The sequence below is a fragment of the Vombatus ursinus genome, unplaced genomic scaffold (genome assembly GCF_900497805.2).
Source record: "Vombatus ursinus unplaced genomic scaffold, bare-nosed wombat genome assembly UNPS02014798.1, whole genome shotgun sequence".
Lineage (NCBI taxonomy): Eukaryota > Metazoa > Chordata > Mammalia > Diprotodontia > Vombatidae > Vombatus > Vombatus ursinus.
Window position 1 is genome coordinate 24,762,195 of NW_020954576.1, and position 72,089 is coordinate 24,834,283.

General features: G+C 41.3%; 1 protein-coding gene across 1 annotated transcript; it reads left to right on the top strand.

Moving 5' to 3' along the window:
- Positions 1–10,145: 10,145 nt before the first annotated feature.
- LOC114049733 (poly [ADP-ribose] polymerase 1-like) lies at positions 10,146–57,547 on the top strand. Its single transcript, XM_027871120.1, has 23 exons — positions 10,146–10,363; positions 19,798–19,966; positions 22,206–22,324; positions 24,836–25,050; positions 27,450–27,546; positions 29,469–29,585; positions 31,189–31,368; positions 35,344–35,488; positions 36,906–37,046; positions 37,529–37,762; positions 39,154–39,222; positions 39,586–39,718; positions 42,186–42,381; positions 43,339–43,467; positions 45,301–45,384; positions 47,884–48,006; positions 49,369–49,497; positions 50,922–51,020; positions 51,618–51,770; positions 53,099–53,226; positions 53,897–53,958; positions 55,102–55,216; positions 57,025–57,547. Exons 1-23 carry the CDS (start codon positions 10,244–10,246, stop codon positions 57,104–57,106), a joined length of 3,039 nt encoding a protein of 1,012 aa, XP_027726921.1. The 5' UTR covers positions 10,146–10,243; the 3' UTR covers positions 57,107–57,547.
- The last annotated feature ends 14,542 nt before the right edge of the window (positions 57,548–72,089 follow it).

Here is a 72,089-nt window from a genome sequence, read left to right on the forward strand (position 1 = left end):
AAGTATAAATTAAAGCAACACCAATTTTACCTCATACCCAGAAACCTGGCTAAGACCATAGCTAGAAATAGTCAGTGTTGGGAGGGCTGTGGAAAGAAAGACATGTTAATGCACTGCTGATGGGTTGTGAATTGGTACAACCATTTTTGAAAAATTAGTTTAAATTGTGGGAGGAAAGTCACTAAACTGCTCATATCCTTTGACCTAGAGATCTAACTACTGGGTACATACTCCAAGTTGGTCAAAGATAGAATAAAAGGCTCTATATATACCAAAAATACTCATAGCAATACTTTTTGCAGCAGCAAAAAACTGGAAATAAAGTGGGTGTCTATCATTTGGGGAATGGCTGAACAAATTGTGATACATATAATGGATGAATAATATATATATAGGATAATATACATAATACATAATATAATGGATGAATTATACATATTATTATATTATTCTACATTATATTACATTATATCATATCATATTGTATATCAAATATGAGGAATTTGGAAAAACATTAGAAGATGCATGAACTGAGGCAGAGTAAAGGAGAATCAGGGGAACAATAAAGGATTATAACATCATATATTTAGAGTTAGAAGGAACCTTAGAAGAATCTTCTACTTCAGTAATGCTTTCAGTAATGTAAACAATTACATTAAATCCCATCTCTCTGACATAAAGCTGAATGTTGAGTAATTATAATAAAGAATGTTGAACCTGGAGAAGAGATGAGGAAAGATACCCTCCTTTTGTTGGAGACATTGGGGTGAGAGGGACTATGGGTGTAGAATGTATATATGCATAGCTGTCCAACTAGACACAATATTAAGTGGTATAACCTACCCGTTTTTCTTTGCTCCATGGAAGTCTCATTGGGCAGGGAGGGAGATGACTCTCTAGAAAGACATACGTAAAAACAAAAGCCATCAATAAAACATAAAAAAAATTGATACACAAGCTATCTATATCTTACTCCAAATCATTGATAAAAATCTTGAGCACAAGGCTTTGACTTCAGGGCCAGGTCTCTTTCCACTGTATTATTCTGCCTTCCAAAATGTTTTGTCTTCTTTTCTAGTTTGTTGGATTTGAGGTGAAAATTGAGAGTCCTTTCAATGGATATTTCTCTTGTCAATATTTGAAGTAATCTTTCATATGATTGTTAATAGTTTTAAATTATTCTTTGGATAACTGTTCATATTTTTAGCCATTTATAAATTGGGGAATGGCTCTTTATCTTATATATTTGTATGATGCAACTTATCAGAACAGCAGTTGAATATGGGGTGTACAGGTGTGCAGGGAAGACTAGTACCTCTGGTGTGAGGCTGTGGACCCCTTTTCAGGGCTGCTTTCCATTTTTGAATCCACCTGCCATCCAACTCTCACCTGTGGGTCCAAGAAGCAATAGCATGGACAGCAGCCACATCCTGGTAAACCATTTCAGCAGATGGGATAAACCAGGTTGAAGGTAACTGAGGGGCCTCAAACCCATCAGTGAGTTGGGGGGGTGTCTACCCCCAGCATGTAAAGACTTGCCCTGAAGGAATGGGCAAATGAGGACAATTTGTTCCAATGGCTATGAAGGCAGCTGAAGCATGCATTGTAGAGGGCTTAGAGCTTGGTCAGACATCAAAGACGAAGGTCATCCACTGCATCCTGGGCTATCACCAATTGTCTTGACTTTTGTCTAGCCACTGGACTCTGATGACTCTGGAAGAGAGAGTGAAGCCAATGACTTTGTGCAGCTCTGTCCTACTTAAATCCAATTTATGCAAGAATCAAGATACCACCCTTACCATTTTACCATTTTAGAAATGTGAGATGTGCAAATTTAGAGACATCTCCACTCCAAATGTCCATATGGACTATTTGTGCCTGACTCGTGATACAGCCTTCCCAGCTCATATGGCTCTGATCAACCACAGCCAGATACACTGTACCCTGACCCCAACATTTTGGTCCTCTTCGACAATGAAGGACAACAACCAATTAGAATATATTAGCAGCTCTGTTTTACTAAACGGAGCCCAGGTATGGGTTGGACTAGATGACCTTTGAGGTCCCTTCTGATTCTGTGTTGCTACATTTGTATGGGCAACTAGGTGGCACAGTGAATAGAATCCCCAGCCTAAAGTCAAGAAGACAGCTTCCTGAGTTCAGATCTAGCCTCAGACATGTACTAGCAGTGTGACCCTGAACATGTCACTTAACCCTGATTGCCTCAGTTTCCTCATCTGTAAAATGAGCTAGAGAAGGAAATGGCAAACCACTCCAGTATCTTTGCCAAGAAAACCCCAAATGGGCTCACAAAAAGTCAGACATGACTGAAACCACTGAAAAAACTACATTATTTGCATATTGACTTTAAAAGCCATGAGTTTTTGCTGATTTCTTTCTTGAGTTCCTTTCTGTTTAATATGTTTCCTCCCTTCCATTCCTTTTTCCATTTAAAGCCCTTTACATAATGTTGATATTGAGAGAATTAAGGGGATTGGAGCAGCAAGTGGTGATAGCAATTAAGTGAACCACACTGACTCCACCTAGTGACTCAGTTCAGAAGCTAGCTCAGTTCCCCTTCCATTCAATTATGGGTCTAATCCAGGAGTGGGGAATCCCCCTTAATGAAAGGATTTGTTTTGTGAAGTTTGGATTCAGTCAAAGGGCCACACTTGAGGACCTTAAGGGCCCCACGTGGCCTCGAGGCCGCAGGTTCCCCACCCCTGGTCTAGTCCAATTTCTGCCTTGTGAGAAATTTTTATTCAATTGTGGGAATTGTAGGAAAACTTTATTGCATTGTTTGAATCTAGCCTTGTCTGGCTGGGAAGTTGGATCACCTCTACCTGCTGCTTAGAGACCCTTAACTAAGGACCTAGGTTATGCTGACCAGAAGCTCAGTCAGATCTAAAGATTAATGCAAGGAATTTTCTCACAATTATATATCTCAAGTAACCCATGTGTCTTATCTGAAAACTGGCCCTGGATCGATTAATCAGCTATTGTTTCCATGTTCTTTTGATGGAATGAAGGCACTTGGGGCGAGCTGGATACCTCTTCTTCTGATTCAGGGAATTATGCCTGTTCTCTCTTTCCCTCCCAACTTGGAAAGTCCCTAATCTTTCCTCCAATTAGAAATCAGATTAATTAATGTATCATGGTTAATTGTTTCCTTTTAATTAATTGGTCTTATTTGATTGTTTTTAATGTATAAAAATCTGTTTCCCCTTGTATTCAGGGTCCAGTCCTGAGCTGAGGAAGGGCCCTGGTGTTGATTTGTTAGGCAATTGGCAACTGCTTAATAAATCAATATGCTCGGAAGCTCAAACCTTTATTTCCTCAGCTATTTCATCTTTTACCTATCACATCATTAAGATGTCACATATGGCTAACTGTATATAGCATATCTTCACCTGGAAATATCATAAACTGAGCATGTTTGAGACTGAATCCATCAACTTTCTCCCCTCAGATACAATCACCAAGGCTAATAACATGTCATTTTTGGCTCACCGCCCCTTTATCCTTCACATTTAGTTAGTTTTACTTGTTGACCTGGGCAAGCCCCCAGTTTCCTCATCTATAAAACCGCCTCAGGACCACTTAGTTCAATTCCCCCATTTTACAGATGAGGAAACAGCATCCAAAAAAGTCAAAACACTTGCCTAAGGACACACACAGGTAATAAGCATCAGAGGTGGGAGGTGAACCCCTGTGCTCTGACTCAATCAGGGCTCTTTCCCCCTGTGCCAAGCTATTGATTCACAATGCACCTGGAAGCCATCCCTCTCCTTTCCACTGCTATCCTAACTTTCCTCGGTTAGGTCCTTACCACCCCTTACTAGGATAACTTCCTGCTTAACTCCTTTCTAATCCATCCTTTAAATGATTGCAAATGAAATCTTATGCTCTAATGATCAGGGCAAAAACCTTCAGTGGCTCCCCATTGCCTTCGAAATAAAGTCAAAATGTTTTAGCTTGTTAAGGCTCCCTTACACTGCAGCTGTAACCTATATTAGGAAGATTATCTCACTCTATCTCTTTGCATATTCTGCAGTCTATACCAGGGGTAGGGAACCTGCTGCCTTGGGACAATGTATGACCTCTAGGTATTTACTGTTCACTAATCCTCAATAAAAGGATTTGTTCTGTGAAGTTTGGATTCAGTCAAAGGACTGCTTGCACTTGAGGACCTAGAGGGCCACAGGTTCCCCATTCGTGGTCTAACCATATGGTACTATTCACTATGTCCTGTCCTCTTGCATCTCTGTACATTTGTTCATGCTGCCAAGAATAGACACCTCCCCCATCCCTACTTTCTTTTTTTTTTTTTTGGAGGCAATCAGGGTTAAGTGACTTGCCCAGGGTCACACAGCTAGTAAGTGTCTGAGGCCGGATTTGAACTCAGGTCCTCCTGACTCCAGGGCTGGTGCCCACTCCCATTCTCATCTCACTTGAGGGAATCCTTCTCTTCCTTCAAGGCTCATCTCAGGTGCCACCTCTTCCATGAAGCTTTCCTGATTCTTCCCAGCTGGACAGGACCTCTCTTGCTTCAAATTTCTCAAAGCAGTTTGGATCTTTCATTTGCACTTTTCACATTCTCCCTTGCAGTATACTTATGAAAGTCCTACCTTCCCAGATAGATTGTAAATTCTTAATAGGAAGATGTTGCCACTTCATCTTTGATCTCAGAGACAAAGAGCTATCAAAATAAACTTTAAATGTGTAGAATTTTTCTATTTTTTCTGCATTCAATATTCTTGTATCCTACACAAAAGGAGTGTAGAAAAGCTAACAAGGGAATAATTCATTCTTATTCTAGGAAAATCAATCAAGGTTTTAACAGCCTAGTGTAGTGAATCAAATAATAAATTTGGAATCAATAAAACCTGTATTCAAATCTCACCTCTGACATGAGATATGCAATTGTGGGTGGGCAAGTCACAACTTCTTCAGATAATCTCAGTATTTATTAGTCAACAAGCATTTTTTAAAATTTTATTTTTAATTCATGAAATGAAACAAGCATTTCTATAATACAGTAGAATAGAAAAAAGATAATTGCACATGAAACTGCAAGTCTATTACGTACAACTTCCTATTCCTTTTAAATATATAATATAAAGTTAATTTTTTTCCCTCCCCCCCCCATGGCTAAATACCTACTGTGTGCCAGGCACGGTGCTCACCTCTGGGCATACAAAACAAAGGCAAAAAACAATCCCTACGCTCAAGGAGTTCACTATCTAATAGTGGAGACAATATACAAGGTACATACAAACAAGATATAAACAGGATAAATTGAAGATAATCAACAGAGAGACACTAGCAATAAAGGAAATCCGGAAGGGCTTCTTACAGAGAGCAGGTTGCTATGAAGCTCAAATGATGTGTCTATGTAATAAGGTCTTATCTAAACTTTGTATCTCCTCCTCACCCTCCTCTCTCCTCTCCCATGCAGAAAAGGGCCAGACTGGGGATTTCATTCCCATAAGTTAAATCCAGGGTAAGGAAATCACCTCTATCAATTTCAGTTGTTATTATTCCCCTGATTGGTTAGAATTGCATCCTGATTAAGAATTCTGAATCTGATTTTGAAATTAAGAAAACTATTGAACTAATAAATAAAACTAAGAGCTAGTTTGATGAAAAAACTAATAAAATAGATAAACCTTTAGTTAATTTAATTTAAAAAAAGAAAGAAGAAAACCAAATTACCAGTATCAAAAATGAAAAGGGTGAATCTACCACTGAGGAAGAGGAAATTAAAACAATAATTAGGAACTATTTTGCCCAACTGTAAGCCAATACATTTGACGATCTTAGTGAAATGGATGAATATTTACAAAAATATAAATTGCCCAGATTAACAGAAGAAAAAGCAAAATACTTAAAAAACCCTATCTCAGAAAAAAGAAATTGAACAAGCCATTGATGAACTCCATAGGAAAAAATCTCCAGGGCCAGATGGATTTACAAGAGAATTCTATCAAACATTTAAAGAACAATTAATTCCAATACTATATAGCCTATTTGGGAAAATATGTGAAGAAAGAGTCTTACCAAATTCTTTTTATGATACAAATATGGTGCTGATACCTAAACCGGGAAAAGTCAAAACACAGAAAGAACATTATAGACCAATTTCCCTAATGAATACAGAGGCAAAAATTTTAAATAAAATATTAGCAAATAGATTACAGCAACTTATCACAAGAATAATAATACACTATGACCAGGTAGGATTTATACCAGGAATGCAGGGCTGGTTCAATATTAGGAAAATTATTAGCATAATTGATCATATCAACAACAAAACTAACAGAAACCACATGATCATCTCAATAGATGCAGAAAAAGCTTTTGACAAAATACAACACCCATTCCTATTAAAAAATACTAGAGAGCATAGAAATAGATTCTTCCTTAAAATAATAAGTAGCATCTACCTAAAACCTTCAGCAAGCATCACATGTAATGGGGACAAGCTAGAAGCATTTCCAATAAGATTGGGGGTGAAACAAGGATGTCCATTATCACTACTGTTGTTCAATATGGTACTGGAAACATTAGCTTTAGCAATAAGAGAAGAAAAAGAAATTGAAGGTATTAGAGTAGGCAAAGGAGAAACAAAGCTATCACTCTTTGCAGATGATATGATGATATACTGATCCTAGAGCATCAAGTAAAAAACTACTCAAAATAATAAACAACTTTAGCAAAGTTTCAGGCTATAAAATAAACCCACATAAATCATCGGCATTTCTATATATTACCAACAAAGCCCAACAGCAAGAGATAGAAAGAGAAATTCCACTTAAAGTTACTGTAGACATTATAAAATATTTAGGAGTCTACCTACCAAAACAAACCCAGGAACTATATGAACACAATTACAAAACACTTTTCACACAAATAAAGTCAGATCTAAATAATTGGAAAAACATCAGTTGCTCATGGGTAGGCCAACCTAATACAATAAAAATGACAATTCTACGTAAGCTAATTTACTTATTCAACTCCATACCAATCAAACTACCAAATAATTATTTTATAGGGCTAGAAAAAATAATAACAAGATTCATTTGGAATAACGAAAGGTCCAGAATATCAAGGGAACTAATGAAAAGAAATTCAGGGAAGGTGGCCTAGCCATTCCAGATCTTAAATTGTATTCTAAAGCAGCAATCATCAAAACTACTTGATACTAGCTAAGAAATAGAGTGGTGGATCAGTGGAATAGGTTAGGTATGCAAGACACAGTAGTCAATGACTATAGTAATCTACTGTTTGATAAACCCAAAGACTCCAGCTTCTGGGATAAGAACTCACTCTTTCACAAAAACAGCTGGGAAAACTGGAAAAGAGTATGGCAGAAACTAGGAATAGACCGAAATCTCACACCATATACCAAAATAAAGTCAAAATGGGTTCATGATTTAGATATAAAGGCTGATACTATAAGCAAACTGGGAGAACAAGGAATACCTTACCTATCAGATTTATGGAGAACAGTAGAATTTATGACCAAACAGGAGAGGGAGAACAATATGAAATGCAAAATGGAAAATTTTGATTACATTAAATTGAAAAGTTTTTATACAAACAAAGCCAATGCAACCAAGATTAGAAGGAAAGTAGAAAATTGGGAAATAATTTTTACAATCAATGTCTCTGATAAGGGCCTCATTTCTAAAATATATAGAGAATTAAGTCAAACTTATAAGAATACAAGTCATTCTCCAATTGATAAATGGTCAAAGGATACGAACAATTCTCAGATGAAGAAATTGAAGCCATCTATAGTCATATGAAAAAATGCTCTAAATCACTATTGATTAGAGAAATGCAAATCAAAACAGCTCTGAGGTACCACATCACACCTATCAGATTAGCCAACATGACAAAACAGGAAAATGATAAATGTTGGAAAAGATGTGTGAAAATTGAAACACTAATGCATTGTTGGTGGAATTGTGAAATGATCCAACCATTTTGGAGAACAATTTAGAACTATGACCAAAGGGCTATAAGAATGTGTGTATAGCCTTTGACCCAGCAATATAGGGCTATATCTCAAAGAGATCATACAAATGGGAAAAGGACCTACATGTACAAAAATATTTATAGCAGCTCTCTCTGTAGTGGCAAAGAACTGGAAACTAAGAGGATGTCCATCAACTGGGGAATGGCTGAACAAGTTGTGGTATATGAATGTAACGGAATACTATTGTGCTATAAGAAATGATGAACAGGCAGACTTCAGAACAACCTGGAAAGACTTGCATGGACTGATGCTGAGTGAAGTGAGCAGAACGAGGAGAATGTTGTACACAGTAACAGCCACATTGTGCAATGACTAAAGTTGATAGATTTAACCTTTCTCAGCAATGCAAGGATCTAAGACATCTCCAATGGTTTCATGATGGAAAATGCTATCCACATCCAAAGAAAGAACTATGGAGTTTAAATGCAGATTGAAGCATACTATTTGCTCTTTTTTTTTCTTCTGTTTTGTTTTGTTTTCTCTTTCTTGTGGTTCCTCCTATTGGTTCTAATTCTTCCTTACAACATGACTAATGTGAAAGAAAATATGTTTAATAGGAATGTATATGTATAGCCTATATAAGATTGGGTGCTGTCTTGGGAAGGGTGGGGGGGGGATTTGAAACTCAGAAACTTATGGAAGTGATCGATAAAAATAAATTAATTTTTTAAAATCCCTCAAAAAAAAAAAAAAAGAATTGCATTCTCCCAGAGAGCCCTGTTTCTACACTCATTACTTTCTTTATAAAGGTGCTGGGAGGATTGTTTCAATGTAGGAGATGTAGGAATATGAGGAGACAGAAAGGAAAGTGTTTCCCATTTTTATCTTTTATCCTCTCTCTCTCTCACACACACACACACACACACACACACAGAGTGGGGGCGGCTGGAGCAGTGGAGATTGCAGGAAGGGCAACAAGCTGTTTTCCTAAGTATTCTTAGGGACAATTGCTGGGCTTCCAGGACTCTAGAAGAGGGAGGCTGATGGATTTAAGTGCCTCACTTAAATCCAATTCACGGTAGGGGCAAGACACCATCCTGTGAAGTCACTGGTCCTTTTCAGAAAAAGGACCCACAACAAACATTCAATTATTCAGCTCAATCCGCAAGCAGACCATCTTTTGTAGTTATCTGTGGAGGTCTTATCCTTTCTGGACTTAAAGTTTCAAGAGGCAAAGTCCAAGTATTTATGTAAACTTTGTCCTTCCCCTCCCTGGCCCAGGGAACTGGTCTGAACTTGTAGTAACATTTATTAATGAACATTAATGAATGTAGCCTACTACATTCAGGGACAGCTAAGTGGCTTAATGAATAGAGCTCCTTGTCCTCCTCCCCATGACTCCCTGGCTGCCTTCAAGTCCCAGCTAAAGCTTCACTTTCTACAAGATGCCTTCCTCCATCACCCTTTATTGATTTTCCCCTTTATTGATTATTTCCAATTTATCCTGCGTCTCTTTTGTCTGTACAAAGTTGTTTGCTTGTCGTCTCCCCAGTTAAACTGGAAATTCCTGCAGAGCCACATCTGTTCTTCGTTTTTCTTTTTATCTCTAGCGCTTAGCACACAGCAGGCACTTAATAAATGCTCCTGGACTCAACTCATTGATACAAGTCCTAGACCAGGGATGTTCCCCTTCTGATGGAGGTCGGCATCTCCTCTGCAGCTTGCAGCGCAGTTCCCTAGAGCTCTGAAAATGCAAGTGGCTCGCCCACGGTCACTCAGCTAGGTTTTTGCTTTTTGTTTTGTTTTTTTTTTTTCAGGCCAGCTCTCTCTGCAAAACCAGCTTTAGTCTGTGCTTAACAAAGGTCAATTGAGCAGAATCGCCCGGCCGCGTGGCGATGCTGAGTCTCCCCGCCAGGGGGCGCCTTACCATCTCCCGCCAGCTCCCGCCACACCCACACGAAGGGCACCTACCTCAAGGGAGGGGTTCCCCCCCCGCCCCGCGCCTCCACCTCCAAGCGCAGACATTAGCAATCTATCTCGAGAGAGCGGCACGGCGAGCGCGGGGCTCTCGGCGCTCGCTCCGGAGCGCACTCCCTGGGCCGCCTGCGGTGAGCGGGAGAAAAAGCAAGGCGCGCGAGAGCCGGAGGCGAGGCGGCACGCGGCGTGGGTGGGGACAAGGGGCTCCCCCTCCCGACACGCTCTTCCTGGCCACTGTTGCACGCGTCCCGAGAACAGAAAGAAGGAGAAGGAGGTGGGAGGATGGCGGAGCCGGCGGACAAGCCCTACCGGGCCGAGTACGCAAAGAGCGGGCGCGCCTCCTGCAAGAAATGCGGCGAGAGCATCGCCAAGGACTCGCTCCGCTTGGCCATCATGGTGCAGGTAGGAGGACGGGCCCGGGAAGCCGCTTGGATGGCGTCTCTGGCGGGGCCTGGGGGAAGCGAGCCGGAGTTCTGCGGGACCTCCCCTCCCCCCTCCTCCTTTCCCAGGAGGCTTCGAACCTGCGGCCCGGGGTGGGGGAGGGCGCCCTCGGCCTCGCACTCGACCCCCCCGCCGGGTTTTCGCGCCTCCCCCCCATTCCGCGCGGCCCGGCGGGTGGGCGGCGGTGGGCCGGGTTTGTATGCACTTGCCTGGCTCGGGATTGGGGCTGCTTTTCCCCAACCTATGGGAGGCTCCTAAACTTTTTCTCTGACCATTTCACAAACAACAACAACGATGATCTCAGGGTGCATCGGGCCAGTGCCAGGCCTAAGCCAGGAGCCCCCGGGAATGGGATAGACACCGGTGCCTCCCCGTGCCTGCAGAGGACGTGCCTTTTGCAGGGTTTTGCGGACCCTGCAAGCAAAGGTCGGGGTCCGTTAGGCGCCCTTGCGTGCTCGGCGCGCCGGGTGCTCCCGTTTCTGCTCCAGGGGGTTGGGTGCGGAGGCTGGCATGCCTCTGCCTGCTCCTGCGGGAGCCGCGGGGGGGCTTTTCCTCTGCCCCGGGCTCCCCGCACACCTCCCCCGCCCTCCCACCTCCTCGCCGTGGAGGAGCGGGTCCAGCTTTGAGCACCGTCCGTGGGATTCTGAAAGCCTCAGATAGGGAGGAGGGGGTAAAGGAAAAGAAAAAAAAAAAAGCTGAGTGGCCTAATTCTTTGTCCTTTAAAATTGTTCTCTGGAGAGCTCTGATTTTCCCACTGCCATATTCCTTGGGTTTGGGCTAGGGTTAGGCAAAGAGATGAGCAGCTATCTGCAAGGGGTGTTTTTTAAAATAATTCGTTTAATAAGTGTGCATAGTTTAATGCCGGGAAATTGCATTCTGCCTTGGCGTTTCGTGATGAATGACATAGCCCTGGACTTCAGAAATGCACAATGGGGATAGAATTTTTAAACCTTTACTATGACACACAGAGATGATGCCTTGGCCCCAGCTCTGCTCTGGAAATCAGTTGTAGAGGGGTAAGATTCCCATCAGAGAGCCCTGTTGGGCCATCGTTGTTATGTAGGGATCAATTCCAAAACAGGAAGACTTCTGGGATTGCACGGTATTGATATTTGATACTGGAAACATGACTTGCACAAGTTTTTCTAATAGAAAATAGAAGGGAGGGGATTGAATGGGTACCAGAAGGCCTTGAGTGCACACCCAGCTATCTCAGACTCATCTGGGAGGGTGAAGGAAACTCATTAAGTTTCACTTGTAAGTTATTGTTTCTTCAGTCTATTCCTGAGGCTGCCCCCAGCATTGAAAGTCAGTTAAGTGCCTCTGTTTCTCCCATCTCCTAATCCCTCTTTAGAGTTTGGATTGGGACCCTTGAACAGTTACTTATGAACAAAGAGCCCACCATCTTTCTCTAACTTTGGGTGATTTCAAAGTGCTGGGCTAGGTGTTGAAGTGGAGAGTGCCAGGCCTAGAGTCAGGAAGACTTAACCTTCCTGAGTTCAGATTTGGCTTCAAGACACTTACAACTGTGTCACCCTGGGCCCTGTTTGCCTTGCTTTCCTCATCTGTAAAATGAGCTAGAGAAGGAAATGGCTTCTTTGCCAAGAATACCCCAAAATGGGGTCATGAAAAGGAGGACACACTGAAAAATGAACAACAAAAGTGTTCTAAGAGGGAGAGGCTGGGATGCTAATTAAACAAACATCTCATAGAATTACTGGGACCTCCTAACCCTAGCCCTCAACTCTTCCCCTATCTATCTAAATCTTTACTACCCATCTGCTTCCTTGGAGCCATCCTCTATCACCAACCCTCATTCATTTATTTACCCTAGAAATGGTGCATCATCACCTATGACCTAAAATATACAACCCTGTATGCTCATTGGTTCATAGGTTTTAGCTTTATCTCTTAATTAGGCTGTTAAGATTTGTGGAATCTTATAGTGGTTACTGTAGGAAAAGTTCTGATGGCAGAGTCAGAAGACGGGGGTTCAAACCCGCCTCTGTTTGTGTGGCCTAAGGCAAGCCACTTAAAGCTGTAAAAAAGAAAGGATTGGACTGCTTGACCTCTGAGGTCCCCTCATCTTCTACTTCTAGAATCCTTAAAATCATTGATAAAACCTGGAAGGGACCTCAGAGGAAATATTAATGCTAGAGCACTGAGATTGGAGTAAAAAGATCCCAGGTCCGTACTGTTCTACGGCCTTTGTAGCCTTAGTCAATTTTAGATCTCAGCCTCAGTTTTGTTTTATGGAAAGGCATTACACTTAATAGATGATTTCTGGGGGCCTTTCTGGAGCTAAGGTTCCCTGATTCTAAGTAATCTGAACACTACCAATCTTAGAAAGGAAATATGTTCAAATGGAAAATCTTTCTGAAGAGTATTGGACAAAAAATATCTACAGATTATTAGGAAACTCGGGCAGAAAATTAATTCCCTGTTCATTAATGGGATAGTTTTAAAGGTATGGATAGGAAAATCATAGGATCATAAATTTAGAACTGATAGAGGATGTAGAATTCAACACTTTGATTTTACAAATGACAAAAGTGAGATCCACAGAAGTTGTGACTTGCCCAGGGTCACACAGTTGGTAGATTTCTGAGTCAGAATTTGAACCTAGGCTCCCAGCTCTCCAGTCTTGTGCCCCAGCCACTACAGTATGTGTAAATGCTCATGCAGTTACAGGTTCCATCTGATGCATAATAGAACCACCTTAGAGGTCATCTCATTTAACTCTCATTTTACAGTTGAGGAAATTGAAATAAAACTTTAAAACTCTCCCAAGATCACATAGGCAATAAGTAGGCAGAGAAAGCAGGCATTCTTCTGACACTAGATTTGGTGGTCCTTGCCTGCTTCTCAGGGAAATGAGCCTAGGTGCCAGGATTTATTTTTTATCTGTCCTTGGGATACAGCCTGACACTTTATCTAATGTTTTTTTCCTTTTTACTATAGACTTAACAAATATTGACATTTTCGTATGCAAAGAACAGAAAAAGAGGATTATGCAGGGCGACTCCATCTTTAGTTCAGTTTTAACTTTAAGCTCATGAACTAAATAAAAACCTAAAACTCATATGAAATCATGGGTCTGTCTTATATACAGCTTTAAATGTATCTCAGTTTAAGGAGGTAATATCAACATTGTCCTGCTTGGCCTTCTGAACTTCCTTCTTTTCTCTTATGTATTATTTATGTATATGTATTTGTGTGTTTCCTTGAAGCTCTTGGGTTTTGTTTTGTTTTTTTCCTCCTGTATCACTAGCTTCACTTAAATATAGTTGAGTAAAACAGATTGATACATTGGTTGAGTCTGAAACTGTCCCCCATTCTTCAGCTCTAGTCCATCACCCCTGTACCAAGAGGTGGAAAGCACAATTCATTTTCAGTCTTCTGGAGTTAGGATCAGTCGTTGAATTGATCAGTGTTCTTGTGTCTTTCAAAGTTGTTTTTCTTTTAGATTGTTGTATTCATTTGTATAAGTTCTGCCCCGTTCATGAAAATCTTTCTAGAATTCTTTGAATCCATTCCCTTTACAATGCAAAATATCTCTTAACATTCATATACCTAATTGTCCCAGTTGATGCAGCCACTTTTATTTCCAGTTCTTTGCTAGGCCGAGAAATGCTGCAATAAGCATTTATGTGTATATGGGTCCTTTCTCTTCCATTTTGACCTCTTTGAGCCTAGTAGTGGTACTCCTGGGTCAAAGGTTATTTAGAGTTTCATGACTTCTAGTGTAGTTACAAATTTGCTTTTCAGATGTTTGGACCAATTAGCCATTGGTGTACGTATCCTCCCACAGCCCCACCAACAATTGCTATTTTCTGTTTTTTGAGGTCTTTGCCAATCTGAAGGATGTGAGGTGGAACCTTGCTGTTTTTTAATTGTTTTTGTTGATGTCTTCTGATTCTTACATTATCATAGATATCCTTGGTATCCCCTCCCCCTCCCAGAGAGCCAGCCGATATAATAAATAGTATTTTAAAGGGGGTGGGGGGATCAACACAACTAAATTGGAAAAGTCTGAAAACTTGCACAACGTGTAACACCTGTAAACCTCCCACCTCTATGAAGGAATGGGTTGGGGTGTATCCTCTCATACCTCTTCAATTCGTGCTTTTAATCTTTGTAATTGTTATTTTCACATTTGATTTTTTTAATGTAGTTATTAATATTTATGTTATTGTAGTTATTGTATATATTTTCTTTGCTCTGCTTACTTCACTCTACATATGTTCACATAGATCTTTCTGTACTTCTCTGTTAATATCACTTCTTACCGCATAGTGATATTTCATTACATTCATGTATCACAGTTTATCCATTCTCCCAGTTGATGGGTATTCACTTCGTCTCCAATTCTTTGCTATCACAAAAAGTACTGCTATAAATATTTTGGTGTATATGGAGACTTTTTTTTTCTTATTGATGGCTTCCTTGAGGTATATAACCAGTAATGGAGTCTGTGTTTTAAAGAGTATGTACATTTTACTCACTTGCATGATTCCAAATTAAATGGCTATACTATTTCACTGCTCCACCAACAATACGTTAGTGTGCCTATCTATCCACAACTCCTCCAGCATTGACTATTGCCATTTTGGGGGTCATCTTTTCAGACTTTCAAGTTGTGAGGTTGTGAAGTCTAGAACTACACTAAAATTTGGAATGCACTATACTGAGAGCGTTGCATTTTTTTTTAATGATTTAGAGCATTCTTGCTTGTGGTTGTGAATATTTTGCAATTCTTCTTTTGAGAACTGTTTGTTCATAGCCTTTGACCACTTCATTTATCTATTGGGGAATGGTATTAGTTTTAAATATATTTATTAATAGCTCATATATCTTGGATACCAAACTCAAATCAGAGAAATTTGATACAAGGATTTCTTCCCGTGCTACCACTTCCCTTCTTATCCTTGATGCGTTAATGTTGGCTGTGCAGAACCTTTTCAGTTTCAAGTAATCAAAGTTATTTTATCTTTTGTAAAGAACCTTATGTTTATTAAATACCTGCTATATGTTAGGCACTGTAATAAACTTTACGTGCAGGTGTCCCACCTTAAGATTTAGAATTGCCTATAATAAATTGTTTTTGTGGCCCCATTTGGGGTCTTCTTGGCAAGGATACTGAAATGGTTTACCATTTCCTTCTCCAGCTTATTTTACAGATGTGGAAACTGAGGAAAACAGGGTTAAGTGACTTGCCCAGGATCTGAGTGTCTAAGGGTAGGTTTGAACTTGAGAAGATGAGTCTTCCTGACTTCAGGCCCAGCACTCTATCCATTGTGACACCAAGTTGTCACCTTCCCCCCTCCCCCAATATGGATTGGCCTTCCTAAATTTTCAGTGTGTAAATTTTAGAATATTATGGATGCCTAAAAAATACTGGCAAAAGAAATCATTCTTAATTTTTGCTCTAAGATGGAAGGATACCTTCCTGGGAGGAATACTTTATTTAGTGCCTTTCTGGAGACTTAGATTAAATGTATTGGGTGTGTGCCTTTGGGTCTTTCTGTTAGTTTACTGAGGTCTAAAGAAAAGGGCATTCATATTCAGCTCTTGGCCTCAGATGGCTTGTTTTACGTATGTGTAGAGCATTGTTCAGAAATTGTCCACCTGCTACCTGATACTGGAGGTACAATCTTTACCTGGAGGATGTAGGGAAGGGATGGCCCTTCTGAGGTCTCTTTTAGCCTATCTGGAGTGGGAAAGGATAAAATGGATCTGTTTATCACCTTTGGATTTCATTCATTCATTCCTTCATGTTTCCCCATGAACTCTACCCCACAGTCTGACTTTACCAGTTACATCCTTGCTTTAAGGGCAGTTTTCATGAGGAAGTTGCTACTACTGGTTGTACTCCATTTAGAAAACAAAAGCTAAGTGGTTCTGCCTTCCCAGATGGCTGCCTTCTATTGAATCTTCCTGTGTTTGTGACAAGGCAGGCTTTCCACTAAGTGAGTTGTTCCACTTAGCCAGTCAATAAATATTTAGTGAGCATCTGCTCTGGGACCAGCATTATGTTCTACCCTTGTGCATGAGATAACTGAGGCACCAGATGATGCCCCAAGACCAAAATAAGCACTCAACCATCCCCAAGTTTCTATTTGGTTGCTTTGCCACTGAGCCGATACATTCTACTTTGCATGAGATTAGTGTTCAGAGTGGTGTTTGGGTTTCAAGCAAGGTTCTCATGCTAGAAACTCCTGGTGTGAGCTTTCTTAAGTCCTTTCTTTTGAAAGAAGCAGGGTTATATGTTTGCAATAAAGCAGAAAAATAAGCTTATGTTTGAGTTGATATACTCAGAGATTTATAAAGACGCAGGGGAGGTGGGGGTGTTGCTGTCTTTTCTCATAAAATCAGGTGGCAAATTTGAATGTAAACGCACGGATCCATTTTTAGAAATGTCACAGGGTCGCTCTCTTCACATAAAATCAGGTGGTAGATTTGAATGGAAAATCGTGATTCCATTTTTAGAAATGTCACCTTGTCTGGGGGTATGTGTGTGTGTACACATACATGTGTGCATAAGGTGTCCCAAAGGCCTAGCTTAGAATTACACTATACTGAGAGCAGTGTATTCCTTTTTTCCTTCTCTCACCTATTCCCATGTAAATATCTCAACTTGAAATATCTGTTGAAGTTGAAATGAAAGTCTAACCCCTGTTTTTAAACTTCATTGTCCTATAAATCTAGGTCACTTAGAATTCATTGCTTTGATGCCTTTTTCTTCAAGGTCCTTTTTTCTCCTTTAAATTTCTGACAGTAAATGCATCAAGATAGAAGGCCACTCATAAAGCACTTGTCTCACCAAAAGAATGCCTCCTAAAGTAGTTCTTTTTTTCATTAAAGAGAATTAAAAATAAATTTTGTTTGAAAATTTTTGCTTGAGAAAACTAGACATTGAGTCTTGAAAATCACAAGATTTACTAGCCCTGCCACTGTGACTTTAGGCAAATCACTTATCTTCAGAGACCACAGGTTTCTTATCTCAGATGCCACTTTTTCTTCTAGCCCCACATGATGTCTCTTCCTGCTTTAAATATATCATTCAAATCTGTCTTCCCATTTTAGTGATGAAGAAACTTAAGTTTGGAAGATATGAATGGATTTGCTCTCCCTTACACATCTATTTAGTAGCAGAATTAAGTCCAGATCCTACATTTCATGGTATGGCCTTGCATCAGACTGACTTTCAGGGGTGGAGACCCTGCGGCCTAAGGCCACACGTGACCTTCTAGGTCCTCGGTTGCAGCCTTTTGATTGAGTCCAAGTTTTACAGAACAAATCCTTTTATTAAGAGGATTTGTTCTGTGAAGTTTGGACTCAGTTGTTCAGTCAAAGGGCCGCACTTGAAGACCTGGAGGGTCCTTAGGACTATTTTATGTATTTTCAAATATCATCCAAATTCTCCTGCTCAGTCTGGTTACTTCTCCAAATACAAATACTAATGCTGTTTATACTCAGCATTAGCATTTTTTTAGTGTTATATAAACCCATGCTTGGGAGCACATAATCTGAGTATGAGTGTGAAAGAGGAAAATATTTGAAAGAAGGTGAAGTGACAGAGAGTCCAAGCCAACTATGAGTGGACTATTCATATTTAGAATTTCAATTTTGGTGATCAGCAAGAGCTGACTTTTCATTCCTACTCCTAATTTTCAAATACTTCTTGCTCTTTATGAATGATTCTCATTTTCTAATGTCTCATTCTTTCCTGAGCTTTGATAGAAATTTGCTAAATATTTAGAAAATTAACTTAACTCTTTCTGACCAGCATATTTTCCTGCCTTGCTTACCATCTATTACTTCCATTATGAATTTTTAACTACAAAAAGCATGTGTAGACACCCCCCCCCACCCCCCTTTGGCTTCAGGACTATGAGGTAGACTCTTTGACTCCTTGCCTGAGAATCCTATCGTTTCTAACCCCATGGACCAGTTGTTAATGTTTATTTCCCAATAGACTACAAGTGAATTCTATTACATGTGACATGGCATACACTGGATCAGATCAGTATGGTGTAATGGAAAGGATGCTGGCATCAGAAGATCTGGGTTCAAATCCCAGGTCTGCCAATTTACTGCTTGGGTGACTTTGGTTTCTTACCTCTAAAATGGTGGAGTGGGAATCTGTGGCCTTCTAGATCCTTAAGTTCGGCCTTTTAACTTTTGTTCTGTAAAACTTGGATTCCATCAAAAGGTTTAAGGATCTAGAAGGCCACAGGTTCCCCACCCCTGGACTTAGACAACCTGTCAGTTCCCCTTCAACCCTGCATCTATGATTCCTGTGTCTCCACATATAACTACATGGGTCAAAGCCTGAGTTAACATGATTGGTCTCTAAAATGGTATCTTCCTCTCTTCTCTAGTACCAGCATTATAAAGCAGTAGATTGTTATTCACATTGAATAATGTGAGGGAAGTGGTCAGCTTCCAGATTAGTCTCAGGAAGTAAAATTCTCATTTGGGGTTCTAAGAACTTTTCGTTCACTTTCCAGCTTCCACGAGGGGAAAGTAGAATATAAAAGTGGTTGTTCCCGTTTGAATAATGGAAGTACAGAATATCTACTGTGTTGTTTAGCTCCTTGAGATTGCTCGGAAGCTCCCCATTCAGTGCAGAATTGGGATCCATAGACCCCCAAGGAGTCTGTGGATAGGTTTCAGAGTTAATGAACTTGGATAGGGGGAAAAATTACATTTATCTGAATATATTTAATTTCTTTTATAATCTTACGCATTCTGTTCTGCTGTAACGTGATGGATAAATTCTTTAAAATTGCACAATAAAAACCTTGGGTTTATGGGGGAAATGGAATTAGGAACACAATACTCAAAAATGTCAGTGATACGTTTAAAAAAAAGATAACCTAATAAAAATGGTAGCACAGTTTTATACGTGTCAAATAGTTAAGAAATACATAAATAATAAAATAGTGATATCTCCAGTCTTGGCAAAGTAAGAGTTACTGAAACTCCCAGAAGGTGGGGTGCCATGCAGGAGGCTAAGAAGGTTTGTGGAAGCAGATGTCGGAAAGATTGAATCTTGTGAGTTACTGTGAAGTGGTGCAATTTTCTGTCTTTTCACCCATGGAATCTCACACAGGCAAATACAGAATCTATGGTATACTCAGATTGCTCCTTCATTTATCATCTGGGTATATTTGGAACAAATCTACACATTAAAAACAAGTGTTACAGCAGAATTGACTGAGTTTTACTTTATACCTTTAAAAAAAAGGTTCTAAGAAGGGGTTCATAGGCTTTGCTATACTGCTGTAGGGGTCCATGACACAAAAAGAGGGTGAGAACCCTTGATCTAGACATTATGTGAAATCCATACCCATGTTAACCATTCATCTGTAATTCTGCTTTCTTCTCAGTCACCCATGTTTGACGGGAAGGTCCCAAACTGGCATCACTATGCATGCTTCTGGAAGCGTGGGCTCGTCATCTCTCAGGCTGAGCTTGAAGTAGATGGGTTCTTGGAGCTGCGATGGGATGACCAGCAGAAAATTAAGAAGACCATCGAAGCTGGAGGGCTGACGGGAGGTCTGTGGAGCTGATAATGTTGTGTATTGACACTCTAGGGCAGTGTTCCTTGGGTACCCCCACCATTGGCCTTAAATTTTTTGTGTCAAAGAGAAAGTGGAGCAGCTAGAACCAGAAAGACAGGAGCATCAAAAGCAGGTTGATCGTTAAGTGCCAACTTGGGGTGAGCTGTACTGCAAAAGTAAAATGACATCTGCCCCCCAGGAACTTGGATTGTATCAGTGGGAGGCATCGTGTATAATACAAGGTCATTTGAGAAGAGAACTAACACCTGGGGGAGGAGGGAGATTCAGGGAAGCTGGGGCCTCTGAGCCTTAGAGGTAAGGAAGGTAATGCATGGGAACAGCCTATGGAAAACCACAGTGACACAAGATGACAGGTTGTTATGGTAAGGTAACAGCTCATAAGCTAGAGTGTAGAAAGGGGAGGAATATGAAATATTTGGAAGGCAGGGAGTGGATAGATTTTAGAGGGCCTAAAATGCCAGATGGAGTAGTTTGGATTGGGTCCTAAAAGCAGTAGGGAGCTATTGAAGATTTTTGAGCAGGGGAGTGACCTGTCCATCAAGACTGGAAAGCAAACAGCAGGTCCATATAGGTGAGTGTGTGTGGTTTGTCCTCATCAAAGACTTGAGATTTTTACTAGGGACTCGAGACTCCTCATTCATTAATAATCCATGTAAGAAAAGAAGTGGGCGGGATGCTGAAAGATACTCAGTGAGGGTGTCTGCAGTGGGACATGCTAACTTGGGGAATGTGTGAGATCTTAGATGCTGTCCCCTTGTATTCTTGGTGCATGACCAACAGAGCTTCAAGGGAGATCACAGCGTGCCACATGGGGTTCTTCTTTATCACTCCTGTCCAAAGCAGACACAGTGTAAATTGGTGGTAGTGGTGTTACAGAGCCCGTCATTGTGGGGGAATGAACTGTCCCGTGTAAGTGAATTCCTCCCTCACTTACCAAATGAAATTTATAGCTCTTTAAGTGCCAAAACTTTTTTTTAAAAAATTTTTAACTGATTTTCAAAGAAGTCTTTCTAAAATGGCTTACCCATTCTCTTCCCTTTATTAAACTAAAGATACTGAACGTAATTGGCCTTGTCTTGAAGACTTAAGGTCCTCCCTGTGAATGTTTGTGATGGTATGTGCAGACTGTGATCTGGGCAGCAGCAGCATCCAGGGAGCCTGATGATATGCATTGGACACTCAGCATCTCAGCTAATTAGTTTCAAATCACTTTTGCCTTCTTGGGTCTGACTTTTACAGATTTTCTTCTTTTTCCTTCTGTGCTCTCAGGTAGGACTTTTTTTTTTAACTTTGAATTATATCTTTTATTTTCAATTATTAAGCTTCTACTTTTTTCTCCCCCTCTATCAGCTCTGTCGGGATTCTTCACCATTGGTCATGGGGAGTCATTGGTTGATCAGTGCATTGATCAGAGTTCTTACATCTTTCAAAAGTGTTTGTTTCTACAGTATTATTATAGTATAAATTGTTCTCTTCTGTTCACTTTACTCTGCATCAGTTCAGGCATGTCCTTGAAGGTTACTCTGATACCAAGTCTTTCATCATTTCTTGCACCACACCATTACATTTATATGGCACTTTAAGGTTTACAAAGCATTTTATAAATATTACCTCATTTTATCCTCACAACAATCCTGGGAATCAGGGGCTTTTGTTATCCCCATTTTACAGGTGAGGCAACTGAGGCATAAAATGGTTAAGGGACTTGCCCAGGGTCACACAGCTACAAAGGATCTGAGACAGGATTGACTCCTGTCTTACTGACTCCTAAGTCAAATACTCCATAATTTTTTAGCCATTTCCAAATTTATGGACACTTCACCCTCCACTCCAGATTACTAGTCTTTTTTTTTTCCTCCCTCCAGTTGCTAGTTCTTTTGACTCAATAAGAAGAACTGCCATAAATATTTTTGTACATAAGCGTCCTTTTCCTCTTGGATCCAGGCCTAGTCATGGTAGCACTGGGTCAAAAGGAATGCAGTGCCCAGCAACTTTTTGGTCAGGAAGAACTTCTTGTAGTTGTCCATGTGTCTCATATCCCTACCCACTTTTCTAATTCTACTTATTCTGGGAGCTTCTCATACCTTAAACACAGCTAGTAAGTCTCTAGGGCAGGATTGGAACTTGGGTTTTCCTAAGTGCAAATCCAGCATTCTCTCCCCCTGGAGAAGCCACAAAGCTAAGATGGGCATTGTTCTGTGTTTCTTGCCTAGGCAAAGGCGGGAGTCAAGACGGAGGTGGAAAGGGAGAGAAAACCCTAATCAACTTTGCAGTTGAGTACGCCAAATCCAATAGGAGCGCTTGCAAAGGGTGTCAGCAGAAAATAGAAAAGGTAAGAGCGTTGGCAGCCAGGTGGCAAGGGGGGCTGTAGTATGGCCTCAGTGGACCATGAAGCCCTCCCCAGTTAGCACAGCGGGCCCTCCCTCGTACAGTCATTGAGAGGGTCAAATGAGACAAGGTTTATGTAAAGTGTCTTGTAAAACCTAAAATGCTCTATAAATGTCAGTTATTATCCCCATTTTACAGATAAAGAAACAGGCTCAGAAAAACCAACAGCCAGTAAGTACCTGATGTGGGACTTTAACTCGGGTCCTCTAACTCCAAGTTCGGTGCCTTTCCCAGTACTTGGAAATCGAGACTTTATTAATCTAGATTAGTGTGGAGGCTGGGCGGTCAGAGATTGAAACTGGTTGGGTGGATTCAGGCTTTGTTTCAGGATGGTGTGCATCCCAATCTGGTCCAGTGACGGTGCACTCAGCTTTAGAAGAGCCGGCCAGATGCAGAGCAGATGGCACAGGGTCCAGTGGGGAGGTAGCAGGCCTTCCCTGATGGTGGTGCAACTAAGGCGATGAGATCCTGTCTTCAGTCTGAGTCTCATCATAAATCTAGGGGAGAAGCTGTCTGTGGAGAGGAACTGATGGCATTTTATGCCAGGGGCCTAGTTCAAACTCTTTCTCTGCTGCTTAGCACTGGTGTGCTTTGGGGCAAGTCACTTAATGTCTTAATTTCACCCATGAAAAATAAGAAATGATTAAGGTTTGTTTTCAGCTCTCCTCCAACCACCAGGAACTCACTGAGTATAAAATGTAATGTCTCTCTTAGGATCTGGGGGGAGTGGGGGTTGGAATGCAAAGGCAGCCAGGTGGCTCAGTGGGTAGAGCTCCTGACCTGGGGTCAGAAAGACCTGAATTCAAATGCCACCTCAGGCCCTTATCAGCAGTTTTGACTGAACAAGTCACTTCACCTTGGTCGGCCTCAAGAGGATCAAATTAATTGTAGAAAAAGTGCCTTGCAAACCTTGCAAAACAGAGTGCTAGATCAATGTGAGCTATCACTGTTCACTTTGCTGAGCCACGGTTTCCTCATCTCTAAAATGGGGGGTGCACTACTTAGACCTACTAAGTCTTTTATGGGGAAAGTGCATCATAAGTATAGAATGCGTACAAGTGTGAACTTTGGCTACCTTCTAGGGCAGGCCTCTGGTCCTCTACTCTGTTCTAGGGTCTTTTCTCTCAGAGCAAAGACATTTCACTTGTTAAAATACATTTCACATGTTCTTGTGATCAAGAAAAGAATCAGGTGTTAAACACTTTTGTTCCCATTTCCAAATGCCTACCACTCCATCTACTTGGCTCTCAATAATAACTGTCTCTAACAGAATGAGAAGGAGCTCTGTCGGTCACCTGGGCTTCTCTATGCAGGCACAAGGAGATGACTGAAACTTCTGGAGATGGTCTCACCCTCCTCCCCATCACAGAAATGCCTTCTATCCCATCCCATTTAAAGAAGAAAAAACCTTGTAATGCAAACAAATTCCCTCATTTTTCATGTCGAGGCTTGTATGTCTCATTCTGCATCTTGAGTCCTTCACCTCTGGCAGGAGATGGGTGGCATTCTTCATCGTCATTCCTTTGAAATCATAGTGGTTCCTGTAAGGATGTTGAGACTTTCTATGTCTTGAGACATCTATGAAGCATTTCGATAAACCCGAAAATGTATGTAAATGTTAAGTGTTCATCATTATTCTGAAATTAAATACTCTCTGAGAATTGAAGTGCTCTGGGTCCCAGGACTAGCTACAGTGAACCCTAGTGTGTTAATCCTGGGACCTATGGAAATAGCAGTTGGCCTCTCAGAGTAGTTGTGAGACTGAAATTGCTTTTTGGGGGGGGGGGGTGTTTGTTTTGTTTTACTAGGCAGTGGAGTTAAGTGATTTGCCCAGGGTTGCACAGCTAGTAAGTGTCAAGTGCCTGAGGTTCAAATTTGAAGTCGGGTCCTCCTGACTCCAGGGCCAATGCTGTATCCACTGTGCATCTAGTTGCCCTTTTTTTATGAGACTCAAATTGAATAAAAGCACTTTATCAGCTTTGAGATCTGGATAAATGTTAGTTATTAGCATTCAACCCAGAGGTGGCCCTGGTGAAATAGACAGATAGCTGGCTTCCGTGAGGTTTCACCTGGGTTCAATTGCTGCCTCTGAGAGACACGTACTCATTGTATGACCCTGAGATTTTTACTTATTTTGTTAAACATTTCCTAATTACATTTTAATATAGTAATTATTACTATATTAATATTAGTGTATATATGAATATACACTAATATAATAGTATAATATAATAATATATTAATATTAGTAATGTTAAAATATTACATTTAATATAGTTAATATAGCATCCTGGATGGTTTTGCAGCTGCAAGCAAGTTTGACCTCTCTGGTTTAGATGACATCCAAGGCCCTTTGCCGGCTCTGAACCGGAATCTTAAGTCAATTTATCCCAAGAGTTATTAGGGAAGGAATGAGATTCATCGAATATCTCCCACTTCTGGTTTTCCTTCACAGGGTCAGGTACGGTTGTCCAAGAAAATGATTGATCCAGAGAAGCCACAGCTGGGGATGATTGACCGGTGGTACCACCCGGATTGCTTCGTCAAATGCCGAGATGAACTGGGATTCCTGCCTCAGTACAGTGCTAGCCAGTTCAAAGGATTCAGTATCCTGCAGCCAGAAGACAAAGAAACCCTCAAGAAACAGCTCCCAGCGGTCAAGACTGAGGGGTGGGTGAGGGAAGGGCACTGGAGAGCTGTAGTCATTACAACAGCTCTGTGCTGTGGAGTGTAGATGGAGGCCTGAGTTGGTGAGGCCTGGCTTTAAAGTCCAGAAAGTCAGGAGCAGAGCCAGAGGAGAATGAAGTCATGCAAAGCATAATGTGAAGAGTATTCCTTCTTCCTTTTTTTCCCATCTTGTATAGTAAGTGCACTTTAAATGTACTTCAGGAGCTTTTAACAAGCATCCGATCAATCCACAAACATTTAATTGGGTGATTCCTATGTGTTAGGCCCACTGCTAGGCCTGACATAGGCCCAAGAGACAGGAGGGGTTGTGTCATGTGTGAGGAACGGCAAAAGAGCCAGTTTGGCTGGACCCCAGTAGACATAATGAGAGGTGTGATAGCTGATAAAACTGGAAAGGTAGGATGAGGCTACCTTATGAAGGACTTTAAATGCCAAACAGACGAATTTATGTTCAATCCCAGAGGCAGTGGTAGCCACTGGGGTTTATTGAGCCCAGTGCACGTTGTGGCTGTGTGGAGGGTGGAATTGGTGCGGAGAGAGAATCAAGGTAGGGAGACCCATTGCGGGGTTGTTGGAGTAGTCCAGGCAAGAGCTGATGAGGGCTTGAATTTGGGGTAGTGGTCATGTAAGTAGGGAGAAGAGGGCTCACAAAAGAGATGTCCTGGAGAGAGAAATGTCAAGATGGGGCCTTAATTGAATATATAGATGAGGGGGAGTAAGTACTTGAAAATGATCCTGAAGTTATTCACTTGGGTAACTGGAAGGATGATAATACCCCTACAGAAATAAGGAGGTTCAGAAGAAATAGGTTTTTGCAAAACCATGCACTTCATTCACTAAACATTTTTTTTGAGTACCTCCTATGTAAGGGATTGTGCAAGCCAGCCACTTGTGCTACAGGTAGAGATACCCAGTCACAGATCCTGCTTTCAAGAAGCTTGATCCGTAATAGGGAGAGAAGACACAGGCACAAATAACTGAAACAAAGAAGGATAGAACACGTACTTAACTGACGTACTGTCCAGTGAGCTTACTGGAAAGAAGTCTAAACTGGTAAGAGTGGCAATGGTTTCCTTGCCAGGACAAAGAAGACTCCTGGCTGTGCTCTAGCATTGTGCTAGGACTATATTATAATAGATTATCTCTGTCCATGTTTCCACCTACTGAATTCAACAGGGTGGGGGAAAGTGTACCCCAGACTGGGAGACAAAACCTGGATTCTGGCCTCTGCTTTACCACTAACCAGCCATCATTCTCCCTTCTCCCGTTTCCACAAATGTCATAAGAAAAGGGAGCTTCTGTCTGCCTTCAGGGGGTGATGGATTTAAAGGGCAAAACTGACTTTCTTAATCTATGCAGAGCATAACCATAGAATGAAATTTGTGTAACATAAAATCAGACACGGAACAGCATAAATCCTCCAGGCATCACCACTTCTTTACAAAGGAGCCTCGGTGTGTAGAAGTTTTTTAACATGTTTGTAATACGGCATAAATGTGGAATTGATGTGATTTCGGCCTCTGCGGCTCCTGATTATGCTGTTGGTGTCGCTGATGTCCCTTAGGAATAGATGATAAAGTCATGCTGGTGTGATTTCCATCCCTCACTTTCTTTCTATGTTTTACACATAGATGTAGACCTGGAAGGAACCTTAGAGATCCTTTTCTCCCACCCTCCCTATTTTGTGGATGAGGCATCCGAAGCAAAAAGATGAGAAATAGTCGGCTGGCTGCCTGGCACTCAGTGCTCTTTCTTGGTCATCAACTTCTTAGTAGCTTCATTTTACTCACCATGCATGATACCCCTGATACAGGACTGCATTCTTGTGTCTGGGTGTTCTGTGGCTTGAGCTTCCTGTTTTCTCTATTGCTTTATGCAAATTCTGGCTTTCTCCTCTGGGCATCTGAGAATACTAAAAGAAAATGTATCTATATTTTAATTTAGAAGTTGGTCTTGGCAAGGAAGGATGGTATTAAACATAGCAAACATTTATATAGGACTTCATTACACATGGTTTGAATCCTCGCAACAGCCTTTTAGAGAAGTACTACAAGTGTTATTCCCCTTTTTTGTAAGGAAACTAGGGCTGAGAGGTTAAGTGATATGCCCCTGTCTGTTGCCTGACGGGAGACTTGAACTCAGGTCTTTCAAACTCCAGTACACTCTTCACTAACTAAAAACCACCCCCACACCCCTAGTAGAAACCAAAAATTGCCCAGATGTCATGTGGAACAAGTTACGGGCCACTGCAATCGTGTGAGTTGGCATTTGATGTTCTGTTTTTGGCTTTTCCTCCCATGGGCCTGTATCCCTTTCAGAAAGGAAAGGGAATGCTGTGGTTTGGGGGAGGTCCTCCTCTCATGTGCTCATGTCTCTTTCAGGAAGAGGAAAGGAGACGAGGTAGATGGAGATGATGTAGCCAAGAAGAAGGCCAAGAAAGAAAAGGACAAAGAGACGAAGCAGGAGAAACTCTTCAAGGTTAGCGCGTTTTATTTAATCCATGGCTCCTTCCTTTCCTCTCCCCAAAGTGTAAGTGGCAGTTTTCAATCTGATCCTCCTCTTTTTAAGAAAGCCTTCCCAGGAGAAGCAAAGCCCCTTTCCTTAACCTAGACCTGTCCCACTAGTGAGCCAGACACACTTCTGCTGTGGGCATGTGTCTGTTAAGAACAAGACTTGGAGAAGGGGTGCTTCTCAACAGGCATGGAGTGGTTCCATGTCTTCCACAGTCTGGCTTGTGTCTGTCTGCCTGTCCACCCACATGGGAGGTGAGCTTCACGTAAGGGCCTCTCAAAGGGAGACGTTTGAGGAGGTAGACAAATTGGGAGCTGCAAAAGAAGGCTAATCATTGTTATTGACCAGAACCAGCCTCCCCGGTTGTGTTTTTAATTCTCTGTCTGTCGAACCATGTAGCGTCAGTAGCTTTTTGGATAATGGTGATTTCATCTGTGTCCCCAGGGTTACACAGCTGGGTACCACTGATTTATAGGAATCACAATTTCGAGGCTGTCTTGGAGCAATATTTACATTTTCTTATAGAAAATTCTCAGAATTGGGAGGGTTAAGTGAGGTTTGAGTAGAAACTAGTAAGATAGACAAGCTTCTTAGGGACCTAAGGTGGCTTCATGGGCATACTGTTGGGGAAGTTGAGAGGGAAGTAGGAAAGCCTTCTTATAATAATAACAATTTATATTTTTATAATGTGCCAAACTTCTCAAAGCTCTGCTTGTAGAATGGGATGGAGAAATATTTAAGTCTTACTGTTTTCTAAGGACTGAAAATGCAAATAGTAAATTTAGCAAGACAGCCCCTGTTCTCAAGGAGCTCACAATCTACTTGGGGAAGAGATAACCCATAGGAGAGTTTAGCTGTAGGTCAGATGAAAAGGCCCAAGGAGGTCCTTAGGGTACATACTAATTATTATCCCCATTTTGAGTAATGTCCTCAAACAGGGCAAGTCAGAAACTAGAACCCAAGGTGCCTGACTCCCAGGTCTGCCCAATATTTCATTAGACCAGATGTTCAAATATTTCAGCATAACAGGGGCACTCTATCCCTATGGATTAATATTGGGACCAATCTTAACATTTTTTTTTTTGTCAGCAGCCCAAGAGAGCACGTGCATTAAAATTCACAAATTTGTAATTGTTTAGTAAAAGTTATCTTAATGGGGATAGAGTGATGAGAGTTTTTACAAGTTTTGTGGGTAGACAAAAATAAGAAGATGTATTTTTAATACTAACAGGTAATTTAGCTTTGGTTTGCATCAGCAATCCTTAAACCATAGCCCTCTAGCTACATGTAACTTTTTCATATATAGAAGCAACTGGGTGGCACAGTGGATAGAGGACTGGGCTGGAGAAAGGAAGACCTGAGTTGGAATCCAGCCTCAGACATTTTCTAGCTATGTGACCCTGGACAAGTCACCTAACTTCTCTACCTCAGTTTCCTCAACCATAAAATACCTCTGCTTTCTAATATGCTTTCTGTATGCTTTCAATATATAGATGGCCCTGCTTCACAAAAGACATAATGGAGCTTTAGTCAAAATAATCACTGATAAGAAAGGATGGGATCTTAATGAGAATCCATGGAGGGTGGTTGAGTTAGAGTTTTTTTGAGGGATGGGGAGAGCAATGCTTAGAAAGATGTATGTCCCTTTTACAAGACTATAGCTTTCAGAATAAGTCCTAATCTGTACCAACAAAGTCAGGGGTTCTGGGCCTTCTGCCCCTCACCCCCAATTAGCAGCTGAAGCCTAAATAGGAGTGTGACCCCAAGACTAGAAATTGGCCTGGTGATTTGCCTACGTTCTAGAAGGGAAATCATTGAACAGGACCCACGACTAGTCCTTCAGGGATAGCAAGAATCAGGTATCCTTTGAGCTACCTTCTCTACTACAGGTACAGACAGAGCTCATCTGGAACATCAAAGATGAACTGAAGAAAGTCTGCTCTACGAATGATCTCAAAGAGCTGCTGATAGCCAACAAGCAGGAAGTGCCTTCTGGGGACTCTGCGGTGAGTAGACACCTTGTGGGTGGGTGGGTTTTACATTTGAGACCAGGTGTCCTTTATCTCACCCAAGCTCAAGGTGCAGCCATTCTTCACCAGCCCAAGCCTAATACTGATTGGCGTGGCAGCTAATTTAACTGCTCTGGTTCTGTTCCCTTCCGTATATAGCCTGGTGGGCTCACCCCCACCCCTCCTGGGGGCTCTTGGTACTGACACCCGATGAGCCACAGGTCTGCTGCAACTCAGAACCCCCAAGCTCAGTCATCTATCAGCCTCAGCCTCCCCAGTAATAAGTTGCCCCATGTCCCTCTGGTCCCCTCCTGAGTTGTAGTCACTTTAAGCATTTATTGAGTCCAGGCACTCCACTAGGGATCAAAACATAAAATGAAACTCCCTGCTCTTATTCTACCTTTGGTGATATCCATGTATTGACATCTGGCTTTGAATTGGATTGTTCTTTTATTTTATTGATTTTCTGGGGGGGGTAATGTGTGGTGGCTGCTGCCGACTATACCAGTGGTGTGTGATACAGAAAGGGATCCCCCCTGCATATTGACCTAGAAAACCATAAATTAACATTATCTGTGTTGTGTTATGTCTCTGTTTTGTTGAGTATTTCCCAGTTACATTTTCATCTGGTTTGGGAGCACTGGGTAGTGTTCCTGGGTGGCTAGGTTTGACACCCCAATCTGGACCACCTCGGTGGGTATTTGTTTTATCCCTCTGCACACCATCATTTTTAGCCAAGGAATGGAGCCTTGGTGTTGTCCTGGACTCTTCACATCTCCTCCCTTATCAGATGCTGCCATTTTACCTCCAATATTTTACACTCTTCCCCAGCACTTTACTCACATTCCCACCCTGTTTAAGTCCTTAATCACTTCTCACTGGAGAGCCTCCTAATTGGCTTCCCTATCTCACGTACCTCCCCTCTCCAGTCATCCTTTGTCATACTGCTGTCAGTGGGATTTCTCCTGAAATACAGGTGATTTCCTCTTCAATAAATTCCAATGGCTTCTTGTTGCCTCTGGACTCCAATATAGACTGAACTGGGGCTCAGTCACTAAAGCCTTTCAGAATGTAGCCCCAGTCTACCTTTCCAACTTTATTTTACATTACTCTCTCTCTTACACTGCTGTCCATGCAAACTCTCCATCTTGCTGTCCTTAAACCAGACGTTCCCATCTCCTAAACCCATGCCTTTTCACTAGCCCTCTCTTCATGCCCAGAATGCACTCCCACTTCAGCTGCACTGCTTGGGAAGGATCCCATGTTTACTTTAAAATTCATTTCAAGCTTCATTTTCTACATGACACCTTTCCTGGTTCCCCCAGCTGTTAGTGCCCTTACTTCTAAAAAATTTTCATTGTATATATTTGTGTATATACTGTCTCCCCAATAGGACGTAAGCTCCTTGAGGGCAGAAACTGTTTCATTTTTGTCTTCTATCCCTAATGCTTAGCACAGTGCCTAAAATAGGTGCTTAATAAATGCATATTAATTATCCAAATCTTTCCAACTCACAGTAGACTGGTGAGTTTTTCTCTCTTCTCAACCTTCTCCATAGTTCTCTGACTATTGGGTGTGTTTGTTCCTTTTCTCACTAAAGATACTAGACAGAGTAGCCGATGGGATGGCTTTTGGAGCTCTTCTCCCCTGTGAGGAGTGCAAAAAAGGACAGTTTGTCTTCAAGAGTGATGCATACTACTGCACTGGAGACATCACTGCCTGGACCAAGTGTGTTGCCAAGACACAGACTCCCAGCCGGCAGGAGTGGATCATCCCCAAAGTAAGTGGGCAGGCTCAGCATTTGAGGGCCAGGCAAGAGAGGACTCATGGGCTTGCTCCTCAGCCCCCTGCTACTGAGGCCACTGCACAGCAGATCCAGGATCTTCTCTATGAGCGAGAGCATGGTTACCTTTTGAAAAAGAAAAAAAAATTGATCATCTTTTTTTTACATCACCTTTATTTCCCAAATTATCCTTCCCCCTCCATCACCCAGAATAAATCACAAAGAGGGAACAAAGCAATTCGGCAAAACTAACCACATATCAACCACATCTGACAGCATCCGGAGCGCCCCAGAAGTCTTAGTGTCACTTTAAGCTTTAATAGTCTCCTGTCTCTTCAGAGAGGGGAAGAATTTGTCTTTGCATCTCCCTTTTCAGGAGCCAAGCTTGAGCTGCAGTTTTTCAATCTTAAACAGTTAGCTATTTTCTAAACTTACTTGAATCTCAGGCCTGTGTTTGTATATATGAAACATTGTGTGTTTGCCTCCCAGACCTTTCTTTGAGAATAGTTAATTGCCTTTTGTTGTTCAGTCATGTCCAGCTCTTCATGATTCCATGGACCAACTGTCCATGGGGTTTTCTTGGCACAGGTACTAGAATGGTATGCCATTTCCTTCTCCAGTTCTTATACAGGCATGGTTTGAGTGACTTACCCGGGTCATATTTGAACTCTAGTCTTTCTGACTCCAGGTTCAGTGCTCTTATCCACTGTGCCACCTAGCTGCCTCCATTTAACTACCTAGTTTTATTTATGGTGTAGGCCAAACTACAGTGATCAAAAAGTTTTTTTAAAAAAGCTTTCTTTTTTAATGTAGTAGAACTATTAGAAAATTATTACTTAATTCCTGGGGATAAAGGTTGAATAAGTTTGGAAACTGCCCGTTTTTTTTTCCTTTTTATTTTGTTTCTCAGTTAACAAGCATTTATTTTCTTTTCCTCACATCTTCCACTCTTAATGGGAAGGGGAGGGGAACCAAGAAAAACAAAACCCTACTAACAAATATGCATAGTCAAGCAGAACAGATTGCCGCATTGGCTGTATGCCTGTCTCATTCTGCATCTTGAATCCGTCCATCTCTGTTTGAAAGTCAGTAGAGTTCATCAGTCTTCTGTAGCAAAGAAAAAATATTAATGCTCTACTCTGCATTTATGGCTTCAAATGTACCAGAAAGAAATTTTAAATCACTATCCACGCATTTCTATCTTGAAGAGAGAGATAGCCAAATTGGCATAGTTCCCCTACTCTTCCCCTATGCCCTCCACTGTGACTCTCTGCCTCAACACAATTTTAGGTAACAATTACAGGCATCTTGAACCAGGAAAATATTAAACTACATGAAAATGCAGTTTGGGTTAATTAACATTGCAGAATTGTCCTGAGAAGGATTTGTGGTACAGCAATAGAGAGACTCTTTCCTGAATTGGAGCTGCAGGGGTGCTTCCATTTCCTTGGAATAGAGGACATTTGATTGGATCCTTTCTGGGTAGAGAAGGAAGTGGTGTAAATAAGACCAGAGTTATTCTTTGTGCAAAGGTTGGTTACCACCTTTAACCATTTCCCTTAAGAAAAAAATTTTTGACTTTGACTGCCAATCACACCTGCCTTTCCTGGCCTTTTCCCTAGAGACTGGAAAGGGCTTTAGGAAAAAAAATGTTATTTCTTAATACTTACGGTTTTAACAAAATGGAGGTTTTAAACATGCTTCTATATCTGGCATCAGGGTTGGTCATTGTATTGGTCCGAGTTCTTGTTTGTATTTACAGTGTTGTCAAATATAAGTTATTCAGGTTTTATTCACTTCGCTCTGCATCAGTTCATACAAGTCATCGTTTCTTAGGGCACGATACTATTCTGTTATATTCCCATATCATAATTTTTTCAGCTATTCCTCAGTAGATGGGCACCCCCTTTGTTTCTATTGCTTTCCCCTCACAAAAAAAGAGCTGCTATAAATATTTATGCGTACTTGGGTCCTTTTCTTCTTTCTGCTATTTAGTGACTTTGTGGGGCATGGTTCCAAATTGTTTTGCAGAATGACTGGAACAATTCACAGCTCTGCCAACACTGCATTAATGTGCTTGTTTTCCTGCAACCTCTTCAGCATTTGTCATGGAAACTAACAGTTGGAAATATGGCAGTAACTTGGGTGAAGACATGAGATACTGCCTTGCTCACATGACACACAGATGAAAGGAATAGCTAATGCTTAGCACAGTGTCTGGCATATAGTAGTAGGCTCTTAATACATATTTATTGAATTATTGCCCAGGATGACTAAATCAAAATTCAGAAAGGAAATTATGAAACTTAAGGGTCAGTATAAAGTTGCATTTGAGTTTTAAAATAACTGTACAAGTGTAGGAATGGAGAGACATACCTTAATAATTTATACCAAGAAAACTCGGGGGTTAATGAGCTCACTATGAATCAACAAGGCCTTGATGAGTAGAAAGCAAACTTAAAATCTGCATTGAGAATAATAATTCTTTTAACATTTGTAAAATGCTTCACAAAATGTTATTTCATCCTATCTGCGCAGCAACCCCATGAAAGAGGTACTGCAGGCATTATTATCTCTATTTTAGTTTAGTTGAAGGGACTTTTCTATGGCTGCCTCTGTCAGTCTACATTGATAGAGAGAATTTCATCTCTGGAAATTCCCCTACATGGCTGTGAAGCAACAACAAAAAATCAAGTTTCCAAAATCCTTCACTGAAGTAGACCAGTGACTCATTGATACAGAGATATGACCCTGGGCTCCCAAAATAGAGCATGAGTTCTGGCAAGGCCTACCACACTGAAAAGGCTTCAGTGTTAAGATGCATCTCACCTGAGAAGCAGCAAGATTCCTCACCAGAAGGTGTTCTTTTTTTGTTGTTGTTTTGGTTTGGTTTGTTTTTTGTTTTTGTTTGTTTGTTTTTTGGGTTTTTTTGGTAAGGCAATTGGGGTGAAGTGACTTGCCCAGGGTCACACAGCTAGTAAGTGTCAAGTGTCTGGTCTGAGACCAGATTTGAACTCAGGTCCTCCTGACTGCAGTGCCAGTGTTCTATCCACTATGCCACCTAGCTGCCCCTCTCACCACAAGGTTGATGAATGTTTGGCCACCACAATTTACAAAAGCTAATTTAAGGTGCAGAGAGGTTGTGACCTGCTTTGGTGGAGAGGACACATGCAATGATAAGTTACAGAGCTTTATAATGTGTAAGTGTGATAAGTGCTTGGGCAGATAGATGGCACAGTGGATAGAGGAGCCTGGAGTCAGTCAGGAAGACCCCAGTTCAAAGCCAGCCTTTGACACTAACTCTGTGACCCTGGGCGAGTCATTTAACCTTATTTACTTCCATTTCCTCATTTATAAAAAATGATCTGGAAAAGGAAATGGCAAACCACTCCAGTATCTGCCAAGAAAACCCCAAATGGGGTCATGAAGAGTCAGACATGACTGAAATGACTAGACAACAACAAAAAATAAGTGCTTAGAACAAAGGAAGGCAACATCACTCCCCCATACTCTAGAGTTGGTCAGACCATGTTGTATTGATTTCTGGACACCAGGTTTTAAGACATAAATTGAAAAGTCACCTAGGTGGTGATCTCCAAACATGTTAGGTGACCAAAGCCAGGACTCGGTGATAACTACCTAGGGTACCAAGGGTCACCGGAAAGTGTCAGGTGCAAGATTTGAACTCAGGTTCTGTGACTCTACAGCCCTTTGTATGATGCTGCCTCCTGTCACTGTTCTGTATAATTGACTAGGGTTTTTCTAAGCAAAGACCTTTTTTTTTTTAAATATAAAGACTATAGTAATGATTTAGTGAAATAAGTCTGTTCCATCATGTTTTGCTATACATTGTTACCCTCCAAGACAAAAGCCCACATAGAAAAGATTTTCAGACATCAACAATAGCTAAATGTTTCTAGGGTTTTCGGGGTGGTGCCTTGCTTCTGACTTCCTTAAACTTCTGTTCCATAGGAGTTCCGGGAAATCTCTTACCTCAAAAAATTTAAGTGCAAAAAGCAGGACCGAGTGTTCCCCCCCGAAACTCATGCCCCTGTTTCAAAACCACTCCCCTCATCAGTGGCAACCCCTCCCACCGTGAACTCCCCATCCTCTCCAGGTAAGTGGCCAGGGATCTAGGACGGCCCTCTTGAGGCAAGTCTTTTTTTTTTGTTTGTTTTTGTTTTTCATTTGCAGCAGCTGGAAGAGGGCTGAGGGGGAGGCTGTATATAAGGTTTGTGTTGGCCCAAAGCAGGGGGCCTTATCACCTTTGACTTAGTTAATGAGGAACCTTGTTCTTCTGGGACCTCTCTGCTTCTCTTGCTTCTCGGGATATGACAAGGCTAATTCCCTTTCTTCCTCCCTTCTCCCTACCCCTGCCTCCTTTCCAGGAGGTATCAGAAGACCATGGGAAGATTTTTTTATTGTCCTTCAGATAGAATGTAAGCCCCATGAGGGCAGTAACTTTCATTTTTCTTTGTTTTCTCTTTGTGCACATATCAGGAGTTTAATAAGTGCTTGTTGATTGGTTGTTGCATTCTGGAGACCCTGTGGTGCCTCCTGAGGCCTTTGGCTTATGTAGTTTTGAGTCCAAAGCATCCTGCTGACCTTTTCAGAAAAACGGGGTACTGTGCTACCCTTGGAGTTTTCATCAGGGAGGGTCTTCTGGGCCCCAGGGATTCTTTTGGTGGAAGCAAAAGCTGACATGGCCAAGTTTGGTTATTTATTGGTGTTGACAAGAGACTCCAGGAACATTGGCAGTGATTAGAAGACCAATCTGGCCCTTCCTTTCTCCCCACCCTGCCAGGAGGGGTCAAGTGGAGCCATTTCTTCCTAGATTGACAGCTGCTTTGTCCACTTGGTGGATATTGGGGGTTTGTCTCTGGTTGATTAGAGCACAGTGTTGGTGGAGCTTATCTGACTGGGCCTGCCTCCATAGTGTGATGATGTTTTTGAAAGTGCTTTGCAAATCGTAAAGCACTACGCAAGTGCTGGTTGTTCTTTCTATTACCATCTTCTTCATCATTATTAATGATTTTTCCCTGGACACTAGTGTTGCCAATTCCAGAAGTACTTAATCTCCTTTTAGCAAGACACCGCTATCCCAGCCTGTACCAAATCTCCCCTCGTCCTCCTGCTGTGCCTCTCCCCCACCTTCTCACCACACACCCCCTCCCCCCAGCAGGGAGCCTGGAATAGAACCTGGAAGCCCAAGTCTCCGTGGCTGCTCTCTGGCCCTTTTCTCTGTTTGTGCTTCTCAGAGCTGGGGATCCCTTAAACAGGCAGCATCTGTTTTCTTACTGTAACTTAACTCTTTTCAATTGGAATCTTTTCATTCCCCAGACTCTTAGCTCTGCTGTAGGGGGTAGTGTTTGTGGCCTGCACAAAGCTGGGTTGGTAACCAGTCTAGTTCAGTGCCAGGCTCCCCCTGTTTTCCGTAGTGTCTGGTTTCTCTCCCATTCCTCACCCCCAGTCTGACTCCCCCGAGCAGTTGTGGTGTCATCTCTGCTTAATAGTTGTGTTTCTTTCCGTCATAGACAAGCCATTGTCCAGCATGAAGATTCTGACTCTGGGGAAGCTCTCCAGAAACAAGGATGAAATAAAAGCTGCAATAGAAGAACTTGGGGGGAAGCTGACAGGGACAGCTAACAAAGCTTCCCTCTGCATTAGTACAAAAAGTGAGTTTGTCTGTGTGACTCTACTTGTATCTTTAGAGCCCGTGGAACCCTGGTCTTGAGAAGAGGGAGCTTTTACCAAAGCATTGTGTTTATGGTACACCATTCTGGGCCACACAGGGCTAGCTAGGTTCTGCAGGAAAAGTGAGCCTTGGTCCTACTTTTAGAGAGCTGACAGTCTAATTAGAAAACTGAAACTAAGGTGCATGAAACAATTACAGAACAAAGAGGCAGGCCTCACCTTTCTCCATCTTCAGGGCCTGATAGTCAAGGCCCTGTGATGTTGCTCAACAGCATCGGGGTTCCCTGGGCGAGAAGAATCCTCTCCCCTCCTCACATTGTCCCCTTGAAATTGTTACTTTAATTGTTACTTTTTTAATTGTTACCTAAAGAATAGAGAGGTAGTGAGCCCAGGTGAGTGAAGACCCACAGGTTAAGTGGCCTCAGAATTTTGATCTCAACTAGCTTCTCATCTGTTTGAACAGAGGAGGTTGAGAAGATGAATAAGAAGATGGAAGAGGTCAAAGAAGCCAATGTGCGCGTGGTTTCGGAGGATTTCCTCCAAGATGTCTCTGCTTCCGGCAAGAGCCTCCAGGAGCTGCTCTGTCTGCACACCTTGTCCTCCTGGGGCGCTGAAGTGAAGAAAGAACCTGTTGGAGGGAAGAAGTCAGGTGTCTCTTCTTCCAAGAAGAGCAAGGGTCAAGTCAAGGAAGAGGAAGGTGAGTTCAGAGAGAGGCTTCCTCAGGGTCCTGCACCTACACTGGCAGCTGGGCCGCTCTACTGGCTTCTCAATTTATGCACACAATTACAGGGTTTTCTTAGACTTGGCCTAGTGCCACCCAGCTGGGTCAGGTAGCGATCTATCATCATGTAATTGGAGAGTTGGAAGGTTCCTCAGCAGCCGTACAGTCCAGCCCATACTAGAAAGGTATCCCCCCTACAACATACCCAACAAGTGGTTGACCAGTCTCTTGAAGACCTCCAAGGAGTAAGAATTCACCGCCACTCTGCTTTGGGGTGACTTTCATTGTTAGAAAGTGGCATCAGAACTAAAAAAAAAAATTTAAGGGGTGAGAGAGGATTGTACAGGGAGAAGGAGAAAGGGACAGGTAGAATGGGGTAAATTATCTCACATAAAAGAGAGAAGAAAAGGCTTTTACTGTGGAGGGGGGTGGGGTGAGAGGGAATGGCTGAATCTTACTGTCATTGAATTTGGTTTAAGGAGGGAATAACCTACACACTCAGCTGTCTTACCCTACAGGAAAATAGGGGGGAGGGCATAAGGGAGAGGTGATAGGAAGGGAAGGCAGATTGGGGGAGGTGAAAATCAGAAGCAAACACTTTTGAGGAGGGACAGGGTCAAAGGAAAGAATAGAGTAAACCTAGAGCAGGATAGGATAAAGGGAAATAGTTTTTCACAACATGCCTGTTATGGAAGTGTTTTGCATGACTACACATGTATTAACCTATATCAAGTTGCTTGCCTTCTCAACGAGGGTGGGTGGGCAGGGAAGAAGGGAGAGAATTTGGAACCCAAAGTTTGAAAAACAAAAGTTAAAAAGTGTTTTCACATGCAGCTGGGAAATATATACAGGCAATGAGGTATAGAAATCTGTCCTGCCCTATAGGAAAATAGAAAGGGGTGGGTGATAGAATGGAGGGCAGATCAGGGGAAGGGGTGTTCAGAATGTACACCATCTTGGGTGGGGGGAGGGGAGAGATGGGAGAAAATTTGGAATTCAAAATCTTGTGGAAGTGAATGTTGAAAACTAAAATTAAATCAATTAATTTAAAAAAAAGTGGCACGAGGTCTGAATTTGCCACTGTACTGTCTGCCCTTTGTGGCCAAATAGGGCAAGTCTGAAGCCTGATGTCCTTTCCTCCAGCCTGCTCATGTCTAGCGCCTCCTACAGTCCAGTTCCAGTCCCTTCACAATCTTGGTTGCTCTCCTGTGGACACTGTCCGGCTTATCCGCATCCTTCTCAGGAATTTGTTTTCACGTTAATGATACTGCAGCTCATTTTTTTTTTAATAAGGTCGGAGAGGGATCAGGCACTTCCTTTTCCTAAAGCAGCCCCTCACTTATTACCTTTCTGTTTCTCCTTTGCAGGGACCAACAAATCAGAAAAGAAAATGAAATTAACACTGAAAGGTGGAGCAGCTGTGGATCCTGATTCTGGTGAGTGAAACTTAGAGGACAGCAGAGCAGTCTTAAAGGGTTTTGATGTAGTGTTTGACAAAGGGAAAATCTAAAAAGATTGCGTGAGAAATTACTTACTCTTGTGAATATGTGGTTATCTAACATTGTCTTTGTTTTCCTCCTCCCACCCCTCAGTAAGCATATAGGATAGATATTGAAGTAATTTGGTATAATTGAATTTAGTCAGCATGTTAGCCCTTTAGAGTGTCCTGCCTAGGATTCTCCCTCTGGAATCCAAAGGAACTGGATTCACATTCTGGCTCTCCCATTTACCACTTCTGTGGCCCTGGCAAGTCACTTTTATGTTCTCTGGGTAATTGTATACTTTGTCTCTATGATCAGGGCTCGAGGACTCAGCTCACGTACTTGAAAAAAATGGAAAAATCTTCAGTGCCACCCTTGGCCTTGTGGACATTGTTAAAGGCACCAACTCGTATTATAAGCTGCAGCTCCTGGAGGATGATCGAGAAATCAGGTGGGTTCTTGGGGCAGGATGGGGCATGGGTTAGAGCAGTTTTTGGAGTGCTGGGTTCAGTGAATGTTTCACAGAAACAGAATCAGAGTTGGAAGCGCCTTCAGAGGCCTCCACCTGAACCAAGAGGCCTTCTACAGTGTCCTCAAAGAAGTGGTCCTCTGGCCTCCTCTTCACTTGAAGACCTCCAGTGAAAGGGAACCTACTCAGTTTGGAGGCAATTCTTAACAGTTAGGAAGTTTTTCCTTCTGTCAAGCCTGAACATTCCTTTCTGAAACATCTGTTCTTTGTTCCTAGTTCTGCCCCCTGGGCCCAAGGAGAACAACTGTGATTCCTTTTCCATATGACAGAGCTTCAAAAACTTGAAGGCATCTGTTTTTCCCTTCCTGATTGCTTTACTAGCTAAACATCTACACTTCATTCATCTTATTAAACATCTACACTTCATTCAACTTAACCTTGTTATCCTGTGGAGTTCTTGTGCATGAATCCTCCAAAGAGGACCTCTCCCACATTTCTGGAGGTCTTCCTCTACATATTTTATCCATTTAATAATTATAACCAGCATTTATACAACGCTTAAGGCTTGCAAAGCTTTTGCTTTATAAGTATTAACTTCACTTCATCCTCACACAACGACCCTGAAAGGTAGGTGCTATTTTCATCCCCATTTTACAAATGCAGAAACTGAGGCAGATTGGGTTAAGTGACTTGCCCAAGGTCCCATAGCTATTAAGAGTCCAAGGCCAAATTTGAATTCAGGTCCTCTTGACTCCAGGCTCAGTCCTTTATCCACTGTGGCACCTCTCACTGCATGGTTGTCCCACTTCCTTTTCCAATCTTACATTTCTTGGATGAAATCTCCTGTGATTTTTTTTTTTTCAGTAATCATTGTTGGTTAATATTCCATAGCCTAAACTCACTTTGTCTCCTTTACCTTCTGGGTCACTGTAGATTAGATTCTCTGAAGATGGTGTTCTTTCTTTTATACCATCACCAGAGTGATGTCAGTGTTGAAATGATGGGCTCAGTAATTTGGAACTATGGCCAAAGAGCTATAAATTTGTGCATACCATTTGATCTGGCAATACTATTACTAGGTCTGTATCCCAAAGAGATCATAAAAAAGGGAAAAGGACCTGTGTGTACAAAAATATTTATAGCAGCTCTTTTCGTGGTGGCTGGGAATTGGAAATTGAGGGGTTGCCCATCAATTTGGGAATGGCTGAACAAGTTGTGGTGTATGAATGTGAAGGAATACTATTGTGCTTTAAGAAATAATGAGCAGACAGATTTCGGACAAACCTGGAAGGACTTACATGAACTGATGCTGAGTGAAGTGAGCAGAAACAGGAGAATATTGTACACAGTAGCAGCCACATTGTGCAATGACCAACGTTGATAGACTTATTCTTTTCAGCAGTGTAAGGATCTAAAAAACTCCAAAAGACTCATGATGGAAAATGCTGTCCACATCCAGAGAAGGAACTACGGAGTCTGAATGCAGATCGAAGCATACTATTTTCACCTTGTTTTTGTTTTTTCTTTCTCTTGGTTTTTCCCTTTCACAAAATTACTCATGTGGAATTATGTTTAATATGATTGTACATGGATGGCCAATATCAGATTATTTGCCGTCTTGGGGAAGGAGGGAGGGAGAAAAAAGCTTGGAACTCAATATCGTATAAAATTTAATGTTGAAAACTTTTCTTACATGTAATTGCAAAAAAAAAAACTTTTTAAAAAAGTAAAAAAGAAATAAAAATGATGAGCTCATCCTGCTTGATAGGTTGCACAGCTCAGGGATGAGCCTAGGTCTTCTGCCCCCAAATGTAATGTTCCACACCATCTCCATGAATGGTTTCTGTAACCAAAATAATCCCTTCTTAAGAGGATAGGAGTGTTTTCTGTCCTCCAGTTGTGAATCATAAGGAAGATCCATGGGCCAGAAGGGACAAGAGTTAACAAGTCCCAAGTACAACTGTTGGGGGCCAGGAGCAAACTGTACTCATGTGCCTCAGATTCAACAGTCTAACTTTGCTTCCTCAGTTTTGTTGTTTGGTGGTAGGTTGTATCTGTATCTGTGCCTGTGTAGAAGGGCGGGTAGCAGGGATGACACAGGCTTCTCTAGGGTGGGGTTGATGAGAGAGCTCTCCTAGTGGTCAAGAATGACATTTCTTAGAAGGCCTTAGGCCATCCTGATAACAAATGGAAATTTAACTCCCTTATGCTCTCTTCAGGCTGGCAGCCCACACTAAACACAGCTTACTGCTGACCTTGGATAGAGCATTTTAGGGGGAGTAAAGAGCTTGTGAATTTTCCTAAACTTTTAATTGTCCTTGGGTTTTTTGTTGTTGCTGCTGTTTAGTATTAAAGTTTCTTTGAAAAGTCTTCTCCTCTCCATAGAAGTACATGCAACTAAATTTCAGGCCTTTTGACTGTTTTTGTCTCTCCCTGCCCCTCACTCCAGGTACTGGATATTTAGATCTTGGGGCCGAGTGGGCACTGTGATTGGCAGCAATAAACTAGAACAGATGTCATCCAGGGAAGATGCCATTGATCATTTTTTGAAGTTATATGAGGAGAAAACTGGCAACTCCTGGCATTCCAGCAACTTCACTAAATATCCCAAGAAGTTCTACCCCCTGGAGATTGACTATGGGCAGGTAATCATCTAACACTCTTCCATCAGAAATAATATGCCCTTCCTCCAACTAGTGAAGGAAGGTCTTTGCTTTAAAGTTTTATAGGAAGAGACATGGGAGGGAAAGCCAAGACAAGAATGTAATACTTTAATAAATCATTGGATAGACTTACATTCCTAACAAAGTGGGCGATGAGGCATAGCCCACCCCATTTTACAAATTAGAAGAAAGCAGCTTCCCAGTTCACTGTCCACATAGAGAACTAAGGAGTCTGTCTGCCAGATTCCCTGACTTAGCTGTGAGTCATAAATTAAATCTAATGCCGATCCCTGGTTCACAAGGCCTTAAAAGTGCTTTTGTTCTCTTGCTTTCCAAAAAGAGAGGAAAGAAAATCTTAAATTGATGTTTTGGGTCTCTCCCTTAATAGAGTGTTTGAAGATTGAATATTCTTCTGTACCTCTCCATTTCTACTGGCGAGCTCTTAGTATTTCTTAAGGGCTTTTTGTTTTTGGTTTTTTTTTTAATATGCTTGTCTTTTTTAAATCATTCATTAAAAACTCTTTCTTTTGGCCATGTGAGCTTGGACAAAGCCTCTCAGCACCTCCAAGCAATGAATACTCTGAAACTTTTCAAACTACTGGTGCAGTTGCTCCTTACTATGACCCTGATTGGGGCATGGGGTCCCTACAATAATAGAATTGAAGGTCTGATGAATGGGGGGAAAGCCACTTGAGAATTGCAGGTCAGTACCATTAGGACCTTCTTAGACCTTTCTCTCCTTGCTCCTTAATCATTTGTCCAAAACCTATAGTGATCATTACAGTGTAAATATTAGAATATAATGTCCTTGAAGGCCAGGATTATTTTTGCCAGTGTAGATAGATGTTATTGGTTTGCTGTTCCCAAAGCATTGAGGCCTGTTTCCTCCCCTGCTTTCTTATCTGATTCCTCCCCCCCCCCCCCCCCCCCCCGCCCCAGGATGAAGAGGCTGTGAAGAAGCTGACTGTCAGTGCGGGCACCAAGTCGAAACTCCCCAAACCAGTTCAGAACCTCATCAAGATGATCTTTGACGTGGAGAGCATGAAAAAGGCCATGGTGGAATTCGAGGTTGTTGCATATTGTTAACTTTGGCCAGCCTGTTTGTTGACAATGTTGGATGGTATAACGGGCTGCCCGGAGTAGTGGACAGAAGATGGGACTTTACCTGGGTTCACGGCCTGCCTCCAGTCCTTATTGGTCACTTTCCCTCCTAGTGTATGGGGCAGTTCTAACGCTGTAAGGGAAAGTTTTGCTGAAGGGAGCTTCCTCGTCTGGAAATTACCTCTACACTGAAATCAAGGTCCATACTCAGTCCTGTATTAGTAAGCTGGTTATTCCTTCATTTTAGATAAAGAGCCTGAAGCAAAATGGAGTTTTCCTTGCCTATGGACAGTTACTGTGGACAGTAACTATGAATCCTTTTTCTGTGTAGGCTAATGTATTTCCCCACAGAGTTTTAATATGAAACTATATTGATGACTGATGTTTTAAGCTGCTTGGAGACATACCTGAGTTCCTCATTCCCTTTCTTCCCTTTTTACCCCATCTCTCTCTCCTTCTTTCCGTATTTCCCTTCCCTGTCCCCTCCCATCCTTTTTCTTTTCTTTCAGAAATAAAACATTACTCTTTCTATGGATCAGTTTGTATGGGGGAAGTGCTTAGTCTATTTGCTATTAAAGAGAATCACAAGTCTAAATTGCAGATTAGATCATCTTTGAGAATAGCCAATCACACATTTGTTTCCTTCCCCCATCCAAAAAAAATGCAGTTTAGGCCAACTGAATAGAAAAGGTGGCTTTAATTTCTTTAGTGATATGTCTTCCCAGTACACTGAACTGATTTGTGTGTCATCTTATTGAGACTGGTATTTACAAGATGGCACTGAAAGTGTCACTTTTGTTAGAGGAATTGCTCTCTTCCTGGCTCCCACCCTTTCCCCTCAAGTAGAAAGGAGTCTGTCCTTGCTTCAAGGTAGAAACTGAGCAGCATCTCTCTTCTCCTGGGGTTTCCCGGACAGCCTGTGCCTCTCATTGGATGCTTGACATTGCCATTGGATCACATAGCTATGTGATTTTGGATCATCTCTGCACCTCAGTTTCCTCACCTGTAAAATTAGAATGTAAAATAATATATTAAATCTACATCTTAGCTACCTTCAGACTCTTTAAGTTCTGTGATCATAATTCTGACCTTATAGCCATAGTATCTGACTGTAAAATAGATTTGAAGTTATACCATACAGAGGCTAATCCACACAGACTTGACCATGCTCTAAGATCTCCCCCATTTTAGTGATAAAGATGCATATTACCCACCTTCTGGCAGAGAATTACGGGCTCAAGTTACAGGATAAGACATTTGTTTTTCTTGACTTTGCAAGAAAAATCAAGACAGTGGTTTTGTTTTTCCTTCTCATTGGGGAGGAGGTAGAGATAACAGCTGGGTGAAATAATTGCTTCTCAATTTTGAAGGGCGAACTCAATTTAAAAAGTAAAACAAAACCTCAATACCAGGTTTCTTCCAGAGGCATTGAGGAAAGAGCCACAATTTAGTTGACTCCACATTTAACATTTGATGAAAATTATTCTATGTCCTTTTCCAATGATCGTAACTTTTTTCAGACACCCTGGAGACTTTTAGTAGCCCCTAAAGCAAATGATGAATAGCAATATCCTTTTTTTACAGAAGTCCTTAGGACTAGTTCTGTAAATTTGACGCATTGCGTTTATGGCCATATTCTTTGTTTCTGGTGGTAGACATCCTGTCAGACATATGGGTCTTAGTATCTATATCTCCATTCCAACTAGAAATTCAACTCAGAGGTGTGTCACTTAAGAGTTATTGGTATTATTCCCTAGCATTTTAGGGAACCCACTTTTAATGGAGTGAATGTCTCATCAGATTGACCTTCAGAAGATGCCACTGGGAAAGCTGAGCAAGAGGCAGATCCAAAATGCATATTCAATCCTCAGCGAGGTCCAGCAGGTAAGCATGAAGCATGTTACCATCACATACCACTACACTCCCTCTCCCCCTTTCATTCATTTTCACTTCTCCAAGACATAGGAAACATTTTATTAGTCACTCAAGGTTTCAGTTGAGCCAAATCCTTATAGAAGTCAGGCTTTAATTTGGAGCAGGAAGGGAGTAGTAAGTAACTTTTTAGCAATCTTCTCAGTTAATTTATCTCAAGAGAGTTTGTTAGGATGAAATTCAAGGGAAAGGAAAGGTAATCCTAAGAAATTTGGTAAACCTTTTTTTTTTTTTTTTAAGTTAAAAACTTTCTGGAGATTTTCATTTTCTCAGCCCATAAAAATGAAGACCTCCCATCATAGGCTTGACCTGAGAGTTAGCCTGTTCAACTGTGCCTTTGTCTATACTCTTGGATTCCTTTCTCCCTTGTCCTTCCCATCCTCAGCCCTAGATCCCTGTTGCCATCCACCCTATTCCTACTCCTGTGCTATCAAATACCATTGGAGGGAATCACATAACCATGCCAACTGGATCATTTACAAATTTATGTTAACTAATCTCAACCAGGCTCTCACGGCTACTCAGAAGCCCTTTTATTTTCCTCTCTTGACGTTCTGTCACCATTCGAAATCATTCCAGAGCTTTTCTCTCCTCAGCCTACCCCACCCTCTCTCAGTTTATGATCTTGCCTTCTACTTTAGTGAGAAATGGCTACCATCCATCATGCATTCCTCCTGTTCTGCATCTTAAACTCTCCTATATAGTCACGCATTCTCTTCTCCTTTGTGGAAGCCTCTGAGGAAAAGATGTCCCTTCTTGTCAAGGCCAACTGATGATCTTACCTCTTAAACTTACCCCTCTTCTAGACTTCCCAGTTTCTGTTAAGGGCACAACTACCTTCTAGTTTGTATCCACAGTCATCCGTGACTCATCTGTTCCCTCCCACCATGTCTACATTGCTCATATTTCACTCAACCCCCCTAGCTCAGGCCGTCATCACCCCTGGTCTCCTGTAATAATGCCAGTCCCTCCCCTCTCTGGTCCATCTTCAGTACATCCTAGATAATATATCCCTAAAACACAGAGCTGACCATATCACTCCCCCTGCTCCAAAAATTTAGTACATTTAGTTCTTCCCCTCAGTTTAGCATTTAAGACCCGTGACAGTCTGACTCCCACCTACTATTCCAGACTTAACTAAATATTACTCCGCCTTCATGCTCTCTGCATTCAGCCGAACAGAACTACTTACTGGCTTCTTAATGAATGTGACATTCCCTCTTCTACCTCTGCATTCACACAAGCTGTCTCCATTCTCTCCCACCCACTACCCCTCACTCCTTAATTCCTCAGAAAGAACAAATTCACTCTTTATTTCTTGGAACTTTGCTTTTCCTTCAAGGATCAATTTCAGATCTCCCGAGTTGTTACTGCTCTCTCTCCTCCTTTAAATTACCTGATGTTTAGTTATCTGTACATTTTATATGTTCCAGGAGAACTGAAGTTCCTTGAGGGCAGGCATTGTTTTAATTTTTTTGTCTTTGTATCTCAGTGCCTTGCATGTGGTAAGTTCTTAGTAGGTGGCTATTGAATTGAGCTGAACTAAAGGTGGAAAATACAGCTTGCAGTTAGATCACAAACTCTATGTGGAAAATTTATCTCCTCTCAGGTTCCTGTTGTGAGCAGGCCACGCATAGGTTTTTTTTCTTACAGTTGTAAAGGAGAATCTATGCCCATCTCAGTGGATCCAGCCCCAGGAAAGAGCAGGGACGTTTTAGGGAGATAAGATTCTGGTAATCGGTGGAGAGGATTCCCTGCAAGTTAGTGTTTAGACTGGAGATAGAGTGTTTCCTCTCAATGGTACCTTTCCTTGATGCTAGGGATAGTGCTGTCTTCCCATTGGGGGTCTGAACCTTTGGCTGCCAGAGGGTCTCTTCCCCCAGTTCTCACCCTGGTGACCCAGCTTTTATTCATTTAGCTAGACTTATTGAACACGTTGGTACACATTCCACCAAACAGATCTCTGTCAAAGGAGGGCCAGGTTGCAAGTGTAATTAATACAAGGCTTGTTTTAGACAACCAATTCCCTGAGTGAGAAGATAGGAAGAGACTGAATAGAAGCCATTTAAAATGTACCTTCTGGGCATGTGAGAGCAGTGGATTTGGCTGTTAATTCTTTTTTTCTTTCAGACACAACTTTTACAAAAATGTCCAGTCCTCCATATTCATTAATAGTACTGTTAATTCCTTTCTTGAGTACTGGTTCTAAAAACAACCCAAATGTCCTCAGTAATACAATACATGGAAAGTTAGTTTCTGCATAGAATCTAACTACTTTCCATAATCATCATGCCCTCCACTTAGACCCATCTGGAGTAATATATTTTTATGTTGTATTCTTCCAAGCAGGGAGGTAGAGAAATATAGCAGAGGGTGCTTAATAATCACCTCCCTTCCTCTTTCTCATTCTTAACTATGTGTTACCTCCCATTCTGATATCTTCTCCTGCAGGTGGTGTCCCAGGGTGGCAGCGACTCTCAGATTCTGGACCTCTCCAATCGCTTCTATACCCTGATTCCCCATGACTTTGGAATGAAGAAGCCCCCACTCCTGAACAACATTGATTGTGTGCAGGTAAGGAAGAGAACTCCTGGGCAGGGAGGCTGGAGAAGGCTGCCAACCCATAGTCCTTGGCACCCTCCTCCCCTGCCTCCCACCACCCATCACTTCTTCTCAAGTATCATTGCAGATACGTCTTAGCACTTAGATAAATGCTTTCTGAAGTAAGATGTAGATGGAGTTACTTATTGGCACATCAGACTCCACCTACTCATAAAGAATTGGCTGAAGGGAGAGTTGAGCTTGTCTCGCTCTCTTGCCTTCCAAGACTGATCTTCCAAAAAAGCAGTATATCTTGGGTATAGGGCATGTGAATGAATCATATCCACTGGAGACCAGAAATCACAAGTAGGAGAAAAGATGTTTCTTTCTTCCTCCATCTCTTTAGCCTAGCAATAATGTGGAAAACATTGCCTCCAAGTAGAAGGCTAGCCAATTAGCAAGCATTTATTAAGCATCTACTGTGTGCCAGTCTCTGAGCAAAGCCTTAAGTGCCTACTGTGTGCCAGGAATTGCAAGGAGCTTGTTGAAATCACCTTCTGATTGTTCTCCCTGCCTCAACTCTCTCCTCTTCAATCTATTCACCTCTCAGATGCCAAAATGATTTTATTAATGCCTGGATCTGACCGTGTCACACACATCCATACTAAATAAACCCCAGTGACTCCCTGTTCCAGGATCAAATAGAAAAACTCGTTTGGCATCTCATCTCAAGCCCTTCATAATCTGGCTATTCCTACCTTTTATCTTACCCCTTTATTCTCTTAATACATGTTACAGTCCATCAACGCTGGCCTGCTTAACATTTTTTGCATATGAGATTCTTATTTCCCATCTCCATGCCTTTGCATTTGGCTGTGCCCCGCTCTGCAAATGCTCTGCCTCTTAGCTTCCCTTGCTTTCATCAGATTTAACTCCAATCTCATTGGTCTCCCCAGCTGTTAGTACATTCTCTTCTGAGATTACTTTCTGTCCACTCTGTATAAACCTTATATATACCTATCTATATGCCTGCTATCCCCCCCCCCCCTTAGAATATAAGCCTCTGGAAGGCAAGAACTGTTTTCACCCTTCTTTGTATCCCTAGCACTTAGCACAGTGCCTGGCACAGAGTAAGCTGCAAGTAAGTTAGTACTTGCTGACTGACTTGATTGACCAGAATTAGTTCCATGTAAGTGGTGACCCCTTTTTTTTTTTTTAAGTTCTTCTCCTTCCCCATCTTCTTATACCATCAACTTGAGGCATGCGGCATGTTTCCTTGGGGAATTGTAGCGTACTGTTAACCATGCAGGACAAGGTCAGGCCGTATAAGTTATCCTTCACACCTATCAAGGTTTGGATGGAAACTCAGCATCTGACCCATTTTTGATTCTCCAGGCCAAAGTAGAGATGCTAGACAACCTACTGGACATTGAGGTGGCCTATAGTCTACTCCGTGGCGGGTCTGAAGATGGCAGCAAGGATCCCATTGATGTTAACTATGAGAAGCTTAAAACTGATATTAAGGTAACAGGTATCCCTTTCTTTTGCTAAAGGGACTGGGCATTTGACTGTATCATAACCTAACCTGTCTCAGCAGTTGAAGAAATAGTTTCTCTTTACAGATTCAGCTCCCAAGCCATAATTAACCTAGAGTAACCTGGAGTCCAGGTCCGTGAATAGATTTCATGGGGTTTGTGAACTTGGGGGGGAGGGGGAAATGTCTATATTTTCACTAACTTCTAAAGGAAACTTAGCATTTCCTTCATTTAGTTTATTTAATAAAAACATTATTTTGAGAAAGGGTCCATAAGCTTCACCAGACTATCAAAGGGACCCATGAGCCCCAGAATTTCCTGATTTAGAGGGATCTTTAAGGTGCTAGCTATTTCAAGGGAGTTTTTTGCTTTATTTGGTCCAGAGTAACAGTTTTAAGTCTTTTTGTCTTTTTGTCTTTTTTTTTTAATTTGGTCTCCCTATCTTCCTGCCACAGATACTTAGGACCCCAGAGGCACTGCGGATAAGTAGATTTAACTGCCTCCATCTCCGACCAGGGTTGACCCACACCATCCCCTGGTAGTGTGGCAGCCCCACTCTCACTGTGTTGGTGCTGAATTTATTGTGGGCACATGATTGGCTTAACTCATTTCAGCTTAGCTGTAGCAGTCCATGATGTCTGGATGTGGATTAACTTCTAAAAGACATATACCTGCATCTAGTTTTAAGAACTCTGGGAAAAAATGTCCTTGGAAATCTGGTGGCTTCTTCTATCACCTCAGATGGCAAGTATAGCAAACCTGCCAGTTGAAAGCATTCTTTCTTTGAAAAATAAAATGGCAGGTATAGACAATCTTAAAAGTGACATGTGATTCAGCACTAGGTAGGCTATAAACAGAGCCAGAAAGACCATTGGCCATTGGTCAGGACCTGGGTTCCAGTCTCACATCCCTCCTACTTATTACCTCTGTGACATTGAGCAAGTCACTAAAGCTCATTGAGCTTCAATCTCTGTGTCTGAAAAGAAGGAAATTGAACTCGGTGGCTTCTGAGATCCCTTCCTGCTCTTAATCTGGGACCCTCTGAGCTCATTTCTGATCTTTACTCCAATCCAAACTTGCTGTGACCTTGAACCGAGTAACGTGACCTGTGCATTATCTTTCTTGTCCGTACACTGAGCTGTAGTACTGCCCTCTTCACAGGACTCTTCTAAGAGGAATGAGCCGTGATGGTATTACATCCTTAGGGTGTCAGGGCTGGACTAGAACCTAGCAATCCAGACTACTCGGCCAGTGCCTTTTCACCCATTGCACCCCACCCCCCCGGGCAATAAACTTGCCTACTTCCCAAGGAAGTACTGTTCTAAGCTTGTTTTGATCAGGTTTCTGACCAGCCCTGGGCCTAAATGGGTGGGTGGGTTCCTTCCTTCACTTCATTCAGTGAGTCTCTTCCAGGTGGTTGACCAGAACTCAGAAGAAGCTGACATCATCAGGCAGTATGTTAAGAACACACACGCTACTACTCACAATGCCTACGACTTGGAAATTATTGATGTAAGAAACCATCCTACTTCTTCCTTTGCTCAGCCCCCAGGTGGGACAGAACAGTATATTGTACCCAACAGCATTTTTAGGAAATGGCCCATCTTTAAAGTTGAACAGAAATTGGGCTTGTTTTAAAGTACCCTTTTATTTTGCTTTTTCTCAAATTAAAAATTTGGGCACCCCATTCAAAACCAAGAGAGTTAATCAAAAAGCTAAAACAGTGTTTCTTTTTTTAAAACTACTTTTTCTCTTTATTTTCTATCATTGAATAACAAGTCTCTGAAGAAAAGTGAGAAGTTTAGAAAGTAACTGTACAAATAGTAGAAATTTGTAGACTTTGAACTTGAGATCATCTGTTATCTCTGGGAAGGATTTTAAGACTTCCAGAGGGAAAACTACTACAGCTTCTTGTCCAGCAAACAGAAAAGTTTCTCTTAGTGGCTCTACAAAATTTGTGTTTTGTTTTGGATTTGGGAAAAAGGAGAGAGCCAAGAGAGATCTTTGCTTTTGAAGTAGCCTGGCTCCTAAAAGTTCATTTCATTCCTTGAGTAGTGAGTGACCAGCCAGGATTTCATCCCTTTCTCTCTTGTTAAATACTGCTTTTAGATCTTCAAGATTGAGCGTGAAGGGGAAAGCCAACGCTACAAGCCCTTCAAGCAGCTTCATAACCGGCGGCTGCTGTGGCATGGGTCCAGGGCCACCAACTTTGCCGGGATACTCTCTCAGGGTCTTCGAATCGCCCCACCTGAAGCCCCTGTGGTATGTAGGAGAGGTTGTACACAGCTGCATTTTTCTCCTTAGGTACCTTCGAGTGAACCTCCCAGTGAGAGAGGGAGGAGACCTTGTTTGAAAGAAAGCTCAAGTAGTTGGCTCAAAGTGGGAGGGGACAGATATGAAAATAGTGGCCAGGGCATCCCTTCAGTGCAAGAATCCATCCTGTAATCTAACAGACGTTTATCTAGCCTCTGCTTGAACATGTCCAGTGAAAAGGAGCTCACCTTTTAACAGGGCGTGTCATTCCATTTTAAACAAGTCTTAATGATTTTTCCTATTTATATTGAACCCAAATCTGTCTTCCCCTGGGTCCTGGTGTTGCCTCTGGAATAATACAAAATAAATCCAGTCCCTTTTCTGTGTGGCAGTCCTTTAAGTTTATTTAGTGCCCCTGTGATTTACAGAGCACCTTCCTCACTAGTCTATGAGATGGTATGATTGCCTTCGTTTTATAGATAAGTCTAACATGGAGTAACACAGCTAGGAACATAGATTTAGAGTTGGGGAGGATCTTAGAGGCTGTCTGGTCCTACCTTTGTCATTTTACAGTTGACAAAACTGGCCCAGCAAGTTTAACTACACTGACTTGCCCGAGGTGACACATTGTTGGGACATAGGAGAAACAGGAATCAAAGAGCTCCGGGCTCTACATTCTTTCTTCAGTCTTGTCTGTTAATGTCACATCCCGCATCCTTTCTGCTATACTACTGTCTCGATAAGCGGTTATCAAACATTTTGGTCTCAGAATGACTTCATATCTTTAAAGAACTTTTCGAAATGACAGTTAGTTACAGGAGGTATCTATCTAATAGTTATCTATTAATAAATGCTATATTATTATGAAAATAGTTTCCACCTCCCAGACCACACTTTGAGAACCACTGGTCTAGATGAAGCAAACTCATGACTCTCCCCTTCCTGTGCTTCTATTAGTATCCCCTTTCCCAAGCTTGAATATCCATAATATCCGTTAGCTTTTCTTCACAGATTCCTGACCTACTGGTTGCCCTATGGACATACCCACTGAGGCTGTGACCTCTGACCAGAACTAATTCTTGACCCCACCCCCATTCAGTTGAGTACAGAATGGTTAATGAGACCTGCAGGTCACTGTAGGGTCAGCAGTACAAATTTAGACTATACCCAGCACCTTTAAATCAAAATTGCTATATCATTGGCCTGTAGTCTGCACTCCATTGAGAAGCTTTCAGCTTACTTATGATTTGCTTTTGTTTTATCATTTGTGTTCTGTATGGTACCTTGTTATGTACAAAATAGTCTCTCAAATCTTTGTTTGGTTTCCACCCTTACAGACTGGCTACATGTTTGGTAAAGGAATCTATTTTGCTGACATGGTTTCCAAGAGTGCCAATTACTGCCACACATCACAGGGAGACCCAATAGGATTAATCCTCCTGGGAGAAGTTGCTCTTGGAAACATGTAAGTAACTTTGATTTGGGGCCATTGAGACTAGGTGGGCTTATTGTTGGAGAAAAAATTCTTTTAAGTTGCTGTTGTCATATAGGTAAAGACTATAGAAATTTCCCATCATTTATTCCAAACCAGAGAACCTTTCTTAACAAACAGACCCATAAGCACTTACTACTGGGATAGCGGCCAAAAGACAGTCTTTGCCCTCAAGCAGTTTATATTCTGATGCAAAGGACCACACTTAAGGGAAAGCTAGAAAGTTGAGGGTGGGGAGGTGGTAGGAATCCCTGCTGAGGTTTGCTTCTGGCCTGGAAGGTGAAACTTAACCTCTCTTAGAATGGAAACTCCTTGAAGCCAGGGGCTGTTCTCTTTTGTCCTTGATAGCACAGTACTTGGCATATTTAATCAGTACTATTGAATTAAATTAAGGGGGGTGGAATAAGCAGTGTTTCCAGTTTCAAGTTTTGCTGCAGTTGTCCTGTTTTAAACAAACTGGCCACATTGTCCCCATATTTTGTTAAGGTTACTAAGGCAGGATAAGCTTAAGGCAGCTGTAAGCTCTTTAATGGTTGAAAACTGCCCTAAGACTTTTGGGACAGCCTGTGTCCTTATATTTGGTGCGCCAATGTACCTGAAGAGAGACTGAAAAATGCCTTTTTCTATGTGTTCTTTTGAATAGGTATGAACTGAAGCATGCATCCCACATCAGCAAGTTACCCAAGGGCAAGCACAGTGTCAAAGGTAACATTTCATGGGCTGTTGGCTCTGACTGAGGCCCACCCACACAATAGGCTTCTGTTTTGCCAGTGAGGCCAGATCCTATTGCTAGGCGTTCCATAGCTTGGGGAGATTGGTAAGTAGCTTAGGGTTACTGAAATCTGTGTGCCTGGGCTAGTAGAAGAGTTGTAGACTTGTGATCAGGAGACCTAGGTTCAAATCCTGCTTCTAACTCTGATAGCTGGGTGACTCTGGGTACCCTGCCACCTCTCTGAGTCAGTTTCTTCATTTGTAAAAATTGCCTGGTGTATGGGAGAGAGGGGTTTGGCCCTTAAATTCAGGGACTCAGGTTCAAAATATGCCTCTGATCCATGCTGGTTTTGTAACACACCCTGGGCAAATCACTTAATCATGAATGCTCAAGCAAAGCTTTAGACCATATCTCACATTAGTGGAGGGAGTTTCCACGTGAGGAATTCCCCATCAATGAAATCACAGAACCCAGGATAAAAATAATAATAATTCTTCTGCACGTCCCCACCCCCAATAGGGTGATGGGGGAAGGGTACTCCTAAACCATTAAATGCTGTAGAAGTGTTAGTTATGATTATCTCTGTGGTGCTAGAGAAATGCAAGCTATTTGTCCATACCAGCCTGTAAAAGCTGCCATTTTGAATTTGAGTTTTGATTTAGTAGAAAATAATACGTTGTGTCTAACTCATTAAGAAAGTGTGCTGCATGGCTGGTCTGTGCCCAGGAACCTGGGGTACCTGCTTTTTCTCACTTTGGTAGGGATGGATCTAAATGAAGGGCACTACCTAGGAATTGGAGGGGGGGGAGTAGGCAGTAGGCCAATCTAGAGTGTTTAATGTTAGGAGCTTAACCAGTGATGGTTTCTAAAGAGATGTAAAAGTTAATGATCTTGTACCTGACTATGCTGGCTTCATTTCCAAGTCTAGAGCAAAGGGGAAAAGATGTGAAGTAGAATTAGCAGATGAGAAAATAATGTTTATTTGGGAAACAGATAGACCAGCCTTTAAATAGTAACAATAATAATAATTCACACTTACCCCTATCATATGCCTGTGTTTGAAAAAAGTGGAAATTTTCTTCCTGGGGCCTACATGTTTATACCACAGTTTAAACCACAGTTTCTCTTTTTTTCAGGCTTGGGCAAAACTGCGCCCGATCCGACAGCCAGTGTCACTCTTGATGGTGTGGAAATTCCCTTGGGAACTGGGGTTCCTTCTGGTGTTAGTGACACCTGTCTCCTATATAACGAGTATCCTTTCTTGGCCTTTGTGTTCAACCCCACCTTTTCAAAATGGCTGGAGCTTGTTCCCATACCCCCCAATTGTGTATTATGTGATTTTTCTGTCACTTCAGGAACTGTTCTAGGAGCTTAGTAGTTCAAGTGTATAGCCCAGGTAAATGATAAATCAAAGTTGGCCAAAGGATCTTTGGGTGGGGACAGGGATAGTGTCATCCTGCCCCCCCCACCCCAATTTTTTCCTTTTACATTTGTATTGATATCTTTTGTTTTTACATCACCTCCCTTTTCAGATGTGACACTCTCCTCTTGCACACACCCAATAATCCATCCCTTGTAACAACATTTAAAAGGGAAAGAGAAGAAGCACCATGTGGCAAAATGAACCAAGTGTGGCAGAAGGGGTGCCATTCCATACCTGTGGTTCTTCCCTTCTGAAGAGAAGGGAGATCAGTGCATCTTCTCACCTCTTCTCCGGTGCCAAGCCTGGTTATTACAGTCACACATTGTTTGCTTGTGGTGGGAGCATTATTCTTCCATCTCTCATGGTGGAGACAGGTTTTCCTGGTTCTGTTAAACTTTATTCCACGGTGATTTATATACAAGTCTTCCCACCATATTCGCTCTTAATTGTAAGTCCAAAGATTTAGATGTGTACTTGCCTCTAGTCCAACCTTCTCCATGTGTTTCATGTAAAATGCAAGAGAAGACACATTGGATGACCATCAGATTTATGTTGGGATAGGTTAAGAATTCTGCTTTCAAGGTGTGTATCACACAGTAAAGGACAGTGTATTGAATGAAAAAAAGAGATCATTTATTAAGCACTTACGCGTAAAGTAATTGGGCTAAAGGCTGAAGATAAACAAGCACTTAAGTGGTACAGCAGGTAAAGCACCAAAATTGGAGTGGAAAGACCTGGGTTTGAATCCAGCCTCAGACGCTTAGTAGTTGTGTGACATTGGGCAAGTCACTTAACCTGTTTGCCTCAATTTTCTCAGCTGAAAAATAGGGATAATACCTACTCCCAGAGTGGCAAGAGGATCAAATTCATATTTGTAAAGTACTCACCACAGTTGTTACTTGTATTATTATTATCAAAACTAAAAAGAGGAAACAGTTCCTGTTCACAAGAATCTCACATTCAAATGAAGGAGACAACACATATAGGAGGGTTCAGCTACAAGTCAAACGAAAGGTCCCGTTGTCCTTAGAAATAACGATAAAGTAGATTAACGCACCATCTTCACTACTACTTCTGCTGGGAACCATATAAATTGATGGTGTTTGACATGTTTGACGTTTGACATAGCAAGAATTTTCTTTCTAGGTCTTCAGTAGCTGTGGCTGCTGAGGTGGTGGCCTGGAGGTTGCTGCTATTCCCAGGGCTGTCTCCATCAGGATCAGAATTATTGGGGTAGTGCTCAAGATGGTGGCTGTGGGTTGATTGGCCTGGTACTTAACTGCCTCCTTTGGGGCTGCCGACTCCTTCTGGTAAACTGGCTTGCCTTCCTTGTGGGTTGATGACGGGCCCCATTTCTAGATCATGGTTCCCATACCAAGATCAAAGCAGGGGTGGGGAGGAGAAAAGGTGGGTGGTGCAGGTGATGTGCAGCTCTTCCTGGGACTCTTGGGCCTCCCTGGCCTTTGAACCCTTTCTTGGGTTCATCTTGAGCTTTGAAAAGGTCAGCAGCTATGGGAACCCCACATGCACTGTTCAGAAGGAAGGAGACAGTCTTCTTGGGAGTATACAAGGTAATGATGAGATCATGTGTATTTAACCATTGAAAGCCTTTATTTCCTTGACTCTCTCACTCCAGATACATTGTCTATGATATTGCTCAGGTAAATCTGAAGTATCTACTGAAATTGAGGTTCAACTTTAAGACCTCTCTGTGGTGAACAGATAGCACTTGCCTAGTGCTTAGGCTGGACCCCTGTAGTTCTGCTGTAGCATTGAGCTGCCTGGTAGGCTTAAATATCAATGACCCTTTCAGAAATATCAAAAGAGCTGAGTTGCAGACAACTCTTAACTTCACTAAATCTTCTCCATAAGGATTTTATATAAACAGATGGCCATATGTTGAAAAGAATTTTTTTCCCAAGCCTAAGTCTCTGGGTTTTGTTTGTCTCTGGGGATTTGATTCCCCACCCACTCAAGTTCCATGCACCCCCTGGGGCATAACAGATCTCCTGTAACTGACAAGTGTGAAAAAGTTGGAAGAAAAATGGTTTTACATAAAATAAGCATGGGGGGAGGGATTTTTAGAGAGGGAAATTACAATGTGATGTTTACATCATTAGATTTCAAAGGAAAATAAAGTGCTTCCGACTCTTTCTAAATGTTCCTCAGTTTTGATTTTGGAAAAAGTGTTAAGCACATTTATTTTAAGGTAAAAATAAAAGCTAATTTCATACTAATTAGTTCTTTTTTTTTTCTTTTGTAGTCTTTAATTCCCCCTTTTGATCTTTTTTTTTTATGATTTGGTTTTGTGAAAACTGTAAGTAGCTTCATTTACTTAGAGTTGAGGGTCTTCTAAATTATAAATTCTTCAACATTTGGTTCTGGGAATGTGTCCTGTTGTGAATGAAAAGCAATGTTCACAATTCTTACCTTGACAGTTTGTGCCTAGAATTTAAAAATATGCACCTGAGGGCTAATGGTCACTGTCAAATTAAAGTAGAAATGCCACCTTATGTCATGTGTGCCTGTTCAGTGCTAGCTCTGAGCATTGTTTTGTTTTTGATGATGCAGCATATGTACCTGTTTATGAGCAAGGACCACAAATATCCAGGGGTGTGTTAATGACAACAAATGTAAGTTACAAGCAGCAAGCAGAACTCTGCCCAGTGGGGAGCAACTCCATTATTTTCATCCAAGAGGCATCATGACTTCATAGAAGCCGTGTGGCATAATGGATAGGGTACCAGACTTGGAATTGAAAATCTGGGATCAAATCCTGCCTGAGACACAACCTCTCTATGCTGCCTCAGTTTCTTCATCTATAAAATGAAACAGATGTGATGGCCACTAAGATATCAAAGTTCATGCCGTAAATAGAACTTTAAAAACTATATTACCATTTTTTTTAAAGGTGTCCTAGGATAAAGAAAAGGTTTATTTCTTGTAGGTGTAGAGTTTGCTAGCCTTCGGTGCCCTCCCCCCCCATTAGTCTTTCCATTGATTTTCATTTTAATTCTTCCAAAATTATACCAGTACATGATCCAAAATTATACCAGTACATGATTTGTATTGTTCAGATGTACCAGCCTCACTGGGGAAATAGAGGGGCTTTTGTATTAGCAAGCAATTTGGAGTCATTGAGAGTTTCCAAAATACCATCTAGCCTGAAATTGTCCCACTGGCCCCATCTCTTTGTCTATCTACAGCATCTGTTTGAGATACACATAGTGACTGAATTAACTCAATGTGCTGTCCACCCAACTACATGTCATAGTTTGGGCAGCCTACTCCTTTTTCATCCACTTTGGTTTTTCAAGCATGGATGATTGAGCCCATCATTTACACACTGTTAAAGTTTTCACAGAAAAGGATTAATTGAAGACACAGTGCATGAAGAATCTTTTTTTTTTAAATATGTCCCATAAGACCCATTTTCTTCCTAGTTTGTTGTACGTGATTGGTAAGTGCACAAAAGCATGTTGAGTTACATCTGTTGTCGTTGCATAACAATACATGGGGTATGTTTTGGGGCAGGCTTTCAAGGCCATGTTATATTCTACCAAGTCCATTTTTTTTTTAATTAGTAGGTAGCAAGTTAGACTGTAATCTCAGTTAATAAGCTTAAGCACTTAACATATTCTGGGCACTATGCTAAACACTAAGGATACAAAGAAAGAAAGAATCCTTACCCTCAATGAGCTTACTTTGTAATGGGATAAACAACATTCGAGAAATTCTACCTACAATATACATGCAACATAGACAGAAGGTAATGGTGTTTATCCCTTGTTTTCAAAGAGGACTTACGACGTCATGGGGTGATGTCTTGACTATCTCATGGATTGGATTCAAGTGAGGCAGAGTTGCACGAAGTTGTCAGCTTCCCTCTTCCAGAGTCATCCAAGTCCAGTGGCAAGACAAGTCAGGATGACTGGCTATGGCGTGGGATTCAGTAGATAACATTGGCATCGTTGATGTCTGACCAAGCTCTAAGTGCTCTATAGTGCCTGCTTCAGCCAGCTTCGTGGCCTTTGGAACAAGTTCTCATCTGCCCATTCTGCCAAGGAAGGTCTTCACATGCTTGGGGGTAAACAATTCCCTAACTCACCAATACATTTGAGGCCTATTGCTTACTCTCAACCTGGTTTAGCCCATCTGCTGAGATGGTTTTACTGGGGTGTGGCTGCTGCACATGCTACAGCTTGGGGCCACAGGCAGAGTGTCAGGTGGACACCAAAGATGGATGAGCAGGCCTGAAAAGGGCTCGGCAAGCCCTTACGCTAGAGGTGCTAGTCTCCCATGAACACCCATAGACCCGACATTAGCAACAGATGGGGCTAGAAAAGGTTTCCTTTAGAAGGTGGAGTATGAGCTGACTGTCAGAGGAAGGCAAGAGACAGAAATGAGGTGGGAAACCATTTTGGCCGTGGGAGTCAACCAGCAGAAAAGAATGGTGTGTAGTGTGAGGAACAGCAAGAAAGCCAATGTTGCTATTTCATTGAGTACACAAAGGAGCCCTGTTGCCAAAGACTTTGAAAACCAAACAATTAGATTTTATTTTTTGACTAGATAATGTCAATAGATAATGGGGTTAAGTGACTTGCCCAGGGTCACATAGCTAGTAAGTGTCAAGTGTCTAAGGCTGGATATGAACTCAGGTCCTCCTCACTCTAGGGCCAGTGCTGTATTTCACGTACCACCTAGCTGCCCCCCCAAACAATTTGATTTTAGAAGTAGTAGGGAGCCACTGGAGATTGAGTGGGGAGTGGGCAATAACATGGTTCAGACCTTTGCTTTAAGAAAATCACTGACAGGGGCAGCTAGATGGCATAGTGGATAGAGCACCGGCCCTGAAGTCAGGAGGACCTGAGTTCAAATCCGGCCTCAGGCCAAACACTTGACACTTAACTAGCAGTGTGACCTTGGGCAAATCACTTAACCCCAATTACCTTTAAAAAAAAAAAATCACTGACAGCTGAGTGGAGGATGGATTGGAATGCAGAAAGGCCTGGAAAAAGGTAGACCAACCAGAAGGCTTTTGCAGTAGTCCACAAGTCTGGGGTGATGAGAGCCTGTGGCAGGGTGTTGGCTGTTAGTGGAGAGAAGGGATCTTATACTAACTATTATTGTGAATATAAGACAAGTAAGGGCAACAGATTGGTTATGCGGGTTGAGTAAATAGAGGAGTTGAAGGTGGCAGTGCCCAGAACAGTAATAAGAAAGTTTGAGAGAAAGTAGTATGGGGAGAAAGATGATGAATTATAGCAGAATAAGAAATACAGTCTAGCTTACCCACCAAACCTCTTCCATAAAGATCTAGGAAGTGTGCCAGACTGGATTCTGTTGGGAAATTAAAGAAAAGGTCATAGTAATTTTTCCAGCCGTGGGAAGGCTTAGAAGTCAGCAGATACTAGGGATGAGGTCTGGCCAGGGGTATGCTGCACAGAGCACTTAAGTGTCCAGGAACTGAGCCAGAACTGGGCATCAGGCAAGAAGAGGTTCCCCAGGGATCCTTGAACAAACACAATGTGCCATCTGGTAGTTTCAGGGCAGAGAGTCCTAAGGGAGTGGTTGCTAGCAGGAGCCCTAGCTTGACTACTGAGCCAGCATCAAGTTCAGAGGCAAATGATAACTGTGGCTCTGATCCCAGGACCAAAGTAAGAACTGGCTTTTTTTGTTTTGTGAGGCAGTCAGGGTTAAGTGACTTGCCCAAGGTCACACAGCTAGTACGTGTCAAGTGTTTGGTCTGAGGCCAGATTTAAACTCAGGTCCTCTTGACTTTAGGGCCGGTGCTGTATCCACTGCGCCACCTAGCTGCTCCAAGAACTGGTTTTTTAACCTACAGCCCAGAGTAGAAGACTGATGGAATAACCAGGGTAGAAGTCTCTAACCACAACTGGCCTACAGTTAAGAATGACTGAACTACAGTAACTTTAAGCCTACAAAAAGCAGACTTGAAAAATGAGCAAACTGACATAAAAGACCTTGGGTATACTTTGAAAAAAAAAAAAATGAGCAAACCAAAAAAAAGAATCCCACTATACAGGGCTATTATGATGACCTAGGAAAAGAAAATGATTTCAAAAGCAAAGTCTCAAAAGAAAAAGTTTGAACACAAGTCTAGTTCCTAGAAGAATTAAAACAAAGAGTTAAATGAAGAGCTAAATTATTTTTAAAATCAAATGAAAGCTATAGAAGCTATGAAAAAAGAGAATCAACCATTTGGAGCAAGAGGTACCATAAAAACTTACTTAACTCCCTGAAAATTAGAATCGACCAAATAGGAACTAATGACTCCATGAGACATCAAGAAATATTAAAACAAAACTCAAAAGATTGCGGGGGAAAAAATAGAAGAAAAATGACAAGTTTCTTACAACAAAAACAACTGACCTAGGAAACAGATCAGGAGAGGTAATTTTAAGTTGTTGGACTACCCGAAAGCCAGGACCAAAAAAACCCAAAGATAATTCTGTTTTGGACATGTTGAGTTTAAGATGTCTGAGAGGAAATTAGGAGAGAGACTATGCTGGAAATAATTTGCATAGTGATGGTAAACCCGTGTGCGCTAATGAGATCACCAAATGAGATAGAGAAAAAAGTCCAAGATAGACTCCTGAGGGACATTTGTGATAAGTGGGAATGACATGGATGAAGAACCAGCAAAGAAGATTGAAGAAGCAGTGGTCAGAGAGGTAGGAGAAGAACTTGGAGAGTGCAATGTCACCAATGTCTGAGGAGGAGAGAGAATAGAGGATGAGGGCTATAGATGAAACTGAAAGAATACAGAGAGATGAAGGAGTGTGAGGACTGAGGAAATGTAATTAGATTTGGCAACTAAGAGATCCTTAGTAATTGGAGAGAGCAATTTCAATTGAATAATGAGGTGGAAAGCCAGGTTGCAAAAGGTTTAGATTGAGTGAGTGGAAAGAAAGTAGAGCCATAAAGGTTAGAACACCTTCCCAAGATATTTGTCAATAATGGCAGGAGAGATACAAGATTGAAGCTGGGAGGGTTGAGTAAGACCTTTTTAAGAATGGGGGATTGGGCTGTTTTTTATCTTAATTTGGTATTTACTTTGACTTTTATTGGAAAGAGTGGATCAAATCACTATGTAATTTGTCAATTCATGCCTATTAAGATAAGTCACTCTCCACTGTTTATATCATTATCAGCCTTGAGGCTTTTATGAGTAGTTTACAGGAATTTATCTTCATCTAACAGTATTATATATACTTAGGACTGGAAGGTACCATAGGGGTCATACAGGCCAAGTCACTTATTTTACAAATAAGGAAACTGGAGCCCGGATTAGTGAATTCTCTATGCCCAAGATTACACAGTCAGGATTTTTCCTGCTGAATTCAGGGCTTCTTTCCACTGCCTTCCATATGAAATGATACATAGTTATTTGCCTGTTGGCTTCTCCATTAGACTGAAAGGCTCTTTGAGGGCAGGAAATGTGTTGTTCTGCCTTTCCTTGTATCCCCAGCACTTTGCATAGTGCCTGGCATGTAATAAGCACTTACCTGCATGTTGATTAACTGCAGCTTCCCAGTTTCATACAGTTTTTGCTTCCCTTTCTATGCCCTCTTTCACTTTGAAGTTACCTATTGTCAAGGTCTTTATTGAACTGGGTACATGCTTGAAGTACCTAATTAGAATCTTGAAATATTTTATTTCAAAATTGTTTTAAACATTTCTTCAATGCACATAAATTAACTTTTATCATTTTTTCACATTGTATTGATTTTGTATATATACATTTTGTCCCTCAGCAGATTTAAGGCCCTTTGAAGAGAAACTATTTCAATTTTATCTTTGTATCTCCAGTGCCTAGCACAATACCTGGCATACTGTGGGTGCTAAATAAATGCTTGTGTGACTTTTAAAGGCCATATTCAGGTTTTGTATAATTTATATATGAGGATAGAGTATCACTTGAACCAACATGATCCTTCGTTACACTAACATGAGCATATGCTCTTTATAAATTCAAGTAGCCCTAAAATAAACGCACCCTAATAAGGTGCTTTTATACTTTTTAAATCATCCTTGTAACATCCTATGAAGTAGGAAAGGCATGTGATATTTCCATTTGACAAAAGGAAACCAAGTCTTAAAGCATAAAATTATTCGAACAAGGTCACATAGCTAATTGATGGCAAAACTATGACTAGAACCTGGGACTGGGGATGGGGAGAGATAATTTAATAATATTAATAATAATTGAATAAAGTAATAGTTTAAGTCATTGGAATTTCAAGGGTATACTTTATGAGAAGGAAACCGGCAAGCTTTTGCAAATGATATTCTATGGTGTATTTGAGATTATTCATTGTACATATTATTGACATTTGGTTTGATATAGAAAATGCTGCCTTAAAATGTTTTTTTTTTCTAGTGCAGAAGTCAGGATCACATAAGATTCCTTGAAGCCAGAGAAAACTTAGACACTCTGATAGTACAAAAAAAATAAGATATTTGCCAAAGGTGTTTGCCACTAGGTATATCCACTAGGGATCAAATGAAGGATTTCCTGTCATGGTGCTGATTACCAAGCAGATACAGAATACAAATTGATGTTCCTATGATGTTCCTATGCCTACAATAATCATTTGGATAGGCATCCAGTAGGACTGATCCAAAAGCACATCTATCTTGAATACACCCCACCAATGGACAATGAACTGGGCCCAAAATCAATTTGGAAGGAAGTACCTTGGATTGCCTTTTAATGACCTCAGACTTCTTTTCTCTGAAACAAAAGCCCATCGTATTAACATATAATTCAAATACCACTTGTATATCTTTAAAAATTAAAATCTGAAAATTTTAAATTGAGCCAACCCAAGATGGTGGGCATGATTTGGCTGTAGCAAATTTCAAACAAAGAATTACATAGGAGAGCATGAGGTCTCAGGGAGTTGTATGGCCAAAAAAGGATGTAGGCTAGTCATATAACAAGATGGAGGGATAATCAGTGGGCTATCTGTATGCTCCATCAATACTCACATACTGTCAAAAGACTTGTAGAAACCTCTCCCCCAGCACATTAGAATTTTCCCACAGAGATTTTGTGGTGAGACATAGACAAGAGTACACAGGATGAAAAAGTTTGGATGAGTTTCAACCTATGACCATTAGAGAAAATATTCAGATTAACTAGTTGATCATTATTTTTCACTGTATACCTTTTTAAAAAAAATTCACTTCAAAGACTTCATTTAAGTGAGGTAGACCATGTTTGTATCAATACAGTATCGTCATTCCCCAGGTGTGTATACCCATCCTTTTTTAAACAGAAAGTTACCTGATGCATATTGATGGCCACATGGGCTTGGAAACTAGGTTTTGAGTCATTGAATCAGGCAGTAGGGGGAGACAGGACATTGGTACTAAGAGAGTGGAGGCCAGGAAATGTGAGCAATGTAACAAAGCTGGTCAGGAAGAGATGGTACAGTAAAGAACCCGATTATTATTTGAGATGAAAGAAGCTTAAATTAAGATCTTCGTATGAAGGCAGTTAGAAGAGATAATGTAAGCATGGTCTGGGGGATAAAAGGGACCCAACTAAGTCAGAGCTAGAGAATGAGGATTACCAATAAGTCATCGAAATGGACCCAGTCATGGGAGCTTAGGAAAGAACCTATATGTAGGGTTTGGGGGACTAGAATCCATGTGAGCTCTTAGTTCAGAGTTCAGTGCTATGGAGAGAGTGTGAATTTAAATGAATTAACACAAAAAATGTTGACTGCAGAGTCCTGGGGCCAGGTACTGGAGAAGATAGAAAGAAAATACCACTCAGAGTTGAAACTAGTAGGTACATGAGGCATGTACAAGGAAGAGCTCTGGGTTTGGAACCCGAAGATGTGGGTTTGAATCCCAGCTCTGAAATGTATTAATCATGTAATCTTTGGTAAGTCACAAAGTCGTCTGAGTTTCATTCACTTAACCAATCTGCAGAATGGGACTGAGGACTTGCCTGGCCTATCTCACGGGCTTGTGAATGAGATAATAAGAATATAAAAAAAAAAAAATACAACTTTCTGCCAATAGAATCATGCCCAAGTCGAATTTTTAGTCTAAAAAGTGTGTATGTGGGAAATTGGAAGAGAACTCTGAAACATTACTACTTGAGGGGAAATGGGAAAAGTCTAACATTTCTACTTCTTAGATTCCAGAAGTTTCTTCCTGTACCAAAATAATTATAACAACATTTTTTTGTAGTAGCAAAGAATTAGTCGCTTTGATTGGGGAATGGCTTAACTAATTGAATGAAACTAATTAACATGAATATCACTGTACTGTACAGAGAAGCAAAAGATTATGATATGACACAAAGTGAAATAAATGGAACCAGGAAAACAATATACCCAGTGACTACAGTGTGAATGGAAAGAAGAACAAAACAATTAGAACAATGCTGAGAAATTAGAATGACTAAATTTGGCCCTAAAGAAGAAAGATGAGAAGACATTGCCTTCTCTGCAGAGGTGGGAGACTACAGATAGAAGAGTTTTTCAATGTGTTCATTTTGCTGAACCTTTTTTTCTCCCTCCCTTTTTATTCTTTGTCATAAAGGTTAATTCTCTGGGAGGGAACAAGGAGAGGAATGCACTGGGAAATGCAAAAACAAAAATAGCAATAAAATTTTATTTTAAAATAAACTGGGGAATTATATATCTATTCCCTTTAGGATGTTGCATTATTGAAATGACCAAGAAGGTACACTAAATTCCTTTAGAAAATGACCTAAAAATGTGAGGTAAAACTAACCTCAAAATGGCCAGAATATAGGGGGTTTGTTTTTCTTTTCTTTTTTCTCAAGAGGGAGGAGACCAAAAAAATTATAATAGAAAATTTTGAATTAAAATAATAGCAAAACTTAGATTTCTTCCTGCCTCTCTTTTAATCATGAGTTTAGCAATAAGTGGTAGTTACCAAGGATAGCATGGTGGAGAGCATAGAGTGAGGGGACCTGGGTTCAAGCATTTGTTTTGCCACTTATTACTTGTGGGGTCTTAGGCAGGTCACTCCATTTATTCTAAGATGAGAGAATGAGGGGATTGAACTAGATGACCTTTAACTTCCCTGATGGTTCTCTGATCCTATGATGTCCATCTGAGTCAGAACTTGAACAATAAAAGACCAATAATATCACATGAACCAGATCTAGAGTTCATTGGCCTGGAGAGTGGGATTGAGGCAGGGAAGAGGGTTGAAATGCCTGAACCCTTTAGCCAGATTTGTTTTTGTTTGGTCATGTCCTGATTCTTCATGTCCCCAGGTGGGGTTTTCATGGCAAAGATACTGAAATGGTTTGCCATTTTCTTTTCCAGCTCATTTTACAGATGAGGAAACTGAGGCAAGCAGAGGTTAAGTGACTTGCCCAGGGTCACACAGCTAGGAAGTGTCTAAGGCTGAATTTCAACTCAGATCTTCCTGACTCCTGGCCTGGCACTGTACCACCTACCTGCCTGCTTAGTACAATACCTGAAACAGAAAACACTTAATAAGTAAATGCTTTGTTGGCTTGGCTTGGCTTGGCTTGGCTTATAAATGTATATTGTATTGTCTACCTCACTAAGATGAGAGATCTTTGAAAAGAATAAAAAGATATAGGTAGGTAGGTAGACAGATAGAGATACAGACACACATACACATTGAAAAATAATTATCATCTGGTTAATTTGGACATTTAATGGAGCAGGTTCAAATTTATCCATACTTTCTCATCTCGTGTACTCTTGTCCATGTCTTACCACAAAACCTCTGTGGGAAGACTCTAATGTGCTGGGGGAGGTGTTTTTCCAAGCCTTTTGACATTATGTGGGTGTTGATGGAGCATATAGATAGCCCATTGATTACCCTTCCCTATTGATATATATATATAGAATTGTTTTGTATGTATATACAATATTTCATATTGTATGTTATCCTGTACCCCCAGGCTTAGCACAGTACCTAACACATATTAAGGGCTTAATAAATTATATTGTATTATATCATTTTGTGTTATACTATTTCCCCAGGGTTGGTACAGTACCTAGCACATAGTGGATGTTTAACAAATGCTTTTTGACTTTTTTTTTTTTCATTGTTTTTGTGTTTTGGATCTGACCTGTGATTTCATTGATAGAATTTTTAGTGAAGAAGATCTCTCTACCAATACAGATCAATACCACAACCTGGTGTCCTGGGGTCATACAACCATTATGTATCAAAAGTGGCACCAGAACCCAGGGTTTCCCAACACCACGTCCAGCTCTGTACTAACTGTGCCAGCCCACCTCTTATATGATGTCAATAGCAGACATTTATATACTTTTTTTCCTTATATTATTCATTCAACAGGTATTTAAGTGCCTACTATGTGCCAGGCATTTTGCTAGGCCCTGGGGATGCAAAGCCAAACCTTGAACCAGTTCTTGCTTTCAAGGAGCTTATTCTATTAGAAACAACACAAACACAGATAGATAAATGCAAAGTATATAAAAGTAATTTATCAAAGTAGAGGGCACTGGGAAAAATCAGGGTAGGCCTTTGAAGGAAACTAATTCTGTAAGGTGAGGGAAAAGAGCCTTCTACGTCTGTACAAAGGCACCAACAGGAGACAGAATGTCCTGTATTGGTAAAGGCAAATATGCCAGTTGACGTGATCCCACTCAAACTCCATGAGGTGAGATAATACTCGATGATACTCCAATGTTATGGATGCAGAGCCATCAAGTATAATGGATAGAGAGCTGGCCTTGAAGCCAGGAAGACCTGGGTTCAAGTGCTACTTCTTGCAAGGCATTTAATTGCAGTGCTCTAGGTTAGACTTTTAAGTTCTTCACCAACATCAATAAAGGAGTTTCCTCTATTGAGTTCCGCTTCTCAATGAAATCACAGATCCTGTCCCTAGTTTTATTTTACAGATGAAGAAACCAAAGCTCAGAGAGATTAAGTAATTTGTAAGGGTATTAGGTTTGTCATTTTGCGGGGGAAGGGGAAGAGGATGGTCTTAACTGTTGGGTATGAGATTTGAACTCCTATCTCTTGGGTCTCCAAGTCAAACTCATATCTCTGGCTGTTCACCCACTTCAGAGAACTGGGTATAGAATAGTATTAGGGGCTAGGCTGTAATTCTAGGGCAGAAATCTAAAGAGAGGAATCCCACTTACTTTCTTACGGTGGGAGAGAGGGGTAGAAAAGACCAACAATAACCTTGGGGACCCTTCTTTTTTGAGAATCTGCCTTTAAGAATTCTTATTTCTTCACTATACTTGTAATGAGTTTTGGTTTTTCTTGTTATCTGTGAGATTGGGGGGGACAGGGGAAGGGGAAGAGAAAGAATTTGAAATTGAAAATGAAATTAAATTATTTTTAAAGGAATAGATTTTTTTTTTTAAATCTCCCCTTAAGGTCACTCTTCAAGGACAGGGCCAATTCTAGAGTTCAGCTCAAATACCTGTTTCTCACTTGGCTGCACTACTTTGGGATTTCTACGATTGACTTCTTCACCATGCCTTAGGACCATATATATATATATATATATATATATATATGTATGTATGTATGTGATGAGGATGGAAGCTAGACCCCAAGAGGGAAAAACCCCGGACTTTCCCACATGGCCAAATCTCCAGCGTTTGCCTGAGGCTATAATCCCATCAACTGGCCTTTCATTGTGGCTACACCCAGTCTCCCCTCCATTGTCTTACCTCCCTATGACCCCTGGCCATTTCTCACACTTAATCCTAGCTAGGCTCCATTGTCCAGGTCCCAGGAGTCCTGTTCACCCCAGTTTACTGGCCACTCCCATCCAGATCTCCTTAGACCCCTCCTCTAGTCACCCCAAACTACTTGGCCGCTCCTAGATCCCTCCCACAGTCTTTCTGTATATAAGGGCCATCTTATCTCCATTAAGGTACTCAGATTCTAAAATCTAGCCATTGCTCAGATTCTTAGAATCTACTTGCAGATGCCTAGATTCCGCAAGGGTCTGACAATATGGCGGATCTTTAATAAACCTTGTTTTTGGCAGAAAGAAGGCTTGGGTCAAATTCTTTCGGGTAGGACCCACCTGTCACGATCTTGGGGTTCCAGCACCCCTAAACTCTAGATCTCATCATATGTATGTGTATATATGGGTGTGTGTGTGTGTGTGTGTATATACACCTATAAGCCCAATACCTACATGCTAGATATTGGGAATACTATATGTATATGTATATATGTATATAGTATTCCCAATGCCTAGCATAGTGAGTGGTACATAGTAGACACTTAAATGATTGTTGACTAACCAGACTAACACACTGTAATTTTCACCAAGAATCTTCCTAAAGTCATTTGATGACTTCTTGTCAAAGAAGAAACCAAGGAGTCTTGAATTACCAAAGTCAATCTTTAAGGAAGAGTTTTGCCTAATAGGAGCAAGAAGTTCAACAATTATTTATTAATGAATGAAGGAATAAGGCATTTATTAAGCACTTACTGTATGCTAAGTTCCAGGGATACAAATAAAAAGGTAAGATATATTTCTAATGGGGGAAGACAACCTATATGGAAGATTTCAGCTGCAAGTTAGATGGAGAAGTCCTGTGGTCCTTAGGGTGTAGCAGCAAAGTAGATGATAATACCTCTTTAATGCCATTATTTAATATTATCTTTCCTGGGATTTGGGGGTTCGGGGTCCTAAGTTGCCTTATCAGGGCCTGAGAGGAGATGGTGGTCTTAGTGGTGGTCATGGTGGTTTGACTTGCCTAGCGTATGCTGCCTTCTGTTTCTTCCTCAGGGTGCCTTGCTGCTTCAGCTAGACTGGCCTGCCCTATGGATGGCAGTTGGTTGACATTTGGTGGGGATAGCTGGCTTAGGTCAGGTTCACCCACACCTCTCCTGACCATCCTATTCCCCTTCCCCCTCAAAATGACAAACCTAATTAATCTTGATGATGCCTCTCATCTATAAGAATCCAATGCGGCTCTCAAGCATCCTGGAGCTAAGAATAATCCAGCTCTAGTCTCAGCAGATGGCCAGGCTAATTTTAGCCAGGTGGCCCCTTAAGCAAGAGACCAGGCATGGGTTTGGAAGCAGATGAATGAGCCAGAGCTCTTGTCTTCAGATTGGAGTGCCAAGCCAAGACTAAAACTTTGAAATATGGGAATCTGTGCATTTGCTTGACATCTTTATATGTATATAAATATAATGTGTGTGTTACATGCATGTAAGCATGTGTGTTGTGTTATTAATGTGTACACGTGTGTTTATACATATATGACAGGCAGCATAACATAATGGGTAGAGAGCTGGTTTCAGAATTAGGAAGACCTTGGTTCAAGTTTCAGCATCAATAACAATAATAAAGAAAAGGCATAGAGACCCTTTACCTTTCAAGATTAAAATATATTTTATAAATAAGAACACATCACAGTATAATTTTAAAAACTACCATTTAAAAATTGCAAAACTAAAAACATGATTCTGATGCATATTGACCATTGGACCTTGTGGGTTTTACTCAACTTCCTAACATATTGCAGAGTAGCTAAAGATCAGTAGAGGGGGTTTTCTCACTGGGAAACTCCCCTGTGTCAGTGAAATCACAAGTCCAGTCCAAATTTAGATCGATAAATAGATATGCACATAAATATATACATATGTGTATATACTACATGTATGCTGTACACGTGTGTGTATGTATGTGTGTGTGAGTATGTATTAAAGTACTTTCCTAATGTCTCATCATGATTTGGAGGTTACCTGAAGGCTCTGTTAGTGGAACCCAAGCTCAGACAGGTCTTAGCAATATGGAAATGCTTTAAATATTGTCCAGGAATGGACAGGTCTGCAGAGCAGCCTAGCTAAATTCAGGGAGACTTATCATAAGATTATCATGAAATAATTGATCCTTGAAATATTAAAACCTTTATACATATATAAATATATATATACAGGCATATATACATATATGTGTGGGTATGTGTATCCATTAGAACATAAGCTCTTTGTAATTAGGTATTGTTTAATTCCTCATACTACTAATTAATTTATTTATCTGTAGTTTTCAACATTCACTTCCTTTTTTTTTTTTTTTTTTATTAGGTGAGGCAACTGGGGTTAAATGACTTGCCCAGGGTCAGACAGCTAGTAAGTATCAAGTGTCTGAGGTCAGATTTGAACTCAGGTCCTCCTGACTCCAAGGCCAGAGCTCTATCCACCACGCCACCTAGCTGCCCCCTTCCTTGTACTTCTATCTCCAGTGTCTTGTACAGTGTCTGGCACACAGTAGGTGCTAAATAAATACTTCTTGATTGATTGATATAAATGTTCCAAGTCAATAAGAAATCGTCAATGGGAAAAAAAAAATAAAACTACAGTGAAATGTTTAAGTTGCCTGTACAACTGCAATTTAATGGGCAGGATTGTTGAGAGGGCATTGGCCTGAGTTACCCAGGATGAGAAGGTGCAGATGGGTTGCATTCATCCTTGGTAGAGGGGGTGCCCACATGGATGAGATCACAGGTCTATCAAAGTACTTCACCGAGCTTAGCTGTGCCTGGTTGTGTTACAGTGCCAGTCATCTCTACGACCACTGAGCTGCCCTATTTTGTTTCCTAAATTGCTGTTTTGCTGAGAAAAGCAAGTGACAGCAAAATGTCCCTACCTTGCTTGTATACTGACCAGACCCTGTGCCTGAACAGGCACTGGCGT

What these genes read in the sequence shown, in the direction of transcription:
- LOC114049733 (XM_027871120.1), top strand. Translation starts at nt 10,244, where the DNA reads ATGGCGGAGCCGGCGGACAAGCCCTACCGGGCCGAGTACGCAAAGAGC. An exon ending in GCTTGGCCATCATGGTGCAG is followed by an intron (nt 10,364 to 19,797) that starts GTAGGAGGACGG and finishes CTTTCTTCTCAG; the next exon opens with TCACCCATGTTTGACGGGAA. An exon ending in AGCTTAAAACTGATATTAAG is followed by an intron (nt 49,498 to 50,921) that starts GTAACAGGTATC and finishes AGTCTCTTCCAG; the next exon opens with GTGGTTGACCAGAACTCAGA.